The sequence below is a fragment of the Nicotiana sylvestris genome, chromosome 5 (genome assembly GCF_000393655.2).
Source record: "Nicotiana sylvestris chromosome 5, ASM39365v2, whole genome shotgun sequence".
NCBI lineage: Eukaryota > Viridiplantae > Streptophyta > Magnoliopsida > Solanales > Solanaceae > Nicotiana > Nicotiana sylvestris.
In genome coordinates this window covers 2,772,476-2,844,564 of record NC_091061.1, presented here as the reverse complement: position 1 = coordinate 2,844,564, position 72,089 = coordinate 2,772,476, and the positions used below count along the sequence as shown (strand labels likewise).

The 72,089-nt window shown below is 37.3% G+C and overlaps 4 protein-coding genes and 1 long non-coding RNA gene across 7 annotated transcripts; 2 read left to right on the top strand and 3 right to left on the bottom strand.

The window, feature by feature from the left end:
- Window positions 1–27,142: 27,142 nt before the first annotated feature.
- On the bottom strand, window positions 27,143–34,540 carry LOC104244077 (putative casein kinase II subunit beta-4). Of its 2 annotated transcripts, none has more exons than XM_009799383.2 (5): window positions 34,017–34,540; window positions 31,682–31,900; window positions 28,450–28,559; window positions 28,137–28,302; window positions 27,143–27,781 (listed from the first exon to the last, which is right to left on the bottom strand). In XM_009799383.2, exons 1-5 carry the CDS (start codon window positions 34,231–34,233, stop codon window positions 27,651–27,653), a joined length of 843 nt encoding a protein of 280 aa, XP_009797685.1. In that variant the 5' UTR covers window positions 34,234–34,540; the 3' UTR covers window positions 27,143–27,650. The 2 variants fall into 2 exon arrangements, with proteins under 2 accessions (XP_009797685.1, XP_009797686.1); XM_009799384.2 differs by having other exon boundaries at window positions 28,450–28,544; window positions 34,017–34,503.
- Window positions 34,541–35,907: 1,367 nt separating this feature from the next.
- LOC104244075 (uncharacterized) lies at window positions 35,908–38,906 on the bottom strand. Of its 2 annotated transcripts, none has more exons than XM_009799381.2 (4): window positions 38,787–38,906; window positions 38,602–38,683; window positions 37,762–37,854; window positions 35,908–36,204 (listed from the first exon to the last, which is right to left on the bottom strand). In XM_009799381.2, the coding sequence occupies exons 1-4, from the start codon at window positions 38,843–38,845 to the stop codon at window positions 36,073–36,075; spliced, it is 366 nt and encodes a 121-aa protein (XP_009797683.1). In that variant the 5' UTR covers window positions 38,846–38,906; the 3' UTR covers window positions 35,908–36,072. The 2 variants fall into 2 exon arrangements, with proteins under 2 accessions (XP_009797683.1, XP_009797684.1); XM_009799382.2 differs by having other exon boundaries at window positions 37,762–37,809.
- Window positions 38,907–48,357: 9,451 nt separating this feature from the next.
- LOC104244074 (B-box zinc finger protein 24-like) lies at window positions 48,358–51,455 on the top strand. The gene is made up of 3 exons (XM_009799380.2): window positions 48,358–48,636; window positions 50,475–50,792; window positions 51,016–51,455. Exons 1-3 carry the CDS (start codon window positions 48,454–48,456, stop codon window positions 51,202–51,204), a joined length of 690 nt encoding a protein of 229 aa, XP_009797682.1. The 5' UTR covers window positions 48,358–48,453; the 3' UTR covers window positions 51,205–51,455.
- Window positions 51,456–52,095: 640 nt separating this feature from the next.
- LOC104244073 (receptor-like protein 12) lies at window positions 52,096–53,217 on the top strand. The gene has a single exon (XM_009799379.2). The coding sequence runs from the start codon at window positions 52,096–52,098 to the stop codon at window positions 53,215–53,217; it is 1,122 nt and encodes a 373-aa protein (XP_009797681.2).
- Window positions 53,218–55,170: 1,953 nt separating this feature from the next.
- LOC138868224 (uncharacterized) lies at window positions 55,171–57,094 on the bottom strand. Its single transcript, XR_011400013.1, has 2 exons — window positions 56,992–57,094; window positions 55,171–55,599 (listed from the first exon to the last, which is right to left on the bottom strand). It is a non-coding gene; the product is annotated as an uncharacterized lncRNA (long non-coding RNA).
- Between the last annotated feature and the right edge of the window lie 14,995 nt (window positions 57,095–72,089).

The window sequence follows — 72,089 nt, the reverse complement described above, 5'->3', positions numbered from 1 at the left end:
AACAGTCAAAACGGTTTCGTTCACTGGAGTTTCGTTGGAGCAAGGGTCTTCGTCGGAGTTTCATTCTCCGGCCAGATCTGACAATATCAAACAAGTATTATATAAAACCCATTAATTGAGGTTTTTGCCTTTTGGCCGGATATGGTAATGAAGGCCTGCAAATAGAAAATAAGGAAGAAGAAGAAGAAAACGGTGAAAAAAAGTTTTTAAGTAAGGAATACACATTTTAGGCGCGTGTATTTCACCACCTTGCACGCATCTGGTTGTTGCTTTTTAAGGGGTAAATAATATTACTTAAAAAAAGTTCAGGGGGGTAATAGGACCCCCGAAAAGAAAAGGTGTGTAGTTGGTAATATGGTCATAGGTCGGGGAGGATTTTATGCATTATCCCTCTTTTCTATTAAAGTTTTGCTGTCAATTTTTTGTGTGCATAAAACTAAATGTGAATAAATTGCACTAAAATCAACATTTTATTTATCCTAAAAGAAATATACAGTAAGGTTTGGAGCAATTTAACTAGTTCTAAAATAGTACTATGAGATAATGCAGGGGTTTTAGCAAAAATAAAAAAATCGTAAGATGGGGTAATACATAGCGTTAGAATCTCTCTATAGTACAGGAGAATTATTTTTATAGTCCTTTATAAATTTATTTTTAATTTATGTTTTTTTGCAAGAAATTTTCTTTTGTACGCCTTAGAGATCTGAAAATAACACACAAAGGATTTGAAAAGGTCATCTTCTATTCAAATTGTAAGTGATTATAAGAGATCATTTCCTCGTCTAGTACTCGCATTAGAACCCGAATTCGGGCCGTGTAAAGTACATTAAAGTGGAAATCAATCTTTACCTGAGTTTTTACGTTTAGTGAGGTTTGAATTAAAACTCTAATTAATGGTGGAGGGATTCTATCCATTCACCACGATCCTTGGTAGCAGTGGCGAATGCATGTTATAGGTTATGGGTGCTTAAGCACCCATTACTTTTGGAGCCATGCACTATTATTTATATAGAAGAATTAGTAATTCATATAAATATATTACTTGAGCACCCAATCTCAACAGTAATTTTTAAATAAAAAATATTTAAGCACCCATAATTTAAAAATTCTGGATCCGCCACTGCTTGGTGGTTGAGTATCCTTGGTACCAAAAGGCGGACCTAAAATTAAATATATACTTGTTTCTCAAGGTATATAGCCCGTATACACATATTTATATAGGAATATTATTTTCAAGCTTAACGGATGCCGGTGCTCCCTTACTTTCAACGTAGGTCCGCCTCTATTGGTACCTAATACTAATAGTAGCCTTCAAAATTTTCAAATAATCGGCTAGAGAATTAATTAATGAGTAACCATTTTATGTCACCTTGCTGACTTGGGATCCTAATTCGCGACAAAGAGTATGACAACTAGTGAGACTATTAGGGTATGTTTGGTATGGTTGAAAATGTTTTCATATTTTTTTATGTTTGGTTGACTTAAATATAAAGAAATAAACTCACCAAGAAGTCAAGAGGTATCAATACCTAGTATATATATATTATTTTTAAGAAAATTACCTAACTATACAGTGTAATTTTTTTACTAAAAGGTGTCGGTTGACGCCCCTTTGAGTGCATGTGGCTCCGCCGCTGCTTAGTAAACATAACTTAATCTATGAAATGTTCATTCAAAAATAGCCAGTTTTTAGACGTGAAGATTTCATCAAGTGATTGTGATTTGATGAACTAGTCTATTCCAGACTTCTTTTTTATTTTATTTTATTTTAATAGGTGTTCATCTATTAGAAAAACTATAATAGGAAGTTGGATATTAAAGAGGTTCTGCTGCTTTTCCTTTCTAAATACATATATTATCCATCACGTTTTCAATTACAAATCATCTATTAATTATTTTTGTGTAAAAGTTACAAAATTTAGTAATAGATAAATTTGGATCCGTTACAAGAATTAAAACAAAAACAACTTTGATGACACCAGTAAAAATAATAAACCTGATGTTGGAGTTGCATGGTTGACATTTTATGCTGCTTTGACTTAATTAAGTGCAAGATTCTAATATATTAACAACTTGTTTGGATGGTTGTTATATTTCATAATTCTGCATTGAGTTGTGGTATTTTCATCCAGTTTTATGAGATTTTTACTTACTTAAATCTATTTCAAATATATTTTGAATTTAAAAATATTGATATGTGTGAGTTGTCGGCTTGCCTATTAGGCACCAATACGACATGTTAGAGTTTTGAGTCGTGACAATTTGAAAAATCCATCTTCTTCTATTCAAATTGTAAGTGGCTACAAAAGATTATTTCCTCGGCTAATTCCCACGTTGGAACCCCGATTCGGGCCATGTAAAGTCCATTAAATTGGGAACCATTCTCTACCAGAGTTTTTACATTCTCCGGGTATGAATCGAATCTCTAATTAAGGGTAGAGGGATCTTATCCATCCACCACAATTATTGGTGGTTGAATATCCCTGGTACCCAAAGGCGGATCCAAAATTTGGAGATAGTAGCTGCGCCACTATTTTTAGTATAGTCATGACTCTTACCAATTACTAGCTAAAAAGTTTGGCGTACAACTCTCTCAAAACTTGATGATTATATATGATAAGCTCTAAGTTTCAGTTTTTAGCATGAAGAGAGAAGTAATTTTGGAATTTTTAGAGGACGATTTAATCAAAAGAAAATAAGTTCCTTGTAAACTCATTTCCCTATAATTTAAGAAAAATGACTTCCCTATCAAGAGAAAAAATATTTAAAATTTCCTTTTAACCCTCCCACCCCCATCCAACCCAACCCCAACCTCAACCCACCTGGCCCACCCCAGCACCCCTTGCCCCACCGTCACCCTCGGACCTCGTCCTTCAACTCCGCCCTCCTGTCCCTCGACCCACCCTACCCATCTCCACTCCGGCACCCTAGGCCCCCCTCACGCCCTCGAACACTTGGTGTGGTCCTTGGTCCCCGACCTCTAGACCCTGGAAACTTTTTTATATATAATATAACTAATTTTAAGACAAACAATGGCTCGTCAAATATTGTCATCATTAGTGACGAAGCTAAGTTTTCACCAATAACTTTAATTTTGTCGATAATATTACTCAATAATTGGCGTCAATTCATCTTTTTGGTGGGAAACCTTAGTAAACAAAACTTTTGCTACGAAATGTTCATTCTAAGAGTTATTAGACGTGTTTCTTCAAGATTTCATCGAGTGATTGTGATTAATTAGATGAATTAATCTATTCCAAACTTTTTTTTTATTTTATTTTAATAGGTACTCATTCCATTTCTCCAACAACTTGTAACGACAATGAACTGGAGTTTGTTTTCATGTCTCTTATAGCAAGCTCTAAAACAAGAATCTGTTTATGCACCTTTTCAAATATATATTTTGTTTCTCTTTAAGTAGAAAAGTAACAGGTAGTTGGATATTAAAGATGTTCTGTTGCTTTTCCTTTCTAAAGACACATATATTCACCACGTTTTCATTTACAATAATCTATTAATCTTTGGGTAGAATAAAAGTTACAAAATTTAAGGATTGATAAATTTGGATCGGTTACAAGAATGAAACCAAACACAGCTTTAACTTAATTAAGCGCAAGATTATAGTATACGTGTGATTTTCCATTTGGGTTGAAGTGTGCTAACTGTCAAATTAAAGCACCTATTTTGTAAAATGCAGTATATAACGCTAGCACACCAAAAGTAAGTGAGGTGTTGGAAGTAAAACAGTATAGTTAATTTTCCTAATTTTGATAAAACACAATATATATATATATATATATATATATATATATATATATATATATATATATATCAAAAGGAAAGGTGTTTGCATAAAATATGGTAGCTAGTTTTTTCCAAATGCAGTATATAAACAATAGCATCTGGAGGTTTGGGCACTCAAAATGTAACGACCCGGCCGGTCATTTCGAGAGTTGGGTACCCAGGTTGAGTTGAGTACAGCATTTCACTCTCAGACGGACGGACAGTCCGAGCGCACTATTCATATATTGGAGGACATGCTACGCGCTTGTGTCATTGATTTCGGGGGTTAATGGGACCAATTTCTGCCGCTCGTAGTGTTTGCCTACAACAACAGTTATCAGTTAAGCATTCAGATGGCTCTGTATGAGGCTTTATATGGAAGGCAGTGTAGATCTCCGGTAAGTTGATTTGAGCCGGGTGAGGCTAGGCTATTGGGTACTGACTTGGTTCATGATGCTTTGGACAAGGTTAAATTAATTCAGGAACGGCTTCGCACGGCGCGCAGTTTAGACAGAAGAGTTATGCCGACAGGAAGGTCCGTGATGTTGCTTACATGGTTGGGGAGAAGGTTCTGTTGAAGGTCTCACCCATGAAGGGTGTTATGAGGTTCGGGAAGAAGGGCAAGTTGAACCCTCGGTTCATTGGGCCTATTGAGGTACTTTAGAGATTGGGGAGGTGGCTTACAAGCTTGCCTTGCAACCTAGTTTGTTGAGTGTGCACCCAGTATTTCATGTTTCTATGCTCTGCAAGTATGTCGGCAATCCGTCTCACGTTTGGATTTCAATACGGTTCAATTGGATGGTGATTTAACTTATAATGTGGAGCCGGTGGCCATTTTGGATCGACAGGTTCAAAAGTTGAGGTCAAAGGATATAGCTCCAGTGAAGGTGCAGTGGAGAGTTCAGCCCGTTGAGGAGGCTACTTGGGAAACCGAGTGGGAGATGTGGAGCAGATATCCACACCTATTTGAGACTCCAGGTATGTTTCTAGACCCATTCGAGGACAAACGTTTGTTTAAGATGGGGATGATGTAACGACCCGACGGGTCGTTTCGAGAGTTGTAGCCCCGTTCCCCCATTTACTGCCCTTTTTGTGCTCTATAGTTGTTATATTACTTATCTGGTTAGTTGACACAGGTCCAAAGAGATTTAGAGTGAATTGAGATGCTTAGTCTCATAATTGGAAGCTTAAGTTGAAAAAGTTGACTGAATATTGACTTATGTGTAAACGACCTCGGATTTGAATTTTGACGGTTCCGTTAGCTCCGTTGGGTGATTCTGGACATAGGAGCATGGCCGGATTGTGATTTGGAGGCCCGTAGTAGAATTGGTCTTGAAATGGCGAAAGTTGGAATTTTGGAAAGTTTGACCGGGAGTGGACTTTTTGATATCGGGGTCGGATTGGATTTCTGGAAGTTGGAGTAGGTTCATGGGGTCATTTGTGACTTGTCTGTAAAATTTGAGGTCAATGGAACATGATTTGATAGGATTCGACGTCGTTTGTAGAATTTGGAAATTTCAAAGTTCATTAGGCTTAGGGTGCAATTCGTGTTTTTGATATTGTTTGAGGTGATTTGAAGACCCGGCAAACTTCGTATGAGGTTTTAAGGCTTGTTGGTATGTTTGGTGTAGGTCCCAGAGGCCTCGGGTTGATTTCAGATGATTTTCGGAACGAGGTTTAAAGTTAATTAGTTGCTGAAGATTTGCAACTGCTGGTGTAATCGTACCTGTGGAGTGGGAACCACAGATGCTAGCTCGCAGAAGCGAGAAGGTGACCACAGAAGAAGTCAAGGAGGAAGCAGGCAGAGGTCGCAAGTATGAGGTTCTTTCCGCACCTGCATGTCCACAGATGCGCGTATTGGATCGCAGAAGCGCATAGGCACTTGGTGAGGCAGCTTCACAGAAGTGAACGACCCTTTACAAAAGCGGTCTGGCCGTCGTAGAAGCGTGAAAGGATGCAGATGCGGTTAAGTGTACCGCAAAAGCGGTTTTGCTGGGCAGAATTGAAAACACAAGGGTTCGCGATTTTCTTCATTTTCAAACGTTTTGAGCTCGGTCTAAGGCGATTTTGAATAGGGTTTTCGAGGGGATTCTTGAGGTAAGTCACTTGTGCTCGTTTTTGATCAATAAACTTGTATCCCCATTGATTTTCCCAACTAGTTTGTGTGTTTTTGAGGTGTAATTTGGGGGTTTGAGGCTAGGGATTTGGAGAGTTTATTTGGGGGAATTGGATGACGATTGGGTGTTGGATTTTGATAAAAATTATATGGTTGGACTCGTGGTTAGATGGACTTTCGGATTTTGTGGTTTTTGTCGGATTTCGAGATATGGGCCCGGGAGCCGGCTTGGAGCCATTTCAGATATTTGAGTTGTAGCTTCGTAATTTCTTGTAGAATTGATTCCTTTAGCCCGTATTGATTGTATTGTACTGCTTGTAGCTAGATTCTGGACGTTTGGAGGCTGATTTGAGAGGCAAAGGCGTGTTGGAGTAGAGTTTAGCTCGGATTGAGGTAAGTAACACTTCTAAACTTGGTTCTGAGGGTTCGAAACCCCGAATTATATGTTATGTGACTGGTATTGAGGTGACGCACATGCCAACTGACGGGCATGCGGGAGTGCACCGTGAGAATTGTGACCAGGTCAGTTCCATGGCACTGTATAGTGGTTCTATCTTATTGATACCCGTGTTTTCATCATGTAATAAAGTATTTGTTCTGTCAATCATGCTAGAGATCATGTTTAGGCTGTATGTCGGTACTGTTGGTACCCGTAGTGGTCGTATCTTGCTGTTGTCTTACTGATTTCATTGATATTTCGTACTCATTCATACTTATTCATTTCATATCATTTCTCAGTCTCTGTTGTTATTTATTGATACATCATATCATTGTTTTCGGGCTAGTTTCATGACATTGTGAGCCCATGAGTGAGACTGGAGAGATTGATGACTGAGTGAGGCCGAGAGCCTGATTATGAGTGACATTTATGGGATCAGGCTGCACAACGCAGTGGTTGTACTGATTTATGATAGTGTTTGGGCTGAAGGAGCCCCTTCGGAGTCTGGACACACCCCCGGTGAGTGCAGTTGATATTATTGAGGGATGCATCATCCCTGGACATGGATCTTGTCCAAAGCATTATATACCTGGAGATGGATCTTCTCCACGGGCTAGATTGACCTTACTCAGTACTGGGTGACTGATGGTGAGTGATGTATATATTCCAGGATAGATCTTCCCTGGGCCATATACAGTACCGAGTGATTGAGCATTTAAGAGTATGATCACATGAGGATCACATGAGGTTATCAGCATGGTGCATCACATATAGCATGTGTATTGGCATGTAGAAGTAGAGCTATATTCTTCATATCATTCAGATTTGATCTATTTTACTATTTTGAATTATCTATTGTACTTGAAAGCATGTCTATGTTTCTGCACTGTTATTCTATATTAAACTGTGCCGGTTGAGTTCGTCACTACCTTTAAGTCCAATGGTTGGATTTGTTACTTATTGAGTTGGTTGTACTCAGGCTACACCCTGCACCTCGTGTGCAGATCCAGGTGCTACCAATCACGCCGGCTGCTGATTGAGGAGCCATGATCCCGGGAGACTATCGAGGTAGTTTCATGGCGTTCCCAGGACTTGACTCTCCTTCATTATCTTTATTTGTATTTCAGTTCTTATTCCTTAGACTTTGTAGTAGACTACAATCCTGTATAAATGCTCATGTACTCAGTGACACCCCGATTTTGGGATAGATGGTATTGTGTTGCAGATCTATTTCTGTTTTAAAAAGTTTTACTTAAATATTAACTATTTTTGTATATATATTTTCAAAGCTTTTACTGTGTTGAGTAGTGGCTTTCCTAGTTCCACTATAGGCGCCATCACGACGGTTGGTTTTGGGTCGTGACAAGTTGGTAGCAGAGCCTAAGTTACATAGGTCTCACAAGTCTTGAGCAGGTTTAGTAGAGTCTTGAGGATTGGTACAGAGACGTCTGTACTTATCTTCGAGAGGTTGTCGAACCCTTAGGAAACATCACATTCTTGAATTCTTGTCGTATGATTCTACTAATTTTGGTAACTGAACTTTTGTTATTCTATTCTCTCACAGATGGTGATGTCATGTACTATTGGGCAGGATGGGCCTTCAGTTAGGACCACAAGAGGATGAGGTCACGGTAGAGGCTGCGGTAGGGGCAGAGTTACAGCTCGTACAACAGCTAGTACTACTGCGGTAGGGGCAGAGTTGCCCCAGTCCCGAAGTAGGTTCCAGTTGCGGATGTGCCAGTGGGGCCAACTCAGGCACCAGTTGTGCCTATTGTGATTCCAGGCCCTCGGGAGGCCTTAACTCAGATTCTAATCGTATGCATTAGTCTTGCTCATGTGATTTCTGTTCCAGCCGCAGCAGCCACTTCTCAGGCTGGGGGAGGTACTCAGACTCCCGTCGGTCGTACACCAGAGCAGGTGATACAGGGACACCAGACACCGAGGGGACCACCAGCCTGGCCGGTTACAGCTGCTCAGGCCCATGAAGATCCTTCTATGACTGATGATGAGCAGAAGAGACTAGAGAGGTTTGGGAGACTCCGGCCTTCATCTTTTAGTAGGGCAAAGTCAAAGGATACTCGAGGCTTTTTGGACAGGTGTCAGCGAATTCTTCGTACGACCGGTATTCATGAGATCAGTGGGGTCTCGTTCACTACTTTTTAGTTCACTAGGGCTGCCTTCAATTGGTGGGAGGCTTATGAGAGACGCAGGCCGGTTGATGCAGCACCACTTATATGGTAGGAGTTCTCTGTTCTCTTCTCAGAGAAGTTCATGCCACAGTCTCGCAGAGAGGAGCTGCGTAGACAGTTTGAGCAGTTAAGTCAGGATGATATGTCTGTAACGCAGTACAAGATAAGGTTTTTTGAGTTGGCTCTTCACGCAGTTTGGTTGGTTCCCACTGATAGGGAGAGGATTAGAAGGTTCATTGATAGCCTCACATATCAATTGCGGTTGCTTATGACTCGAGAGAGGGTATTTGGTGCTACTTTTGACAAGGTAGTCAATATTGCTCGGCAGATTGAGATGGTCCGTGATTAGGAGAGGGTATAGAGGGAGTCCAAGAGGCCTCATAGACCGGGTGGTTTCAGCGGTGTTCCTTCTAGGGGTCAGTTCCACTACAGCAGGGGTCGTCCTTATAGACGTGCTCAGATGGCTAGTCCAGTTCACCGTAGTGCATCATCCGGCCATGGTTCATACAGTACTCATCAAGGCCAGTCATCTCTCACCCTTCAAGCTCATAGTTCATCCCATGCACCTTCAGTTCAGGGCTCATCGGCATCGGGTTCTTCCAGTGGGTATTTTGGTGCTCAGGGCTCCCTTCAGTCCCCACCGCCATGCGTAGGGAGGGGTTATTTTTGGTGTAGATATATGGGTCACATCAAGAGGCATTGTCCCCGCCTTTTAGGAGGTCCAACTTAGCAGAAGAGTCAGCCTACGACTTCAGTGCCCGTTACATCACTTCTCGCCCAGCCAGCTCGGGGTGGAGCTCAGTCAGCCTGACCAGATTCTATGTTATTCCTGCCAGACCAGATGTTGTTTTTTCAGATGTAGTGATCACGGTATTATCTCAGTTTGCCATAGGGATGCCTCTGTATTATTTGACCCTGGTTCCACTTATTCGTATGTCTCATCATATTTTGGTTATTATCTGGATATGCCCCGTGAGTCCTTAGTTTCATCAATTCATGTCTCTAAGTCCGTGGGCGATACTATTATTGTGGACCGTGTATATCGGTCGTGTGTAGTGACTATTGCGAGTCTGGAGTCGAGAGTTGATCTCTGCTACTTAGTATGGTTGATTTTGACGTGATCTTAGGTATGGATTGGTTGTCTCCATATCATGCTATTTTGTATTGTCACGCTAAGACCGTGACATTGGTGATGCCGGGGTTGCCAAGGATTGAGTGGATAGGTTCTCCAGACTATATTCCCAATAGGGTAATTTCATATTTGAAGGCCTAACGGATGGTTGGGAAAGGTTGTTTACTTTTTTTGGCATTTGTTAGGGATGTTAATGCTGATACTCCCACTATTGATTCTGTTCCGGTGGTGTAGGAGTTTCTGTACGTGTTTCCTGCAGACTTGCCGGGCATGCTGCCCGATAGGGATATTGACTTTGGTATTGACTTGGTGTCGGGTACTCAGCCTATTTCTATTACACTATATCGTATGGCACCGGCTCTCTGAGCCGAGGGTCTCCTGGAAATAGCTTCTCTACTCCTCGGGGTAGGGGTAAGGTATGTGTACATATTACCCACCCCAGACCCCACTTGTGGGATTATACTGGGATGTTGTTGTTGTTGTTGTATATCGTATGGCACCGGCTGAGTTGAAGGAGCAGCTTCAGGAACTCTTTGATAAGGGGTTTATTAGACCTAATGTGTCGCTTTGGGCTGCACCATTTCTGTTTGTGAAGAAGAATGATGGTACCATGTGCATGTGCATTGATTATAAGCAGTTGAACAAAGTCACAATCAAGAACAAGTATCTTTTATCGCGTATTGATGATCTGTTTGACTAGCTTCAGGGAGCAAGAGTGTTCTCCAAGATTGATTTGAGGTTTGGGTATCACCAGTTGAAGATTCAGGACTCGGATATTCTAAAGACAGCTTTCAGGACCCGTTATGGTTATTATGAGTTCCTTGTGATGTCTTTTGGGCTGACCAACGCCGTAGCAGTGTTCATGCATCTGATGAATAATATGTTTCATCCTTATCTCGACTCGTTTGTTATTATGTTCATTGATGATATCCTGGTGTACTCTCGTAGCTAAGAGGAGCATGTCCGACATTTGAGGATCGTGTTGCAGCGGTTGAGGGAGGAGAAGCTTTATTCTAAGTTCTCCAAGTGTGAGTTTTGGCTCAGCTCAATGGCATTCTTGGGGGAGCGTGGTATCTAGTGAGGGTATTCAGGTGGATCCAAAGAAGATAGAAGCGGTTCAGAGTTGGACCAGACCGTCCTAAGCTATGGAAATTCTGAGGTTTCTCGGCTAGGCCGATTATTATCGTCATTTCGTGGAGGGTTTCTCGTCTATTGCATCGCCCTTGACCAAATTAACCCAAAAGGGTGCTCCTTTCAGGTGGTCGGATGAGTGTGAGGAGAGCTTTCAGAAGCTCAAGACTACCTTGACCACAGCTCTAGTTCTAGTTCTACCTTTGGCTTCAGGTTCTTATAGTGTATTGTGATGCTTCTCGGATCGGTATCGGGTGTGTTTTGATAAAGGAGGGTAGAGTGATTGCTTATGCTTTACGCTAGTTGAAACCTCATAAGAAGAACTACCCTGTTCATGATTTGGAGTTGGCTGCCATCATTCATGCATTGAAGATTTGGAGGCACTATCTCTATAGTGTGTCTTGTGAGGTATTTACGGATCATCGGAGCCTCCATCACTTGTTCAAACAGAAGGATCTAAATTTGAGGCAGCGGAGATATTGGAGCTGCTAAAGGACTATGATATCACCATTCTCTATCACCCTGGGAAGGCCAATGTGGTGACCGATGCCTTGAGTAGAAAGGCGGTGAGTATGGGTATTCTTGCATTCATTTTCGTTGGTGAGAGACCTCTTGCAGTTGATGTTCATGCCTTGGCCAACTAGTTCATGAGATTAGATATTTCGGATCCCAGTCAGGTTCTAGCTTGTGTGGTTTCTCGGTCTTCCTTATTTAATCGCATCAGAGAGCGCCAGTATGATGATCCTCATTTGCTTGTCCTCAAGGATAGTGTTGGTACCCAATTTTTCCCTCATATATTTAAAAATGCATATATACTTTCAAAATAGTGCATGAGCATCAACCAGTATTTTTCCATAATTTTCTGTATTTTTTAAAGGATTTTTTCTAGCATTTTATTATATAAGTAATTACTATTTACATCACAAATAATTTTACAATAATTTTATTTGCTTAATTTTATCATTTATATTTATACTGAACTTTGATTATTTCACAAATAGCCAAATGTACATGTTAGGGTTATAATTGCAATAACTTTGCAATAATAGCCCATCTGTGCACAATTACCTTATTTCACAAGAAAATAACCTTTTATATTTTTATAATACTAAGTAACTATTTTAAATTATTTTCATGCATAAATAATATTTTATCATTTATAAATTATTTTATGAAGTTGTTTTATTAATAAATTGGGTATTTAACAAATAACCCCTTTAATTATGTTAAATTCGGACCCCCAGCCCAATTCAAATTAAAACCCCAGCACAACTCATCTACCTTAGCCCAATTTCCTATCTAACCCGTCCCAACCCGGAACCAATCTTGACCGTTGATCTCAAATATCAATGGTCCAAAACCCACTTTCCATTTTTAATTAAGCCAAACCCCCCAAACCCTACCTCACTCTCTCATTTGCGCCGCCTCCGAATCCTCTCCTTCTCTCTTCTCTCTCAGACAAAACTCAAACCCTAGCCGCCGTCACCAAAAAATTACCCGTTCCATGGGGTTCCTCTGTGATTTTAGGCCCTTCCGGCCTCTTACCTCTTTTGGTTGTTCGATTACGTTGATTTATGAAAGAATCTCGAAGAGATTCAACTCAGATTTGTTCAAAACCTTCGTATGAATCTACCTACGGTCATCTCTGTTTGTGAGTACTTCGTGTTTATAGCTCGAATCTATGGTTCCAAACCAGATTTTCTTTCAGCTCTGTCATTCTCTTAAAACCCTAGCCTCTTGCTACTCGAATCCGTTCAGATCCTTGTATATCTGAGATAGTTTTAATTTTATTTTGTTATTTCTCTTAAAAAAAACTTTCCGTGTTTTCTTATTATTAACCAATTTTTGTCTTCTCTAAAGCTAGGGTTTCACCCCTTTAAGTTTCTGAAAAATACTAACTTTTTAAGTGTTTAACCTTAATTTTCTTTACTTGTTCGACTGATTCTCATGACTGTGTTCTAAACCCTAGGGTTTTGATTTCTAACGAGCCTTCTGTAAAATGCTTAGACGTTTAAATGCTTTCAATTATGTTTTTCTTCTTTACTATCTTGACCGATTCTTTTTGAGTTCCATCTCTATGCCTTTGACATATCCTAGGGTTTTGATTCTCCGACTATTTATCCTGTTATCTTTTGCCCGTTACCTTTAACTATGTCGATTAAGTTGTTAATCGATTTACTTACCTAAATTAAGGTTTGAATTTAGTACCCATATTTCCTTATTTAAGTTTTACTTGTTCTTACCCTATTTATGTATCTGTATTATTGGCTTGATTGTGTGTCTTGATTCCTAATTGATTCCGAAAATTGTTTCTTATCTTATTAACCTTGCTCTTAATTACATATTGATTCTGTATGAGATTTTCCTTAAATTAAGTGGTACTTATTTGATTTTGTCCTCTTAATTGATTCCTGGCTGATTGCTAATTGATTTTCATACCTTATGTATATGTGATTGATTCATTACCTTATGTGACCCACCCTATTGCATGTTATAAAACCTTCTTGTTCTCATTTTTAAAAGACAGACTCAAAGACTTACACAAACACTCAGTAAGAAACACACACACACACACACGCACACACACAACTCTTGCTCTCACTCAAACCTTTCTGTTACTTATGTTTGCTACATTGTCTAGCTGGCTGAAAGACAAGGCTAGACTATTGGACTCTACTTGTTCTCATCTTCCTGTTTGCTATTTCTCAACTAGTATGTCTCCACTTCTACTATCGTTCAATATGCTATGTATTTATATTTATGTTCTTCCTGTCTACTGCTTTTAAAATAGCATGTCCATCTCTGTCACCATTCAGTATGCTATTTGTTGTAGATATCAACATGCCTTTGTGTGCCTTTATGCTTCTGTCAACTAGCATGTTTCAACTCCTGTGAACTTGTCCTATCCAATGTTAGTGTTTAATACACTTAAGCATGCTTTTGTTTGATCCATGTCACTTATTTACCTATTTCTCAACTAGCATGCCTTAACCCTTATCCTTCTTTTATGTTCTCCTAATTTCCATGCTCTCAAATGTCGCTACTTTTTCTGTTATGACTGTCTGATCAGTAACTTGATCCCAACATGTTATACTCTGTTTAATATATGCCTATATGCTCACCTAAGTAATAGCTAATGAACTAAGTCAATCCTAGGCATTGTGAAACCTATTTTGAATTGATTGTGACTCTGACCATTGAGGTTCATGTCTGAACCTCATATACCTAACATGTTTCTGCTTTTAGTCTTTGTGATATGGTAACCCGTTTCTATTCACTTCTAAAAATTCAAACTATTTTCTTTCCTAAAACTACTTCCTACTCTTATACTATTTTCAACTCCTACTCTTAGTTAACTAGGGTCCTACCACCCCTAATGTGAGTACTGATAGGGTCCATGAGACTCCTCTGAACTCTGACACATTGGGGCTGGTTTCCAATCCTTTATGAACTGCTTCTGAACATTGGTTCTCTAATGTGAGCACTTCCCTGGGTTCTTGAAGCCCTTGGGAACTTTGACACACTAGAGATTTGGGTTCTTTGTGCATTTCCAATACTTACTGTGTATCTCTGAGCTTTGGAGCTGTTATGGTTTGAGGGCCTGGGTTAGCCGAACGCATTGGTCCTGCTACAGGCCTCCTATAATTATATACTTTGTAATTTATCCATTTGCTCATGGTCTGTAATAATTATTTTGTAATAATGATGGGGTAATAGTGAATTGGGAAAAACTAGGCTTAGTTTAATGTTTGCATGAGAATAGGGTAGAAAACCTGTTTTAGGTGTCCACTTCTTTCACATATTTTTACCACTATATGCTAGATATCCTGCCTATAGGTTATTTATATTCTTTTATTGCATGCAGTAGATAACATGCATATAGATATTTGTTTCAATGCATTTTGTTACTGTGTGCAGTAGATGACATGCCTATAGGATTTAATTTGTTCAATATGTCCTGACCTATTTTAGATGTTATGCCTATAGAACCAAAATAATTCTGAATATCCTTTCAAGATTCACACTACTGCATTTAGATACCATGCCTATAAAGCTGTCAAATTAAGTTCTACATTTAAATCATGCCCACAAAGTTTCAAAATCGGTTCTGCATTTTTAAAATCACGCCTATAAAGTTTTAAGTCACTTCTGTATTTAGATACCATGTTAATAGGAATTTTCAGAATTATTCCTGCATTTTAGATACCATGCCTATAAGGTCTTAAGTCAGTTCTTCTACACTTAGATATCATGTCTGTAGGGCCTAAAAGATAAAATCAGCCTGCTAAAATCAGTAACTATTTACAGCTCAGACACCAGGTTTATAAAATTCTATTCGGCTATCACTTAGGCAATCTTGTAGGACAGTTAAAACCTGAGATTATAATTGTGATTTTGACTGTTTATAAACTACCCAGGTTAAGGAGGTAATAAAATCAGTAGGCAAACTAATTAGGTATTGACTGCCTCGCCTTAATAAAACTGCTGCATATCTTGTGCTCATCTAGATATCCTGCTATAGGACTTTAAATCGTTTAAAACTGTTTATTTGAGACGTGCAATTGTTTGTTTATTTGTAGAGGTAAACATGAGCCTTTAACTGTATATATATGTGATGGTCCTATGTGACTTTTTATTTTTCGCTTAGTTTTCTCCTTTTAAAACAACATAGGTGAGTCTAGAACTTCCTTAAATAGAGGTCCTAAATACCTCTAGGGCCACAGGCAAGGGATGGGTAATGCACACATAAGGCATGTACTGGACGCTATTAGAATGCTTAAGTAACAATAATTAAGGGGAGGGCAATCGGGTAGTAAAGGATATGATGACATGTGCGCTAATGCTATGCGTAACACCTCTATTTGAGGAAAGTTTACCGAGTATTGCACAGAAGTGATCCTATATGCTAATAAACCTAGGATCCCCTTTATTCCAGTTTAAATAATCTCTGTTTGTTTATCTGCTTATAAGACTAATTCACCTAATTCGAGTTTGGCTAGGACACACCGTTGTGGACCTCGAGGGGTGCCTAACACCTTCCCCTCAAGATTATTTCGAGCCCTTACCCAATCTCTAATAATGCAAACCGGCTTCATGAGTTAATTGTCCTAGGTGCCCTAACGCACCTTAAATCCGTTAGGTGGCGACTCTTCAAATTCCATACCTAATTCCCAAAAGGAAAAGAGTTATCCCAAAGAATGTCGAAACCCGGACTCCGCGAGGAAAAAGGGGGCGCGACAGATAGGGTTCAGCACGGTGATGCCAGAGATATGACTATTGGAGATGTGGGGTGTTAAGGATGTATGGATAGATTTGTGTGCCCAATGTAGATGGGCTACGTGAGTAGATTCTTGAGGAGGTCCACAATTTGCGGTACTCCATTCATCCGGGTGCCATGAAGATGTACCAGGACTTGAGGTAGCACTATTGGTGGAGGATAATGAAGAAGGATATAGTTGGGTTTGTAGCTCGGTGTCTTAACTGTCAGCAGGTAAAATATGAGCATTAGAGACCCTGTGGATTACTTTAGAGGATAGAGATTCCAAAGTGGAAATGGGAGCAGATCACCATGGATTTCGTAGTTGGACTCCCACGGACTTCGAGTAAGTTTGATGCTATTTGAGTAATTGTGGATCGGCTGACCAAGTACGCACACTTCATTCCAGTTAGCACTACTTATTCTTTAGATCGGTTAGCTCTGATTTACATCCGAGAGATTGTTCGCCTTTACAGTGTGCTAGTGTCCATCATTTCAGATCGAGGCACACAGTTTACATCACAGTTTTGGAGAGCCGTGCAACGAGAGTTGGGCACTCAGCTTGAGTTGAGTCAGCTTGAGTTGCGTACAACATTTCACCATCAGACGGAAGGACCGTCTGAGTGCACTATTCAGATATTGGAGGACATGTTACGCACTTGTGTCATTAATTTTGAGGGTTCATGGGACCAGTTTCTGCTGCTCGCAAAGTTTGCCTACAACAACAGTTATCAATCAATCATTCAAATGGCTCCGTATGAGGCTTTATATGGGAGGGGTGTAGATCTCTGATGGGTTGGTTTAAGCCGGGTGAGGCTAGGCTATTGGGTATTGACTTGGTTCAGGATGCTTTTGGGCAAGGTTAAATTTATCCAGGAATGGCTTCGTACGGCGCAGTCTAGACAAAAGAGTTATGCCGATAAGAAGGTCCGTGATGTTGCTCACATGGTTAAGGATAAGGTTCTGCTGAAGGTCTCACCCATGAAGGGTGTTATGAGGTTCGGAAAGAATGGAAAGTTGAGTCCTCGGTTCATTGGGCCTTTTGAGGTACTTTAGAGGATTGGGAAGGTGGATTACAAGCTTGTCTTGCCACCTAGTTTGTCGAGTGCGCATCCAGTATTTCATGTTTCTATGCTCCGAAAATATGTCGGCGATCCGTTTCATATTTTGTATTTCAGCATGGTTCAGTTGGATGGTGATTTGACTTATGATATGGAGTCGGTGGCCATTTTAGATCGGCATGTTCGAAAGTTGAGGTCAAAGGATATAGCTTAAATGAAGGTGCAATGGAGAGATCAGCCCGTTGAGAATCTACTTGGGAGACCGAGCGGGAGATGTGGAGCAAATATTCACACCTATTTGAGACTCCAGGTATGTTTTTAGACCAGTTCGAGGACGAACGTTTGTTTAAGAGGGGGAGGATGTAATGACTCTACCGGTCATTTCGAGAGTTCTAGCCCTAATCCTCTATTTACTGCCCCTTTTGTGCTCTACATTCGTTATATGACTTATCGGGTTAGTTGGTTTAGGTCCGGAGAAATTTTAAAGTGAATTGAGACGTTGAGTCTCATAATTGGAAGCTTAAGTTAAAAAATTGATTGGATGTTGACTTATGTGTAAATGACCTCGGATTTGAATTTTGACAGTTCTGTTAGCTCTGTTGGGTGATTCTGGACTTAGGAGCATGGCTAGATTATGATTTGGAGGTCCGTAGTAGAATATGGCAAAATTTGGAATTTTGGAAAGTTTGACCGGGAGTGGGCTTTTTGATATCGGGGTTGGATTGGATTTCCGAAAGTTGGAGTAGGTTTGTGGGGTAATTTGTGACTTGTGTGCCAAATTTGAGGTCAATCGGACGTGATATGATAGGTTTCGACATCGTTAGTAAAATTTGGAAATTTCAAAGTTCATCAGGCTTGAATTGCGGTGTTATTCGTGTTTTTAATGTTGTTTGAGGTGATTTGAAGGCCCAACTAAGTTCGTATGAGGTTTTAAGGCTTGTCAGTATGTTTGGTTGAGGTCTGGGGCCTCAGGTTGATTTCGGATGATTTTCAGAACGAGGTTTGAAGTTGAAGAGTTGTTGAAGATTTGAAACTGCTGGTGCAATCGCACCTGCAGAGTGAGAACCGCAGATGTGAGCTCGAAGAAGCGAGAAGGTGACTGCAGAAGCAGTCAAGGAGTAAGTTGGCAGAGGTCGCAGGTGCGAGGTCCTTTCCGCACCTGCGTGTCCGCAGATGCACGTATTGGATCACAGAAGTGCATGGGCGCTTGGTGAGGCAGCTTCCGAAGTGAACGGCCCTTCGCAATAGCGAACTGGGCGCCGTAGAAGCGTGAAAGGCCGCAGATGCAGTTAAGTGAACCGCAGAAGCTGTTTTGCTAGGCAGAATTAAAAACATAAGGGTTCGCGATTTTCTTTATTTTCAAACGTTTTGAGCTTGGTCTAAGGCGATTTTGGAGAGGGTTTTCGAGGGGATTCTTGAGGTAAGTCCCTTGTGCTCGTTTTTAATCAATAATCTTGTATCCCTATTGATTTTCCCACGTAGTTTGTATGTTTTTGAGGTGTAATTTAGGGGTTTGGGGATAGGGATTTGGAGAGTTGATTTGGGAAATTTGGATGACGATTGGGTGTTGGATTTTGATAAAAATTGTTTAGTTGAACTCGTTGTTGGATGGGCTTTCGGATTTTATAATTTTTGTCGGATTTCGAGACGTGAGCCCGGGAGCTAGATTGGAGCCAATTTCAGATTTTTGAGTTGTAGCTTCGTAATTTCTTGTAGAATTGATTCCTTTAGCCCGTATTGATAGTATTGTACTGCTTGTGGCTAGATTCTAGACGTTTGGAGGCTGATTTGAGAGGCAAAGGCATGTTGGAATAGAGTTTTGCTCGGATTGAGGTAAGTAACACTTCTAAACTTGGTTTTGATGGTTCAAAATACCGAATTATGTGTTATGTGACTGGTATGAGGTGATGCACATGCCAAGTGACGGGCGTGCGGGCGTGCACCGTGAGAATTGTGACCTGGTCGGTTCCATGGCACTGTATAGTGGTTCTATCTCATTGATACCCGCATTTTCATCATGTGATAAAGTATTTGAGTTGTCATTCATGCTAGAGATCATGTTTAGGCTGTATGCCGGTACTGTTGGGACCCGTAGTGGTCATTTCTTGCTGTTGTCTTACTGATTTCTTTGATATTTCGTACTCAGTCATAGTAATTCATTTCATATCATTTCTTAGTCTCTGTTGTTATTTATTGATACATCATATTATTATTTTTGAGCTAGTTTCATGATATTGTGAGCCCGTGAGTGAGACTGGAGAGATTGATGACTGAGTGAGGCCGAGACCCTGATTATGAGTGACATTTATGGGATCGGGTTGCACGCCGCAACGGTTATACTGATTTATGTTAGCGTTTGGGCTGAAGGAGCCCTCCGGAGTCTGCACACACCCCGAGTGAGAGCAGTTAATATTATTGAGGGATGGATCTTCACTGCATATGGATCTTGTCCGAAGCATTATATACCTGGAGATGGATCTTCTCCACGAGCTGGATTGACCCTACTAAGTACTGGGTGATTGAGCACATGAGGCTGTCAGCATTGTGCATCACATATAATATGTGCATTGGCATGTAGAAATAGAGGAGTTATATTCTTCATATCACTCAGATTTGATCTATTTTACTATTTTGAGTTATCTATTGAACTTGAAAGCATGCCCACGTTTTTACTGTTTGAGCTCGAAGAAGCGAGAAGGTGACCGCAGAAGCGGTCAAGGAGGAAGCTGGCAGAGGTCACAGGTACGAGGTCCTTTCCGCACCTGCGTATCCGCAAATGTGCGTATTGGATCACAAAAGCGCATGGGCGCTTGGTGAGGCAGCTTCGCAGAAGTGAACGGCCCCTTCGCAAAAGCGAACTGGGCGCCGTAGAAGCGTGAAAGGCCACAGATGCGGTTAAGTGAACCGCAGAAGCTGTTTTGCTAGGCAGAATTAAAAACATAAGGGTTCACGATTTTCTTCATTTTCAAACGTTTTGAGCTTGGTCTAAGGCGATTTTGGAGAGGGTTTTCGAGGGGATTCTTGAGGTAAGTCCCTTGTGCTCGTTTTTAATCAATAATCTTGTATCCCCATTGATTTTCTCACCTAGTTTGTATGTTTTTGAGGTGTAATTTGGGGGTTTGGGGCTAGGGATTTGGAGAGTTGATTTGGGAAATTTGGATGACGATTGGGTGTTGGATTTTGATAAAAATTGTTTAGTTGGACTCGTTGTTGGATGGGCTTTCAGATTTTATAATTTTTGTCGAATTTCGAGATGTGAGCCCGGGAGCTAGATTGGAGCCAGTTTCAGATTTTTGAGTTGTAGCTTCGTAATTTCTTGTAGAATTGATTTCTTTAGCCCGTATTGATTGTATTGTACTGCTTGTGTCTAGATTCTGGACGTTTGGAGGCTGATTTGAGAGGCAAAGGCATGTTGGAATAGAGTTTTGCTCGGATTGAGGTAAGTAACACTTCTAAACTTGGTTCTGATGGTTCGAAATACCGAATTATGTGTTATGTGACTGGTATGAGGTGACGCACATGCCAGGTGACGGGCGTGGGGGTGTGCACCATGAGAATTGTGACCTGGTCGGTTCCATGGCACTGTATAGTGGTTCTATCTCATTGATACCCGCATTTTCATCATGTGATAAAGTATTTGAGCTGTTATTCATGCTAGAGATCATGTTTAGGTTGTATGCCGGTACTGTTGGGACCCGTAGTGGTTGTTTCTTGTTGTTGTCTTACTAATTTCTTTGATATTTCGTACTCAGTCATACTCATTCATTTCATATTATTTCTCAGTCTCTGTTGTTATTTATTGATATATTATATTATTATTTTTGAGCTAGTTTCATGATATTGTGAGCCCGTGAGTGAGACTGGAGAGATTGATGACTGAGTGAAGTCGAGACCCTGATTATGAGTGATATTTATGGGATCGGCATGCACGCCGCAACGGTTATACTGATTTATGTTAGCGCTTGGGCTAAAGGAACCCTCCGGAGTCTGCACACACCCCGACTGAGAGTAGTTAATATTATTGAGGGATGGATCTTCACTGCATATGGATCTTGTCCGAAGCATTATATACCTGGAGATGGATCTTCTCCACGAGCTAGATTGACCCTACTCAGTACGTGATTGATTACATGAGGCTGTCAGCATGGTGCATCACATATAATATGTGCATTGGCATGTAGAAATAGAGGAGTTATATTCTTCATATCACTCAGATTTTATCTATTTTACTATTTTGAGTTATCTATTGAACTTGAAAACATGCCCACATTTTTACTGTTTGAACTCGAAGAAGCGAGAAGGTGACCGCAGAAGCGATCAAGGAGGAAGCTGGCAGAGGTCGCAGGTGCGAGGTCCTTTCCGCACCTGCGTGTCCGCAGATGCGCGTATTGGATCGCAAAAGCGCATGGGCGCTTGGTGAGGCAGCTTCGCAGAAGTGAACGGCCCTTCGCAAAAGCGAACTGGGTGCCGTAGAAGCTTGAAAGGCCACAGATGCGGTTAAGTGAACCGCAGAAGCTGTTTTGCTAGGCAGAATTAAAAACACAAGGGTTCGCGATTTTCTTCATTTTCAAACGTTTTGAGCTCGGTCTAAGGCGATTTTGGAGAGGGTTTTCGAGGGCATTCTTGAGGTAAGTCCCTTGTGCTCGTTTTTAATCAATAATCTTGTATCCTCATTGATTTTCCCACCTAGTTTGTGTGTTTTTGAGGTGTAATTTGGGGGTTTGGGGCTAGGGATTTGGAGAGTTGATTTGGCAAATTTGGATGACGATTGGGTGTTGGATTTTGATAAAAATTATTTAGTTAGACTCGTTGTTGGATGGGCTTTCGGATTTTATAATTTTTGTCGGATTTCGAGACGTGGGCCCGAGAACTAGATTGGAGCCAATTTCAGATTTTTGAGTTGTAGCTTCGTAATTTCTTGTATAATTGATTCCTTTAGCCCGTATTGATTGTATTGTATTGTTTGTGGCTAGATTCTGGATATTTGGAGGCTGATTTGAGAGGCAAAGGCATGTTGGATTAGAGTTTTGCTCGGATTGAGGTAGGTAACACTTCTAAACTTGGTTTTGATGGTTTGAAATACCAAATTATGCGTTATGTGACTGGTATGAGGTGACGCACATGCCAAGTGACGGGCGTGCACTGTGAGAATTGTGACCTGGTCGGTTCCATGGCACTGTATAGTGGTTCTATCTCATTGATACCCGCATTTTCATCATGTGATAAAGTATTTGAGTTGTCATTCATGCTAGAGATCATGTTTAGGTTGTATGCCGGTACTGTTGGGACCCGTAGTGGTCGTTTCTTGCTGTTGTCTTACTGATTTCTATGATATTTCGTACTCAGTCATACTCATTCATTTCATATCATTTCTCAGTCTCTGTTGTTATTTATTGATACATCATATTATTATTATTATTTTTGAGCTAGTTTCATGATATTGTGAGCCCGTGAGTGAGACTGGAGAGATTGATGACTAAGTGAGGCCGAGACCTTGATTATGAGTGACATTTATGGGATCGGGTTGCACGCCGCAGCGGTTATACTAATTTATGTTAGCGCTTGGGCTGAAGGAGCCCTCCGGAGTCTGCACACACCCCGAGTGAGAGCAGTTAATATTATTGAGGGATGGATCTTCACTGCATATGGATCTTGTCCGAAGCATTATATACCTGGAGATGGATCTTCTCCACGAGCTGGATTGACCCTACTCAGTACTGGGTGATTGAGCACATGAGGCTGTCAGCATTGTGCATCACATATAATATGTGCATTGGCATGTAGAAATAGAGGAGTTATATTCTTCATATCACTCAAATTTGATCTATTTTACTATTTTGAGTTATCTATTTAACTTGAAATAGAGGAGTTATATTCTTCATATCACTGTGCCAGTTGAGTTCGTCACTACCTTTCAGTCCAAAGGTTATATTTGTTACTTATTGAGTTGGTCGTACTCACGCTACACCTTGCACCTCGTGTGCAGATCCAGGTGTTTCTGGTCACGGCGGCTGCTAGTCGAAGAGCCAGGATCCCGGGAGACTATCGAGGTAGTTTCATAGCGTTCCCAGGCCTTGACTCTCCTTCATTATCTTTATTTGTATTTCAGTTCTTATTCCTTAGACTTTATAGTAGACTGTATTCTGGTATAGATGCTCATGTACTTGGTGACACCCCGATTTCGAGATAGATTGTATTGTGTTGCGGATCTATTTCTGTTTCAAAAAGGTTTACTTAAATATTTATTGTTTCCGTAAATATATTAATTTTCAAAGCTTTTACTGTGTTGAAATAGTTGAGTAGTGACTTGCCTAGTTGCAAGATAAGCGTCATCACAACGGTTGATTTTGGGTCGTGACACAAAATCTGTAATCCTATTGTCTAGAGAGAATATATTGAGAATAAAAATCAAGTGTAGAAACTAGCATTTGGATATTCTTTAAAACTAACAAATACGGAACCTAGTAGTTTAAGCATTATCAGGTTAATGTCTTTCCTTCGAACATGTTTCAACGGAATAAATACATTATCAGGTTAATGCCTTATTATTTTGAAGAATGAAGTACTACTTTGGCTGTTTTAATTTATGTGACAACTTTACTATTTCGGGAGTCTACGAGGTTGTTCCTTGATCATATTTTTCTTAAATATTTTATTAATGTTTTGAATTATTGTAAATTTTTTAATGTAACTTTCAAATATGTAAATTTTATTTTGAAAAACTTGAAGAATTTATGTCTAATTTCACGGTCAAAATTAATAACTTTGATTCTCGCACTTGGAATCGCGTCACGTAAAGTGAAACAGAAGGAGTAATAATTACTTAATTTCTTGTATTACTATGATTTTTTCTTTTTAATTTGACACTGCTTCATCAAACTTAAACTCTTATTTCCCCATACTTTCTTTTATATAGGTGTTGGACTACTATCGTAGCCTATGCACTTTGAGAAGGAGGATGGTTAAGTTTAATAATACTTTTCTCAGTAGCAATTCTGTGTTGCTACACGGGATTCCTTTTTTTTTAAAATACATGAGCACTGCTCCAACATTAATCAAAACATATCCAGCTTAGGATTATTAGTTTATGTTTCTGCTAGAAGAGTTTTATCCTCTATACACAAATTTTAACAAATATATGTGACGTTTAAAAAGTATTTATTTATTTATTGATACGGTATGCACGTGTGACGTAGGAGATGTACGGTTATGAATAGGCACATTACTGATTATGTTATTGGGTTAGAGCTAAGATACTTAGGCCAGTTGCTGAATTGAGGAAAACTCAACGTGTGATGGAGGATCCAGGTTGAGACCTGGTGAGCTGAAAAGAATACAAGGCTTATATATAGCAGGAAGATGTAGGAAGTAAAGTATGGAAATACTGAGTCTTTTCTTTAATTTGGTTTAGCTGTTGGAGCACTCTCGAACCTCCCTCCATTCTTGTTTTCTTTTTTTTTTAGTTCCTTTTCCTTGTATCTAGCGTTGTTCACCGTTTGTTAGATACAAAGAAGAGCTTTGTGTGTACAAAAAGAGTAGTGTTACGAACACCTATATGTAATCCTTTAAATAGACCATGATAAAGGTCCATGCTATCACTAGTATTGATAGGAGTTGTCTCCAACTCCAACTTTTCCAATACCCTCCCTACTGTATTCAACGACAGTCAACGACAGTGATGTTAAGGCAGCGGTGCAGATGGCGGTGCATTATGCACTTTCAGGAGGATGGTATAGTTTGATAATACATTATGCACGAGTGATGCATGAGATGCACGAGTGATGCACGAGATGCACATGTGATGCACGCTTCTGCATGCGCATCTGCTATATTGTTATGAGGGGCCTTAATTTTTTAATTTTATTATTATTATTTTTCTAATTTGTCATGACATTTATAGGTGCATCTACGGGCATTAGTCTGTCTATATTGTTCCCACGCATCTGCTACCCCAAAATCAAGAAGCTTTAATCAAGAAGTGTTGGGATATAAGTCATGTTTATTGCCGTGATTATAGCTTTGGGTTCTTTTGTTGCCATATATGAAACTAAATTAAATTAAATTAAATTAAATTAATTAAATATGGTAGTTTTATAACATTTCTAGAAATCGACTACTAAAAATATCGAACCAAAATGTCTAAAAAAAATTATTAATTAGCTTGAAGGGGAGGGTGGCTCAACTAGTAAAGTTGCTGCCATGTGACCAGGAAGTCATAGGTTGGAGCGGCGAAAATAGCTTCTTGCAGAAATATAGGGTAAGCTACGTACAATAGACCTTTCTGGTCCGACCTTTCCCCGAATCCCGTGCATAGCGGAAGCTTAGTGCATCAAGCTGTCGTTACTCCTAAAAAGGCTGCATTTCTGCAAGAGGTTGTTTCCACGGCTCGAACCCGTGGCCTCCTGGTCACATGGCAGCAACTTTACCAGTTACGTCAAGGCTCCTCTTCATTGCCGTTACTTTTAATTAGCTTATTGTTGACCTAGTTGTGTACCCTATGCACTTTGCATACTATCAGTACCCTATGCACTTTCAGAAGGAGGATGGTTAAGTTTGATAATACTTTTCTTGGTAGCAACACTATGTTGCTATACTGGATTACTTTTACAAAAATGTATGAGTGCCTCTCAGACAATCAATACATATGCTGACATTGGTCAATTTGCTTTTGGGAAAAAAGGGAAAATATTAATATCAACTTTTATGTATCTTGAACTATACTTAGTTGCAGTTGAGTTCCTTATATTAGAAGGTGACAATTTCCAAAAATTATTCCCAAATGCAAATATTCATATTGGTGACCTCAAAATTGGAGGAAAAGAAACATTTGTCATGTTAGTTGCTCTAATAATATTGCCAACAACATGGCTAAGAAGCTTAGGGTTATTGGCTTATGTTTCTCTCGGGGGAGTTTTGGCGTCTATTGTTCTGGTTTGCGTAGTTTTTTGGATTGGTGCAGTAGATGGTGTCGGTTTTCAAGAGAAAGGTATACTTTGGATATTAAATATATTTTTTTTTACAGAAAGGTGACATTCTTCTTTAAAAAAAAACAAAAAGAAGAAGAAGAAAGATTGGCGTATAAAATGAAATATCATTTTTTTTTTTTTACAGAAAGGTGATATTCTTCTTTATTAAGTTGATTTTATGAACTATAGCCAGCCACAAATTGTGCCGAAAACCTTATTAATGGTGTCGCTTGCTTATACTTTAAAATTTCTATTACATCGATTTTTATGTGATGAGAATTATAAATTATAAATAGGACAAAAAATTCTTGGAGTTTTAAGATTATAGGAAAAGTTTTAAGGTCAAATTTGCTATTTTTAGTTCCAACATGACCTTACATAACTGTCCAACAGTTTTACCTCTGCTTCTACCAAATATTCCCTCCGTCTCAAATTATCTGTCGTGTTTCTCTTTTATACGGTCCATTGAATATTTATTCTATTTATTTGTCATCTCCATCTTCAAGAATAATTACTACCAAATATAAAATGAAAAAAATAATTTCCAATTGAAGATATATTTCCTTGTCGCAAGAGTAAACCTATGAGCTACTTCATCAGAACAGTTTTGGTCATCAGCACAGTTATTGTTGCATTAGTCGTTCCATTTTTCGAATATGTCATGACATTTATAGGTGCATTTACGGGCATTAGTTTGTCTATATTGTTTCCATGTATCTGCTACCTCAAGATCATGAAGCCTTGCTCAACAAGTGTTGGAATAGAAGTCATATTTATTGGGGTGATTATAGTTTTAGGTTCTTTTGTTGCCATATATGGAACTTATGTTTCGTTGAAAAACATCATAAGTCATGTCCAACAAAAATTATGTACAATTTTTTTTATTTTGGCCAAATACGTAGACAGCTACTTAAACTTGGCTCCAAATTTCAGTTTTGACATGTCAACTAATGTAAATACCTGTTGTATACTCCAACCTTTGGCTTCTGTTTTTGTCCCCCAAACACTTTTGGCACCTAATCCACTCGTCTGCATACAAGCCAGAATTGTTATATTTCAAATATAACATAATTCAAAACAGAGAATGCAAACATAAAGAAGGGCGCATGCCTCAAGATTTATGTATCAGCATACAACTTTAGCTTGGATAACAATTTCGATACAATCACATCATTACAACTGGAAATTGTCCTACAAAGAAGGGTGAAACCCCGACGTACACTAGTCTAGAATCCTGATGAGTACCTCTGTTGGAAAATGGTAGTGGTAAGTTCAGAAGCTAGATCAAAGGATCAACGGACAGCCACGAAAAGTGGTTGATGAGGAAACATAAATCCATTCTCAAACTGGTAAAGAATTAAGCTTACAAAGCTCTTGTAAATTTACGACGATATTTTGGGAACAAATTTCACTTGACAGATTGGCCCAAGCTGCCTTCCATCGACGAAGAACAATTTTTCATCATTATCAAGAGCTCCTCTTCTTCAACTGCCTCTACCATGACGAATTGTACATCAAAAGCCAGGTATGAATCATTACTGGCAGAAAATATGATCTCTTCACAACGGCTTCACTGTCAAGTCTTGTGGATCTTGAAACCAAACACCCTGGGAGTATAATTTTGTGTTGGTTTTTGCGGCTTGAGGTGTCCATAAGTCATCAAGAAGAGATGAGGAAATGTTGTCCCAAAGTAAGCCCCGTCAATATCTTGAGCAGTTAAAGAAATCAAATAAGGATAGAAATAGGCTACTCACGGCAAGCGAACAAATACCAATATGCAACTTATGAGCACAGACCTAATGTCAAAATTTATATGCAACTTAGGAGTGCAGAATCCTTAGGTAAGATGGATGCAGCTCAACTAAACATAAGCACGAATTGCATTAGAGATTCTGAGAAAACATAATTGCTATTAGAGGAAATATATGGATGAAATTAACTAATTGAAAATACATCTCACAAATATGTAAATGTATGTGTGGTGTATTTTATATATATTTTGTGTGTGTGTGTGTGTAGAGAGAGAGAGAGCACATCAAGAAGTGGTAGCAGAAAAGGATACTGCCTTGGTACTTTGATCGGGGGTAATAAATGTCCTCACACTTGGGACAGTATATTTTTACAGTACTTGAGCGCGGAATATCTGATTGACCAACAGGAAGGCAAGGCTGTCCACTGCAATAAACTCGCGGGCATCTTCCAAAGTCGTAGTTTTTGTACTTCTCCAACTGAAAGGTTTGGCACAGATATAAAACCATCATTTCAAGGTTTGGCACAGATACAAGGAACCATCATTTCAAGGATAGGTTAAACAGTAATGAAGATCAAGAGGAGGAAAATGTGAAGTATACAAGAGAATGGTGATAAGAAATTACCATTGCGGCCATTCCCTTGGTAGTCAAAATGTACCGAACATGAATCAAACCATATAACATCTCTGCTGCCGATTCAACTAATTCATTCTGCTCCTCTGTGAACATATCACCTATTCAATGCAGGAAAATTTGACAAACTGCAATTGTCTTAATATGAAAGATGATACTGCTGCATCTTGGATATCAGACAACATTCTTGGTTGCCATTACATAGAGACGGAAGTTTACTTAGATTATCATGTAGGATGTTTTTCTAGCGTGAAAACATAAGCTATAAATAAATGATCGAATAGCTTGATCTGCCACCATTACTCCAAGGATGTACTGGTAGCCGAGAGATTTTTAAGTTTCTTGGACACGGGTGCGAGTGTCCGACACGGGTACAGATCTAGAGGTCGGATCCTTCGATATGTAAATTCTAAGATTCGGGGATACGGATCCTAATACCGATTGGGGTCCGGCTAAAAATAATTCAAAAATATAAAAAATATTTCTAAATTATGAGAAATTTTGTGGAATACTTACATATAGCTTGTCAAGGGTGGATTTCTTTTTTATTCTCAAGTTGTAGATTAGTAAAGGATTGATTTCCTAGATAAAGTATGCTATTTTTTCAAATTTACCCTAGTTTTGGTTTTGATTTAGGGAATCAAATTGTATCTCGTCTCGAATATTTCCGTCCGTCGTGGTCAAAATACCCAAAATTATTTGACCAAATCAGGTACGGATCCCATATCCAAACCCATACTATTGTTGTGTCAACACGGGTGCGGCACCTAAACTGCCATGTCGGAGAAACTTAGGAGATTTTCGGCTCAGGCATTATTATCTTAAAACAGATCCAAGACTTGGAAGAGAGAGTTTGTTAGATCATGCAACAGAACTATTCAAAGCATCACATATATCAGATTTTCAAAGCATCAGAATTAGTTAAGAGACCATTGAAATAGATCAAAACTCCAATAACCCACCCAACCCACCCACCCCCAAAGAAAATAGAAGGATAACTTGTAATGTTTTATACAAAAGAAGGAACTGCAAAAGAAAATAGCACTTCACATTTAATAATTAAGAAAAGCACTTTGATTATTTACAAAAAGAAATATTGATAGCATAGAACTCCAAGAGTTCCTAAAAAGGAATCTACATAAAGATGCACAATGGGTTGTGATCTCCATATATGGTCTTGGCAATCCTCCCCTCATTTCTTCACATGGTATCAAAGCCATTGTTATTGTATTTCTCAACGTTGGGCCCCGTGTTATTTTTTGGTGGAGAGCAAATACCACTATTTTGTTTTGGATATCTAAATTGATTGTTACTGCTGATAGCTCCAATTGCATCATATGAATTACACAAAAAAGGCGGTATCATAATCAATTCGTGGTTTTAATTAAACCCTTTTGTTTTATGTAATGGTATTTGATTGACACATGTTTTAAAATATTAATTTGATTTACATTATATATTGGAGATGTATTTTTTCTCTAGTGCAAGTCATTAAGAAGGTAGGGGGTTTATTGTTGTTGTTGCAAGTCATTAAGAATTGGAATCGATAAGATATAAACTGTCTTAGAAAAATAAAAATTTCCTATCAGAAGAGACTAAATCGAGAAAGAAGAGGGATCCTCTTCATATTTTTGCACCAGCAAACAAGCCAAAACACGAAAAAGGGGTTTTTTTGGTGTGTGTGTGTGTTTTGGGGGGTTCATCCATTAGGACACGAAAAAAGTATATGACGTTATCTCAATGCAAAACTACCATAATACCAGGAAAAATTGATTTCTTGAATGAAAAGAAGCAGCTCGTTTTACCCAATGTCATCAATGCAAAGAGCTGCTTCTCTTCAATCAAGGAACATGACACACTTTTATGAAGCACATGATTTCACCCATTAGGCGATAACCCTCGCTTCACATCGATTAATTGCTCTAAGAGACAAAATGATGGCTTTTGATGACATTGGGTAAAACGAGCTACTTCTTTTCATTCAAGAAATCAATTTTTCCTGGTATTATGGTAGTTTTGCATTGAGATAACGTCATATACTTTTTTCGTGTCCTAATGGATGAAATCATGTGCTTCATAAAAGTGTCATGTTCCTTGATTGAAAAGAAGCAGCTCTTTTTCTCCCGTGTTATTAAAAACCATCGTTTCGTCGCCTAAAGCGATGAAACAATGTGACATGAAGGGTTATCACTTTATGGGTGAAGTCATGTTTTTATATAAGTGAACGCTTCAAAAAAAGATGTGCAAGGTGATCCTAACCAAAAGCGATGGGTTTGTTGAATCTCAATTTTGAGGAGTTGGATTAATATCGATATTTATTGTACACTGAATACGGAAAATAGTTATTTCGATTGCAGTTTGATCACTATAGTACTAAATTGAGTAAATTCCACATATGTTTGGTATTCTTTTAATGCCGTGAACTGTGCGTTTCATTCCAAAGAAGCATGCACTCAACTTCAAGTTTTTTGCTTCAAGCCCCATGAACCTTGTCACTATTTTGAGATGTTTGTTTTTAAAGAAACTGCTTCTATCAGCAGTTAGACAATGTAAACAGAACATTCCCCCTTCCATCTTTTCTTCCGGGGCAAGCATTGGTGGTTGATTTTTAAAATTTTCAATGAGATGGGCAATAGAATACAAGACACAGTGAGCCTTAGGGGCACCGTTATTTATATCTATCGATTAAATGATTCAATGGCTTCATTTAGAATTTCTGCAATTCGGCATGAATGTCACATCAAACCCGGACAATGGCAGGATACATTCCTCCAAAAACTTACTATTGGACAAACGGATATAAGATGATTCTAACAATAAAATTTACCCAAATATCTACAAATGGGCATTTATACATGTCATTATAAGATGGATAAGCCTAGACCAGTTGGAAAAACCTGGTAGAATGCGACTCAAAATTAACTTTAAGTAGTTTCTTTTTACTTTTTTTTATAAAGAAACTTTCACTAGTTTCTCCCAGCCTTTATAAGAAGTTATTCCAAACAACCTAAAATATATCAAGTAAAGCTGACCAGTTCTCCACATGTTTACTTCACTAAAGATACTAATTTGTCAAAATAGTCCATAGGAAATAAAACAGCGAACCATATAGTTTCAGAAGACAAGAAAATTGCATCCTTCAACTGAAAAGTAAGTCCAAAATCAATCTTCGGAAATTCATCATAAAATATGAAGTAATCTAAACAAGAGAAAGAATACATACCATGGGAGGATTCAACATCAAGGATGAGGTCAAGCGCATAGTCATAGTAGGGAACTTGACTGCTCAATCCACAGAGGTTAAAATCATCTTGAATGTAATCATCATCAACTTCACAGAAGAACTCATTACCACGCAGGTTACAAAACCAAGAAATCCATGAAGTATCATCCCCATCAGAACCACTAACATCAGACTCTTCACTGTCCGTTTCAGATTCCTCTACAAAATACATAAACATGAGAATGTACTCACGTCATTTGAAATGCAAGGAAAATAGTGAGTTAGGTAGGCCAGTATAGTATGCCAAGCTATACCCAAAAAGGTAGCGCACCTCGAGAAGACTTAAACAGCTATGTTATTCAGAAAGATGTTGCTAAAAGCTTTCCACAACTCAACATCAAGAACCAACCATAAGTAAAAGACAAACAACTCTACTTAAACAGCTGAAGTTTTTCTTTCAAATTAAAACATAAAAGGCTGAGTTAAAGATAAATAATTCAGAAATGTAAAACTTGGAGAAGAAGAAATTCAGTTGAGGAGCAAATGATTTTCATTCTGCTTGCAAATGAACTGTCTGTACAGTGTTTTAATATATACACCTACTAACCGACATAACTACCAAGCATGTGCCCTCTTCTATTATCACGTGTGTACATAAATAAGCTAAGTTGGGTCTTCTGCATAAGAAGCTTCTAGAAATGAATCCTATGGCTGAGATCAAACACATCATTTAGGGAACAAAGGCTGTGATTAAAACATGTGTCCCTGCTATTGTGTTGAAGAGGCAGTTTTGTTATCATCTGAGACATTACAATGCCCTAGCCGCCACAGCTTTCTTCCAAACCAATACCAACACTGTCAACACCCCCCCCCCAAGTTGGAGGGGAAGAATGAACCCCCAACTTGCTCAGAAGCTCACGATGAGAAGGCCCAGAAAGAGGTTTGGTGAAGATGTCTGGCAGTTGAGAGCGAGTGGGAAGAAAAGAAAGGGAAATGAGGCTGGATTGAAACTGTTGACGGACAAAATGACAATCAAGTTCGTTTCATCCTCTCGTGAAAGACAGGGTTTTTGGCGATATAAATCGCAGCCTGGCTGTCAGAATGAAGAGGAATAGGCAGAGTGGGAGGCACAGAGAAATCCGTAAGAAGGCGAGACAGCCAGGTTAACAAAAATGGCAAATACTGTTAATAAGTTATGGCAATATATCATAGGAATTTTCAATTTTAACCTCAAAGCTCATTCCATACTAGATTATAATGGCATGACATAGAAGCTGTATTCACCAGTACTAGAATAAAAAGACCACAAAAGTCTAGCCTGCACTTATGGTTGCACATCACAAAACAGACATTTTTTTTATTTAAAAAGAAAAATCAACTTTGTAAACCTCTAGCAAGAATTGACTGTGACAACCGAAAAACTACATATGAAACCACAGGGATAATCTTTCTATCGCCGTGCTGAGAATCTAGGAATATCTGAAATACAGTTTGGAAACATCCAGAGAGAACCACAAGCAAAATAAGTATATATTCGGAACACACTAATTTTTTCAATGTTCATGCTATGTGACTAGATAAAACTATATCTGAATTCATTCCATGCTGCTTTTTGGATTAAAGGAATATTTCCATTTCTTCCAAAAGGGTGCATCATTACAGAGAAACGAAAATGAGAGCAACTTTAGTACAAGAACAACAAAAACGCGCCAAAGACACCCCTCAACATATATAGTGTACCTTGATCAGTTGTTAAACTAATTTCCCCCATAAATACAAAAGAAAATGGATTAAAAAAAAACAATTTACAGCAAACACCAAAAATGGAAACAGTATATCTTTCAAGCTTCTGAACATGACAAAAAAAAGTTGGAAACCATTATTTCCAACTAAAAAAGAAAAACTTTTGTCCCATTTTATGTGACTCCTTTTTCGCTCGTCCTGGAAAGAATAACACCTATCTCTTATCGGAGACAATTTTAGCTTTAAACTTCCAATTCTACCTTCCATGACATGATTTATACCCGCTCAAATGTCTATGGCCTTAAGGACTAATTTCAAAAGTATTCTATATGCCTTAAACCCATGCCCACTCAAATATTGTCACATAAAATGGGACGGAGAATGTGGCTAAAAACCATAGTATTATAATATCACACCTAAAGCCTTAAAAGCTCGTATCCAGCAATTACTTCCAAAATCACATATCTATTAATTAAAACATTTTAAATCCAAACAGCTTGTGGATCTTCTAATCAACCACTAAAGACAACATTTTTACCCTAATAAAGGCAAAATCCAATACTTTGGAAAATGATTAATAAAAGATACTAACCATCAGAGCACTTATTTTTGCTGGTGTTGCGATGATCAAAATGCGATTTTCCACCACCACCACCGGCGGAGGCGGAGGTAGACGGAACAGCTTTATCCTTCAAAGACCTAGATGTTGACGGTGATAACTTCTCTAAGTGCTTATCCAACGCATCGTTGATTCGTTTCCGATCCAACGGTCCTCCTCCGCCACCTCCTCCTCCTCGATCTCTATACATTTCTTCTACAATATATCAATTTGTTGCTACTATATTTATATCTGCATATAGTAGCTTGAAAATGAAATTGGAGAGACTCTGAAGCTGAGAAATCCTAGATTTTGAGAGAAGAGCAAGGAACTGTGTGTGTGTGTGTAGAGAGAGAGAGAGAATCGGGTAGACGAAGATAATTAGGGTTTCGGCTACAATAGAGAAAGGGGAAAGTGGGAGAGAAGGGACAAAGAGAAGTTGGTTTTGTTATTTTCAGATCTTTTCTGTGTCATCCTTCTTCTTGTTTTTCATAGGGGTCATTTGCTATTACAATTTCGAAATAACTAATTTCGAAATTAAATATATTGCGATCTTATCTCAATTAATTTAAAATAAATTCGACTCAAATTTAATTTTGAGATTAATTATTTGTATCCTTCGTATCAAATGAGCCCTTATATATTGAACTATTAATTGTTTTCCTTTGGTAGTTAATTATACTTCATTATTTACCTCTTTAATTATTTACTAGAGTAAAAACTATAAATTGAAATGAAAAGAAGAGGAGATGATTAATTTTCTCAATATTACTATTACCACTAAACATTTTATATTTTCATCTTATTATTATCTCTTAGAATAACATCACGAGTTGCACATATTCATATATTTTGAAACACTAAGAAGGAATGCTACATCACAAATTGTCGGTGTGAATTTGCTCACATTATTGACTCGGACTCCGATAAAAGAAGAGGAATGCTATAGGCTAGTAACCAGTGTATAATACGATGAATCCTCACAGAATACTATGAGCTTAAATATTGGAACACTATTGTTAATAAAGATTCATATAGTCGGCCCAACTTTCTTTCAGGGGTGAGAGGTTGTCAACGGCGGGGACCCTTGATAGAAGGATGTGGAGATGGTAGAATTATCGTAGATCTCTACTACTACCTGATGTTGCTTCTGTTTCGGTCCACTATTATCTTGTTATTGTTATTGACCCCTTTTCTTCCTCGTTACTGTATCTCTTTTTCTAAACTGTTGTGATTATGCTTGCATGAGGCGAGGGTCTATCAGAAACAACCTCTCTACCTGCACAAGGTATGGAAATATAAGGTTTGCATACACACTCAGACCAACTTTTGGGACTATACTGAGCATATTGCTTGGAATTGACGTGTAGTCGTAACAGTAGTTGTAGCTAGATTGACCAATTGAAATATATGGAATAAGATTCATGATTAAAATTGATAAACTATTACCAAAACTTAATAAATCAAAAAATAATGCTTGGAAATCATAAAGCATTTAAAAAGAGAAGCTAATGTTACTATATTAGCACTGAACAATTTATAGTATTTTCATCGTATTATCTCTTAGAATAACATCACGAGTCACACACCTTCATACATTTTGAACCAAATAAGAAGGAATGTTACAACACAAACTGTCGGTATGAATTTGCTCACATTATCGGACTCAGGCCCTGATAAAAGAAGAGGATTGTGATAGGCTGATAGCAAGTGGTAAATACGATGAATCCTCACTATACAGAATATTATGAGCTTAAATATTGGAGCGACATTGTTAATTACGTAGGATTTATGTGGTCGACCTAACTTGCTTGAGATTGACGACATGACATGTAGTAGTAGCAGTTGTGGTAGCTAGATTGACCAATTGAAATATAATGGAATAAGATTCATAACAAAAGCTGATAAACTATTATCAAAACTTAATGAATCAATAAATAATGCCTGGAAATCATATGGCCTCACATTGTGTAATCCAACACTATAAGTCTATAACTAAAAATCCCAGTAATATGCCTGGAAATGTTCTACCTCCTTGTAATATGTATCTTTAATTTGCCATATTATCAACTGGTTCTTCATAAATTTCTTCTGTCTCAGGATCAATTTTCCCACTCTGAACAAAGAAATTATCGCGTGCATCAACCACATTTTTACTTTCCTCTGGTTTCGCGAGTATCATCTGCAGTTTTAACGAATTCAAGAAGTACGAGTTACGACTACTTATATATGACGATGATAAGTGACAAAAATACAAGTGGATTTATTAATCAAAGGTACCTAGAGATGTCTCACAACAACAACAACAACGACACAGTATAATCCCACAAGTGGGGTCTGGGGAGAGTAATATGTACGCAGACCTTACCCCTACCCCGAAGGGTGGAGAGGCTGTATGCAATACCTAGAGATGTCTCCTCTAGTTTATATTCCTACCAAAGAATTGGAGTATTCCAATGTTTCATAATATTTTCAACTTTATAGCCCATGGATGCATATGGCAACCTTTTGGCCTGAAGGATGAAATATCATGCAATATAACATGCAAAACTAGAAAGAACAAAGGATAATATGAATAAGAAGAAGCTAGAGTATTTCCATGAATTTATTATCTCTGTCCATGTATTCATCAATTACTAAGTAATCATACTTAGCTGAGCATAGACTAGTTTGTTCAGGTAGTCACAAGCTTGCTAAAGCTAAAAACGGAATTTAGTTTCTTAATGACTATGATAAGAGCAAAAATTACACCTATGCAAAAGTGGGGTTTGGGAAGGGTAGTGTGTACGCAAATCAGCGGCGGACCCAGAATTTTTACACGACGGAAGCATATTATTCTGCTCAACCAGCGCCCCCTAAAGGTTTTTAGTGTTCAGGGTGCCAACTGCTTTAAATTAACTATTTTCAAAGTATATACCTATATATACATCGGTCGAAGTTTACGGGGTCTGGTGACCCCTCACCCATACATATGGGTCCGCCTCTGACGCAGACCAAGGCAGAGACGCTATTTCCGATAGACCCTCGGCTAAAAATTACACCGATAACAACAAGAAAAACTAATACATACTTCATTTTAGCATCGTGGAATCAGCCATTAATGTTTGCATCAGAGTAGTTGGTTGCCTACATCATACCCTTTTGGGATGCGGCCCTTCCCCGGATTCTACATAAATGGGGATGCTTCGTGTACCGAGCCGCCCTTGTGCCAAAGTCTGTCATCTTACTTACTATAGACTCCAAGCTCATGATATTGAACCAATACATTACAAAGACTTTATTATGATAGAGAAATTATATAACCTCCTCAAAGTAGAATCCTGCTTGTCAGAGAATTAGATGTTATAACTCTTCTGTTCTATTAGTTGTCTTTATCTTTCCTTTGCCAGTACCACATAATTATTTTCTCCTCTTTCCAGTGCACACACGACAACGACAATAACAATAATAAACTCAACATAATTTCATAAGTGGGATCTGGGAAGGATAGTGAGTACGCTGACTTTACCCTTATAGTAAATATAGAAAAGTTGTCTTCAATATACCCTCCGCACGAGGAAAGATGAAAATAGAATATAATTCTAAGAATCTCAATTAAGTTTTTGTTCCTCACCATTACAAAGAAGACAAATCATAGCCATATATGAATAATAAGAACTATGATTAAGGTAATAATTAGTTCAGCATTATGTATGCTAAAGAAAGCAAATGATCTTTTCTTTACCATTTTTTTCCATACCTTAGGAGCTGAAATTTTCAATTCTGCAGGCCACTTCAGTTGTTTCTTCTGCACAGGATGGAGCAATTTTAGTGCCCTTTCCAGTTGTTTCTTCTGCACATAATATAGCACAAATACCAAGAGTTAGTTATGTGCCCAAGCTATTTTTTTCCCATATATATGACATGTCTGTGAATAAGGGCAAATTTTTTTATAGTTAGGCTCGGGACGGAGCTAGTGCTTTGGTTACGAGTTCAGCCGAAGTAAGTAGTTTTGGTTCAAACCTCATATTTGTCTAAAGAAATCTATTGAATATGTACATGTTGTGAAATATTATTGGGTTGAATTTCGAAATTGTTTCTTATGTGAAACAAACGACGGCTAGGGTTAAATTCTTTGCATCTTAGAGAGGGGTAGTAGGCTGTGGACAAAGTAATTCATACGCTTCGTGAGATTTCTCGATGACTGGTGACACAAGTCGTGGTTGCTGCAGATCCGCTTCCTCTAAGAAAAACCCATATGTCTCCTAACTAGTAATTTTCGGGTAAATACAACATTACAAATTGTTAATTTAGAACCTAGCAACTAGATTAAAATCTCGAAATCACAAGTTTCAAATTCTGGTTTCGCCTTTGATTAGGATACGTTGAATATGTGGTTCGTAATTCCTGTGTTTCGAATCATAACTCCAAAATCATCAGAGGTTTTCTCAGACCTTAAACTTCTGTGAATTTAGCTAAACCAATAATCTATTGTGAACAAACTACTGTAACAAATAATAACAATGAGATTCAAGGTTAATTAAAAACATCTTCTAACAAATAAAATATATTGAACCAATTTGCATCAAATTAGACAAACCTGTCGTGCCATAATTTTGACAAAAGTTGGTTCAGTTGTAAAATTTTCTTCATATAGGATTTTCCCACAGTTCCTACAACATCTATGGAAAAAAAAAGAATTTAGAATGAATCGTAAGAAGTAGAATGCAGAAATAAATAAATAAATAAATAAATAAAAACTTTGCATGAGAAATTAAAGCTTACACTTTGTCATCCCAATAATCTGGTCGACTGAATTTTATGCAATAATCGCAATAAACCATTCTTGAAAAACCTGAATCAATTCAAAGAAAACACAATCTTGAAATTGTTGAAAGTTGACTCTTGAACCCAGCGTTCACGTTAGGAATTTTGCTAAAGTCTGCTATATATTATAGGAATTTTTACACCCTATAGAAAATCTTAGTACCCTATTTATTTTAAATAAATATTATTTTAAAATATTACATCCTATAAATACATTTTATCCTTTATAGCAAAAAATCTAAATATAGTTACATCATACAATTAAGGCACCATATATGCTAAATATTATTTTTCTCTCTCCCTTTTTGTATTTTCTCTCACATAATTACCGCTGCAAACCCCAATACAATCTCTCTCTGTTTGCATACAACCAAGACTCTCTTCTCCCACAAACCCTAGTTTCTTAACTCTTCTCCCACCCAAATTCTCAATTTTCTGCTCCGCGTCACCAACGTTATCATCAGCCATTGTCTGAGCCGGAATATGAGCAACCACACTCGCGTACTTCACAAAAGATCCGGATTCGGGCTGAGCTGTCAGCAACAGCATGCGAGCACCGTTCGATTTGACCGGATCTCGTGTTGCGGCGGTCGTTTTTTCGCCCACCGGAAAGTCGTACACTTGTGGCAATGTTAGTTCTGCAATTGAGAGGCACTTTTCAAGTTTTTCAGAGCCATCATCGTCGGGCCCAATTGGAGGAGTGTTCATGTCGAAGACGCAGTGGGCTGACAAACCCAGCCTATTTGTATTCAGTTGTATTCGAATGTATTCTTCAGCTGTATTCACTTGTATTCAGGTTTAATCAGTTGTATGTAACCATTTTATTCAGCATAAGTTAGTTGTATTCAAGTATTTTATACAACTGTATTCAGTTGTATTCAATTGTAGTTAGTTATATTCAACTATTTTATTCAGCAGAAGTTAGTTGCATTTTTTTGCATTCAAGAGTTTATTCAGCTGTATTTAGTTGTATTTTTGTTGTATTCAAGTATTTTATTAAGATGAATTAAGGTGTATTTTGTTGTATTCAACTGTATTATTCATATGTATTTCTCTTTATTCGGCTATAATCTTTATTATGTATCTTTCAAATACAGATTAATGAGGGATCGTTTTAGTTCGTTGAGTTAAATTAGGAGAATATTAAGTGATTATATTTCCTTCCGCTTTTAGCGCAAATACGTTACTGTATTTAATGTTAATGTCGCTTGAATACAGCTAAATACATGTCAAACTTAACTGGAATTCCAGATTTTACGCCTATGTTTTTGGTTGTATTAATGAATACAACAGCTTAAATACATGAAATACATTGTATAAATACATAAAAGATATCTATAACACGTAATATAACAAAGGATATCTATAAATGGCTAATTAGACCAAAAAGATGGTGCTTTATGAAAAATTCCCTATATTATATACTAGTTACCATTAGCCCGGGCTATGCCCGGGCCCAATTGCATAGTCAAGCTTGTAAAGTCTGACTACCTTATTTTTTGTCGTCGAAGTATAATTGTAAATATCTTGGGGCATTTACATCTATACCCGTTTTTTGTGTCACGTTTTAACTTGTACCCGCTTTGCAAAAAAAATTGCAAGCGTACTCGCTTTTTCGCATAATTTCAGCATACGGGACTGAAGTAGCAAAGGCAATCACGCAAAACTTCAGCACTCTAGTAGCCAGGCCTAAAGTTCATCTCTAGAGCTGAAGTTTTTTGTTTTTTAACTAGCGAACTTCATCTCTAGAGTTGAAGTTTTTTAATTTTTAACTGACAAACTTCAGCTCTAGAGCTGAAGTTTTTGTTTTTGTAACTGACGAACTTCAGCTCTAGAGCTAAAGTTTTTGTTTTGTAACTGGCGAAGTTTTTATTTGTAACTAGCGAACTTCAACTCTAGAGCTGAAATTTTTGTTTGTAACTGGCGAACTTTCAGCTCTAGAGCCTGAAGTTTTTGTTTTGTAACTGAAGAACTTCAACTCTAGAGCTGAAGCACCACAATTAGCAGTGATTTTTTAAGAAAAATAGTGTACATCTTCTCAGCTCAGACACGAATAAACATACAAAAACTTCAAAATTTTACAGCCTATCTTATTGGTAACTTAAACTTTTTCTTAAGACTAATTTGCTGTAAATTTGGAGCAGAAGTACAACTGCCAAACCGTTCAATTAAAAAAATTTGACCTTATAACTAAAACAGCGTTGCTTCTGGAGATAAATACCAGTTTATTTTGTAACTTGAAAAAGAAAACGAAGGAGGAGAAGGAGGAGGAGAAAGGGGGCTGAAGTTATTTAAAAAGTTGGTATAAATTAAAAAAATAAGTATAGGTTAAATAAGGGGCGACTAAATAGGGCGCCCTAGCCAATTTTTACAAATTTCTTTAGAACTTTCAATAGCCCGGGCCCAATTGCATAGTTAAGGTTGTAAAGTCTGACTATCTTATTTTTTGTCGTAGAAGTATAATTGTAAATTTCTTTAGAACTTTCAATAACATTGTTAGAGTAGATTTTTTGCAAATCATATGCCTCTTAAACTCTCAAAAATACTATACGTTTTAATAATAGGTAATAATAGAGCAGTCTATAACCAAGAATCTCAAACCTAAGTGCAAAAGCTTTGATGAAGTTAATGAAGAACGTGTAAAATATTGCTAACCGTTGATAAGTGTATTATGCATTTTTTATGGTACTAATATATCGGTTCCTGTTGCTTTTATTTAGCCGAGGGTCTCCTGGAAACAGTCTTTCTATCCTTCGGGGTAGGGGTAAGGTCTGCGTACATATTACCCTCTATAGACCCCACTTGTGAGATTATACTGGGTCGTTGTTGTTGTTCCTAAGATCCGATCATGAGAGAGTTTTATTTGTGATGTACACATGAGTCATTAACCTGGAAAATAAATTAGCGTATAAGAAGTTGTTAGTGTATACAGTTCTTCTTTGTACGATCTAAACTGAATCTCTTACTCTTCTTCTTCACATAGCCGGCCAGAGGAGGTAAAAATAGCACGGTATAGCCAGTTTTCGGACTTGTCATTCAAAAATAGCCAGCGTTTACGAAGTCAATAAAAAATAGCCACTATTTTGCTGCAACAGAAACCGGTCAAGCATAATATACTGGAGTTCGGTGCACCTGTGTATGAACTTCAGCATATTATGTTGGACCGGTATACTGGAGCATCGATGCTCCAAACTCCAGTATATTATACTGGACAATTATACTTGCTGGAACTCCAGTATATTATGCTGGAGTTCTAGTGTACTTATGCTGGAACTCCAGTATAATATAATGGCGTATTTTCCGGGGTTTGAACAGTATTTTCGCTCAAATTTATCTTTACATGAAAAGTGGCTAAATTTCGATTACTTTTGAAATTGGGCTATTTTTGAACGACCAGTTATAAATCTGATATTTTTGAATTTCTCCCCCAGAAGAGGCCATTTCATAATAATAGTACATGTATATGCTACTTTTTTTCTCAAAAAAATTAAACACTATGGTATAAGAACTATAAAAAAAAACTATAAAAAGGTAAGTAAACTTTTGGAATAGTACTTAATATGTAGAAAAAAATTAGGTAACAACAATAACTCGTTTAGATCCTAACTTTCCTTTATATAAATTATTCTAGGTCTATTGGAATAAATAAGCTAAATTATACTTTTATCTTCTTCTTATTTTCCCCTTGTCCAAATATATTATTATTCCATCAAATACAAGTCCTGTAGTGCAAGGCATATTTTTAATTACATGCTCTCTTTTTCACTGTTTCAAGCATTGCAATAAGCAAATTTACGTAGTGATACTCTAATTTGATATAATTAAAGTTATCAAAGTCAAAATCAAGTTCAATTATTCTAATTTTATTATATTATCTTTTTTCAATCTAAATTTTTATATTTTTATTTCATAAGTATATTATGCCTTTTATATTTTTCTTAATTCTACTTGTATATTATTGTACCTCTTAATATGTACTATGTGTGTATGTGTTTCTTTGTATATACGATATAATATACGTATTTTTTTTTCTTCGTATTATATCAACCATCATTGATTCTGTTAATTTTGATTGTGAAATTTTTCAGTCAATGTGCTCGACTTCTCAAAAACATAAGTGCTATCAAAAACATAGTGATTGTAGTGATTGTTGGACGTGTTGTTGGTAGGGGCGGATTTAGGGGGCGCAAGGGTGTTCACGCGAACACTCTTCGCTGAAAAATTACATTGTATATATAAGGTAAAATCTGTTTTTTATCTCTATATATTAAGTTTTGAATACTCTTAACACTATCCAAAAGTGTAGTTTAGTGGTCAATGGGTTCAAAATCTACATAAGGTCATGAGTTCAATTCCTACTAGCTACAAAAAAAAAAAAATTTAACCCCCTTCGTGAAGATCCTGCCTCCGTCACTGGTTGTTGGTGTTCGTATGATGTAGCTACTCATCAAAATTTGTGTTTGGTCAATCCATATGGCAATCCTTCCTAATCTTCATGATATGTTATTTTCACTGGTTGGACCTGCTTTTTATGTAACTAGTCTTATAATATGCGTGTTGCTCGTGTATACTTTCTCAATGGGTAATTTATTTTTAAAAAGCATATACATACATATTGACAATAAGAAGATTGGTGGCGAACTTCGATGCTCAGATTATTAAGCTTTCTTTATTATACCAGTGACTATTTTATTATTTTTTTAATTTTAATTTTGTTGTCCAATTTTAATTTTTTTAATATTATGAGAAAATAAAAGAATATGAATTTCTCTGTGAAATAATCATTTTTAATGAAACTAAGGACGTCTAAAGAAGTCATGAATGTCTGGTTATATGCTTCCTTCTTCTATAGTATGTTAAGAATATTTAGCTATGGAAAGATTTAAATTTCTAAATATTGGTAGTTCTTACAGAATTGATTAAAATTTTAGTTAATTTAAAATTCTAAAATATTAGAAAAATAATAAGATGACAATGACTATTTTGTCCAAAATTGAACTTCATTTTAAAGGAGTAAAAAAGACGTATTTCTTCTTTACTTACCGTATTAGGCTTCTCTCATTCGTTTCTTCTTTGTTTTGGATAGGTTTCTAGAATTTTACAGAGGATTCAATTTCTCCTTTGCTTATCGTATTAGGTTCTTTCTTATTTGTTTTGAAATCAGAATTTTACAAGTATAAAAGAAGCTATTTTGTACATTTTTTTTTATCATAAATATACGTCCCCATAGCAAATTTACTTGTCATTTGCGGTGAATTTCTATCTTGTACTACGGTTTTGATGTTAGAATTGTTGTTTGATAATTGATAATTGATAAACAACTCTAAATCGAAAGTTTTCAATTGTGATTTTTATTTATAATGTCTCATATATTATCATTGGTTTATGTCTCATGTATGATCATTGGTTTAAACTCACTTACGAATGTTGTACAGGTTGTTTGGATCGTTGCATTCATCACATAAAATTGGTTAAGTATTCTAACTCATATCAAGTTAATATTTTATAAATTTAAGACTTTATCACTATATGGTTGATATATATTTTTAATTAAACGGACAAGTAACTGTAATAAATATCTGAAAAAGTATTAAATGACAGTTCCCTACAGCACGTAGGAATTGTTCAACCCCAACACATAATATGACTATGAATGAAAAAGAATCTTAAAACTGAACAATAGATCAATTAAATACTTCCCTATTTTTATATAAATTTGGGCTAGTCAAGCAAAAGGGTAATGATTGTTTGTTATGGTCATTTAACGACTAACATAATATAAATATTTTAAAAAAAATTAACATGAACATAGTTCTTATAAGAAAGTGGTTTATACATAAGGTAAAATTATGATGGACTTTAGATTCCTAAATATTAAGATTTTTTACATAAGTCAAATAAGAAAAGATTTATTAACCATAATTTTAGTTAATTTCAAATTCCTAAATAATTAATGGAATGACTATTTTGTTTAGTGTGAACTCTATTTTAAAAGGGTAAAAAAGACGAACGACATTTCGCTAAGGGTATTCGTGCTTTTAATATAGTACTAGCTTTGAGGTACATGCATTGCACGTATATCTCTCGTTAACTATTAAAAGGTAAGGTAAAAAATACTTCTTCCTCCAACTTTATATTAAAATGAAATCCATCCAACTTTAAACAAATAAACATTTATTACGGCACGTCTCAAAATATGTCAATTAAGCAACCATTTTAGAAAGACAATGTAACTTTATCCTTTAAATTCGATTATTAAGTTATTCTTTTTGTTTCATCATATTTTTATTGTCTTTCATAAAAAATATGTATGTTGGCAAATTTTATATATTGAGTAGTTGCATGTTATCTTTTCTCATCTGTGTACATACATATTTAGAGCCAATGTACATAAGAATGTTAGTAAAATTTATCTCTTTTATATATTGAGTAGTTGTATTTATGTTGTGCGGACTCTCCAAAATGTAGCCGCACCCGTGTTGGATCCTTCAAAAATGCACTACTTTTGGAGGATCCGACACGTATCCGACCACATTTTCGGAGAGTCCAAGCAACATAGGTTGCATGTTTTTCTTCTCGTCTTGTATATCCATGTTTAAAGAATGAATATTTGAGTTTTGAACTCTTTCTAGAAAGACTCTAGTCTTAGAATAAAAATGGTAAGTGTCATTGGCCAAATCATGTAGATTTCAAATATTAATGGTCGTATATCATGTTGCAGTAACGATAAATAGTTTAAAATAATTATTAAGTTGAGAAATCAAAACAAGGGAGCAAACTTTGTATTATGAATTGCACGGAAGATTAGTTAGAGCTGTCAAAACGGGTCAACTCAGCCTAGCCCAAATCTCGTGGGCTGGCCCGCCACATGAATGAGCCTTAAAATAGCCAGCCCAATCCAGCCCTAAGAGGGTCGCGGGCTAGGGCGGGTCGGCCCTTCAATTTTTTTTATAAAAAAAAAATTCTTTAAATCCTTAAATATTTTTTCGTGACATAGTCAATTAATCATGTGAAACAACTTCTATTCGCTTAGAGCGTACAAAAAGCTTGATATTTGACAAGGAATTTCGTAATTGAAATGTGAATTCTCTATATCTCTAGCTCTTCTTTTTTAAAGCTACATGAATATTTTCTTAATGTTTTTCTTTCATTTTTCTCAGGTTCAGGGATTTCTTCAATAAGTTTATATGCCGAGATTTTTTAATTAAGGATTAACATCATTGGCTGAGTTCATCATTATAGTCCATAAATTTTTAAAATTTTTGAAATTTGCTAGTGGACATTTTTTTTTCCTGTGTGTTTATAATTGATCTTTTTCTATACTGAAGAGCAGTTTATATATTAAAAATATATTAAAGCAATTCAAACCGATCATTGGCCACTTAAAGTAATATTTTCTTTTGAAAAAAGATTATTATTGGTCACTTAAAACTTTTCGAGTTCGTTATTAATTAAGCAAAAGAAAAACTAAATTTTGTCATATTACATGCATGTCAAAAATCTAAATTCTAATTGATATGGTAAGGTAAATGAGCAATCTAGAGTTGGGGAATAGGGATGGCAGTTAATAGTTTTTTAGTTTTTACTTTTTCTAAATATTTAATAGTTAATTTATTTGAATTTAATTAATTTTTGGCCCACGGGCCGGCCCAGACCCAGCCTAGGTCAAGCCTCAAGGGCCAGTCAACTGACTTGGGCCGGACTTATAAGCCTCAATTTTAAATGGGCTCAAAAAATCTTAGCCCAACCCTACCCAAGTCGCGGGCTGGATTGGGCTGGCTTTACGGGCCAAGCCTATTTTGACGGCTCTAAGATTAGTGTTACAAGCCAAATTTGGAGGGAGGTATGTGAAATTATACTTATATAAAAAGTAAGTAATTTTTTAATAGATTATTAATTCTAAAATGTCCGAATATTAGAGAACTAATTGTGACCTATCATGTAATTATTGCTTGTGCACGTACGACATTGTCGAAATTCATACTTGTAAAAAATTACATATGCAAAGCGAAAAAAATTCATTAATGGTGAAAAAAAAGTAAAAATTTCTCTACCAATCTCAACAATAATTTAAAAGAAGAATACAATTATTACAAACCCTAATTCACATCATAAATTCTCTAATATATTAAGATATTTAAACATAAAGCACATACAAGAAATTTACCAAATGAGCAAGAACTCAATTATTGTATCGCAAAGCAACATAACCACCTTCGGCCTGCAATCACAACTAAAATATGTTGAATAATTGATGGGATTCAAAAAATAAACCTGCAAAGAAGTTAAAGAAATTTAATATCTAATATATATACATAAAGAAATATTTAAGCATATATATACAATATAATTTTTCAGTAAAGAAATTCGGCTAAACTCCCTTTCGTCCACCTAGCTCCGCCCGCCCGATCATCACAACAACATTTATGAATTAAGCGATAAACAATGCCCAAATGTTTGGAGAAGTGGGCTCCGCTAGAGCTGTACTCGATAAATATAGACGGAAAAAATAATATCTATTCCTTCCGTCTCAAATTATTTGTCGTGTTTATCTTTTACACCTTCCTTATAAAATATTAAATAGAAAAGGTTTTTGACTATTTTACCTTTATTTATATCGTAAAATATAATCTCTCTTCAGTTCACTTAATACTTATAATTGAGGTGTTTGTAGTCTTCAAGAATAATTAAATTAAGGGTAAAAAAGAAAAAAATAATTAATTTTGTCTTGAACTTTTAAAATGATAAATAATTCAAGACAATTATTTTTAGTAATCTCAACTGATAATATGAGGTGGAGGGAGTAATTTTATATGTATAATATAATTTTCCGACGTCAATCGGTTTTGTGGCCAATTACAAACTTGTACTCTTTAGTTTTATGACCCCATCTTTTTTTTTTACTCTTTAGTTTTAGTGGGGTCTGGGGAGGGTAGTGTGTACGCAGACCTTACCTCTACCCTGGGGTAGAGAGGTTGTTTCCAAATAGACCATCGACATCCTTCCCTCCAAGAACTTCCCATCTTGCTCTTGCGGAGACTCGAACTCACAACCTCTCTACTTCCAACCAAGAGGTTGTGAGTTCGAGTCTCCCCAAGAGCAAGATGGGAAGTTCTTGGAGGAAAAAATGTCGGGGGTCTATTTGAAAACAGTCTCTCTACCCCAGGGTAGGGGTAATGTCTGCATACACACTACCCTCCCCAAACCCCACTAAGTGAGATTATACTGGGTTGTTGTTATTGTTATTTTCTTACACATGAAAAATTTATTTTTACACATAAAAGATCTATTTTTTACACGTACGAAATTTGAAAAAGACATTTTCTTAAATTCAACATTGTAAAAAGCTAGGAAGGCCTAAAACCACACGTTTAAACTGACCACCAAGTTTATGTTATAGATTTTTTCTGTTTTATAATATAATAGACCAAATTCGGGTATACTTTAATTCTTGAAAATTACTAAAACCTCCCTTCACCCCTCATCAATCTATCCCCCCTCCCCCCCCCCCCCCACACACACCAAAAAAAAATTCTCTTCATATTCCTTTGTTTTCAAGTCCAAAGGATATGGCCTAAATGAGCTTTAAAGAGAAATTAGTTGAGATCATTAGGAGAAAATTAAGATGAAAATCCAGTGTGATGTGTGTGAGAAAGCTCAAGCTACTGTTTTTTGCTATGCTGATGAGGCAGCTTTGTGCACAAAATGTGATATTAAAGTTCATGCAGTCAATAAATTGGCTAGTAAACATCAAAGGCTTCTTCTTCAGAATCTCTGTAACAAACTTCCTCTTTGTGATATTTGCCAAGTAAGCTAAATCTTATATTTTTTCCTATAACCTTTTAAATGGAATTAAGTAGTTTATTGTTTTTATAGTATCATATTCTTAGATTTATGTTGTTGCATGTATCTCCATTTGCGTCCATGTCTAATTACTTGGTTGTTGCTACTGTCTGTTTACTGCTTCATTTTCACTTCCTTTGAGCCAAGGGTCCTTCGGAAACAGCCTACCTACTGGGGGTAAGGTTTGCGTATACTTTACCCTCCCGACCCCACTTCTGTGATTTCATTGGGCTTGTTGTTGTAAGTAGTTTATTGTTAATTGTTCTGTTGGTAGTTGGTGTTTTGACTGTTGGAATTTTAACTTGACTTGTTTCTTGATTAAACTTCTGTTTAGAATTATTAGAGGTAAAGGAACTAAGGAGATTTTTTTCTCTACCTTTTATATATGGCAGCAATAGAAAAGATAAAGTAGCCCTTAGCCATCAAAATCTGCTGCTAGTCCTTAATTTGTTTTCTTCTCGTCCGCAGAGGCGGACACAGGATTTGAAGGTCAAAGGTATACTTTTGCTTTCAACCAAAGTCTTTTTTATATAATGGCACCACTACTAATATATCAGTATTTTCTAAAAACATATACGTGTATTCTCACGAAAAACATATCAGTATTTTCTAAAAACATATATCACTATTAGTTTGTTTTCAACCAAACTAATATATCAGTATTTTCATGAAAAATTTGCCGAACTTTCTGAGTGCCGGTGGCCAGAGGCGGAGCTAGAATTTCAAGCTTATGGGTTAGAGATTCTAACCGTTTTAAGTTACTGGGTTCTAAATTAATAATTTACACATATTCAATAAATTTTTTAAGACAAATACAAAGTTCGCACCAAAGCTACTCGGTTCGACCAAACCTGCTACTGCCATCTAGCTCCACCCTACCGGTGGCCCCTCACCTGATAACATAGGTCCGCATCTGCCCCGCGTAAGCCTGGGTAGGTGGAGTTAGTCGGTACCTATGTTGGTAGAAGATAGCAAGCAGGGGCCGGAGCTAGGGGGTTCATCACCGGAAAATTACACTATATATAGAAGACCCTTATTAATTTTCTTATGTATAAATAATAGATGTTGATCCCTTGGCTTCTTTGCGTTGAATCTCCTTAGTGAAAATACCAGCTCCACCACTACTAGCAGGTATCCGGTGGTATCGTCGAGGTGTGTGCATGTTGTCCCTGATAAAAGAAGTGGAACATTTGCTTACTTGCATAGTTGTATTGTAAGTTTGGAAGTAAAGTGATAAGTTCTCATCTGTAAGGCAATGTAGAAGAGAGAAAAGCTACCTTTAAACTGCTAAAGAGAATGTATAAAGGAATATTTCTGTAAATAAGGTAAGTGAAAAGAATTATGAGACATAAGGGCTCGTTTGGCACGAGGGGGAAGGAATAACTAATCCCCGGATTAAATTTGAGATGAGTTTATACACGTTTGGTTGGGATAAAATCGTGGTATAACTAATCCAAGATTTTTTATCCTAGGATTGTAGTGTTATTTTTGTCCCTACGGAAGGGTTGGATAATAATTCCGGGATAACTGATCCTGGGATAGCTTGTTCTCCAACTAAACGACCCCTAAGAGTATAAAGATAACGCGCACGAAATGCCAAAGTTGAGATTTTCAAGAAACTATAGTTACTGCAGACTTTCTCAGATTACTGAATTTTTGATTCAAGAAAGAGTATAGGAGTCTGATAAAACAGTTTCCGATGATAATAATCAACCATTAGGGAAATACATTTTAAATAACGCGCGATGCATATAGCGCTGATCCTAACTTGGAATTTTGATGCTAAACTATTCTTGAATGCAGGACAAAACAGCCTTCATTTTCTGTGTTGAGGATAGAGCTCTATTTTGTAATGAGTGCGACGAGTCAATTCATTCAGCTGCTAGCAGCTTATCTGCTAAGCACCAACGCTTTCTAGCCACTGGAATTCGGTTAGGTTTGAGCTCAAGCTACTATAATGATGTCGTAAAAAGCCAAATGGAGCGACAACGACAACGTCCCAAGCAGAGTTCTCAGCAGCTTTCCATTGAAACAACTGCTCAGCATTTGCCAAATATTGCATTACCATCTTTGGCTGTTGATGGCTTACTAGGTTATTCAGAACGCGAGTCCATTCACAAGGTGAGAGATACTTACTCGATTTATATTTTGGCCAAATACATAGACAACCCCCTAAAATTGTCTCGTTTTTCTATTTAGACACCTTAACTGAAACCTAACTATTCTCCGTGGCGTACCAGCTCACCAAATTTAAGACATGCTTACATGAAGTTGTAGCAACCATTCATGTAAGAAACCTATCACATTGTTCATATTTTGACATAAATTGTTTCATTCTATACAGAAAGAGCAACTTGAACTAGGCGAACTTAAGTGGTTGAAAGACATTGGTCTGTTTGGTGAACCACCGGCAGCTGCAGTACCTGAGCTGTCAATATCTCAATCAAGCAACTTCGACCTACCTCATAAAAAGCCCAGAGTAGAAATCCCAGATAACAATGAGTACTATTTTACAGTCCCGAATCTTGGTTGAACACTTGAACTCCAATGTCAACAAGTTAGTATATGTTACAACACGTTAAAATTAGTTACACTATAGAATATTTATGAAAATATGTAAGTGTGCTTGCATGTATTAAGGAATTAGTGACCTCGTGATTAGTAGCGAAGTCAATACTTTCACCAAAAGTGTTCAAGACTTCATATTATGTATAAAACTAGTATTTGACCTATATAAACAGTGCAATCTTCCGTCAAAAGGGTAATTAACTGACCACCTTTCAATGATTGTAGCTTCGCCCCTGCTCATGATTGGTTACACTATGGAATATTTGCGGAAAACTGTAGGTGTGCTTGCATGTATTAAATAATTAGTGACCTCATGATCAGTGGCTAAGCCAGTACTTTTACTAAAGGTGTTCAAGACTTTATATCATGTATAAAACTAATATTTGACCTATGTACGCAGTATAATTTTCCGTCAAACGGGTGTTCAACTGACCATCCTTCAACGATTGTAGCTTCGCTCCTACTCATGATTGTCAAAATATAGTTTTATTAGTAAGAAAGAAAATTTTAATTTTTCACAACTTAAAAATGATCAACTTAATTATACATAGTGAAGGTTGGAACAAGACTAATGAAGCACAATCTCCACACTTATAACCTACTTTCAAGAATCAATTTTCCATGACCTTCCTACAATTTTCCATTTCTGACTTCAAAACTTCATATAAGAAGCTCTTAACCATATTATTCAATCACTCAAATCTCTCTAAACAAAATGGCCACATTACTTAACCCCATCTTCTTCGCTTGCATGTACACAAGTTTCATATTTAGCCTTTCAAACCTAAACTCCCGTTCGATCTTTGTCAATGGAAAAACTCTAACATCCGATATTCAAGCTCTACAAGCGATCAAGATGTCAATAGATCCAATTTCAATCTCCTCAGAATCATTCATCAGTAGTTGGGATTTTGCCTTAGACCCTTGTGAGACGACAGGGACAAGTTTCTTAGGCATTCTTTGCACAGTCCCTCTTGACAATAACTCAACAAGCCGGATAATGGAAATCGATTTAGAAGGAGATGAACTAGAGGGGTTCTTAACACCAGCAATAGGAAACTTAACAGAACTTGTTGCTCTAAATCTTGGTAGAAACAAATTCAGAGGACCGGTGCCAGAGACTATTACTAATCTAAGAAAACTCACAAGTCTTCAACTTTACGAGAACTTTTTCTCAGGTAGTCTTGTTAATGGCATTGGTTTTCTAAGGAAACTTGAAGTTCTTGATTTGTCAAATAATAGACTATCTGGTTCAATACCTTCATCTATTACTTCACTTAGAAGTTTAACTCAGTTAGATTTATCTAACAATGAACTGACCGGTAAAATCCCTCAACTTAATGGCTTATGGCAGTTGAATTCATTTGATCTTTCAAATAACCAAATATATGGGAATTTTCCAGAGTTTCCATTGAAGATCAAAACATTATCACTTGGTCATAACTTACTCTCTGGCCACATTTCACCTGTGAATAAACTTCATCGTCTCAGGATTTTAGACCTAAGTGATAACAGGTTTTCAGGAGCAATAAACAAGGGGGTGTTTATGTTGCCTGATATTAGTCACGTGAACGTTTCAGTGAACCGGTTTACTGTGTTAGAAGTGGTGGAATTCACTGATAAAGCAACACAGCTTCATACATTGGATGTCCATGCTAATCGTCTACGTGGTCATTTGCCTGTAAACTTGATAACTTACCCAAACTTAACTGAGATAAACCTCGGACATAACCTGTTTTCGGGTCAGATTCCATTGGAATATTGGCCGAGGTTGGGTTTTGCATGGAGAAGTCTTGATTTGGAATATAACTATCTAGAGGGAACTGTACCCCGAGAGCTCAACAGAACGTTAGAAGGCGTTCGCGGAAGTTTTGCACGTAACTGTCTTACTTGTCCTAAGGGTTTACAGCTTTGTCAGGGAGGACAGAGGCCAGCTTCTGAATGTGTTGGAAAGAAAGGTGGAGGAGACCATAGTTGAAATATATAATATACCTTTTGAATGTCTTGAAATTTACTACTACTGCATTATATTATATGGAATATCTAATGTTTGTTTTCAAGGTTAAAATGTTTTCCTGTTTTCTTATATAGTTTTGAGTTGCAGCCTGTTATTTCAATAGAATATATAATAGCATGGGAATGAAGCAGATATCTTCCTTTTTTGTTTAATCAAGAAACCATTTTCGTTTCATCTTTTCTTGAGTTGAGGGTCTATAGGAAATTGCCTCTCTACCTTATTAAGGTAGGGGTAATATCTGCGTACACTCTACTCTCCCCCGACCCTACTTGTGGGATAACACTGGGATTGTCGTTGTTGTTGTCTCTTGTGACAACCCGCAACAACTAATTGTAGACAATCTAGTGTACACTGATAAATACCATGTCCCCAGGTATTTATCAATTGACAAAGGTTAAGGGACTTCTGTTTTAGGTCACAAGTTCGAGCCTTGCACCAAGCGAACTAACTCTGCTACTTAAGTGGAGAAGGGTAGAGGGGCGAGCCATCATCCCCCAGTTTCGAAGGCTGACGGATTTCTCGGTCATCAAAACACATTCTTTGCATTTCCTTTAGGATCACTGTGCCAAGAAATCTCCATTTTTTGTTAACTAGGAGAGGCACAGGTCATGTGTATGTAGTTTCTATTACAAGTTACAACTGATTACTTTGCTTTCTCTAAATGAAAAAGGAGATTTGTTGCTATGGCCAAAACTTGGCTTTACTTGAACTCAAGATCTTAATTTCTCTTATTTTGGCCAACTTTTCTATTTCCATTTCTCCTAATTATGTACACTCACCTACTTTTAGTTTGGTTCTTGAACCTAAATATGGGGTTAATCTTCTTGTTAAGAAGCTTTGATCAAGATATTGTTGAAATATTAAACTTCATTCATGCACTTTATTTGTTTAGTTCATGAACTAATATATTAAATGTATTCATTTACTCCCATCATTTCAATTTGTGTCTTTCTTTTCTCTTTATTCAAAAAGAATGCACTTTTCTTTATTTAGCTCTCATTTAGCCATAGATTTTGGCTTTAGTTTTTCTTAAGAAGAAAAAATTAAAAACATTGTTTGTTTATAAAATAAAATCATGTTTTGGGGGAAAAAGATTCAAGTTCCCAAAAACTGCCTAGTTTAGGGCAGTTATTGGGTGAAATTTTTTCATCCACTCACGAAACTTCAACTTTTCTTCAAATAAAATGCATGTCCAAACACAACTTTAACTTTCAAAAATTATTTTTCAACACAACTTCAAAAACTCTTTTTTCAAGTTTCAATCAAATCTATATCCAAACGCTAGCTTAGTAACACTACATTCGAAGGGTACTTTTGGTGCGTTTATTACTATATGACACATAGGATTGTTATTTACTTTCCCCAAAAGCTGATCAAGGATTTAAAGTGTATGAAAACTAGCGACTCCTTGCTTGCCGGAACACGCAACCCATTTGTGCCACTATTTCACCCTTTATAATATGTACATATTTCATGAATTTCTCAACACATACATGATCTAGGCCAAAATAAAGCTACATGATTATGTCGACCCTATATATATTGTAATCGTGGTAGCTTTGGCGTAACTGATAAAGCTGTCATGTCACGTGTTCGAGCAGTAGAAACAGTCTCTTGAAGAAATGCATGATAAGACTACGTACAATAGATCTTTGTGGTCCAGCCCTTCCCCAGACCCTGCGCATAGCGGGAGCTTTGTACACCGGCTACCCTTTTTTACCTCTGCACTCCCCTATGACCCATACCATGAACAAATTGCACATTGTTTTTAGTTTCCATAGGCAAGATGATTCATATGGCTACATATACAACCCAAGAAGTTTGTTAATGCGAGACGACCACCTCCTATGTTTCTCGCTTCAAGAAGAGAAGCCAATTCTAGTAAACATGATGCAAAGAATAAGTCAAGAACCATTAACCAGTTCAAGTCTATCATCAAATTAAGAAAGGGTATAAATGAGTAATCAACATCCACTCTATCGATGCAAATAGACAAATTTACAGACTCTTATCAGACTAACACAGCAATAGTTCCACAAGTAGTATAATGCTACACTCTCTCGCAATGGTCTTCTCTGTGGTGACGTATTCAGCATATGCTTAAAACGCTACAGGTTTGAAGGTCTCATGCTGCTCGAGTTTGGCCAATCTTGTATTGATGAGCATAGCCTTATGCCAGAAGCAAACAAATACAAGGAGCACCATTCGAAGGAGTTGGTTTTGACTGAATCATGCTGTTCTCCGCAAAAATAGAGCCAACATGTAAGACAAGGCAGAATCAATCGACGATAAAGCAATGATAAACAACCCAACTAGAACAAGTGCCAGTGTTGCAGTCTTCAGCTGCAACAAGTGGAGAAAAGATTAGTTCTACTGCATGTATTGATATCAAAGATAAAGAAACATTCTTTGGAACTATGCTTAATATCTATGTCAATCAAATCAGTGAAACTCAACATTGTATTTAGCATAGATACAGACTCCCAGGAACAAAATATTTTGGGTAAATAAATGTTTTCACTTCATTAGACAAAAATGGAAGAATTGTTACAGCTTCGACGTAGACGATTTGCAACAATTAGCATCAGAAATTCAAAATATAGCAACAGTTAGAGCAAATGTGCAGATACTTCAAAGGCGCCATAGTTATCCAAATATTCTTCTATTTGAAAAGCTGGCTCCAGCTATTTTCAGGTAAACTTGGATATTAAGACACTGTACAAGCCATATGCATAGGGTAGGGGGTCTACTTCCAACCGAGAGGTTGTGAGTTCGAGTCTCCCCAAGAGCAAGGTGGGAAGTTCTTGGAGGGAAGGATGCCGAGGGTCTATTTGGAAATAGTCTCTCTACCCTAGGGTAGGGGTAAGGTCTGCGTACACACTACCCTCCCCAGACCCCACTAAGTGGGATTATACTGGGTTGTTGTTGTTGTTGTTGTTGTGTACAAGCCATGCATAGTGCAACAAATGAAATGAGAAACTTAACTCGAGAGAAAGGAAAATTTTCTAAAACTACCGGCATAATGGTTCAATTCAAGGGGTTAAATGCACAAGCAGATGGCATTATCTCCCTTCACAAGAGCGGAAAAACACCAATGCTGCAACAGGCTTGTCTCAGAATGGAAAACCAGCAGAAAGATATTGACAAAAGTAGCAATCAAATTACTTCTTCTGTAGTTTTGTCTCAGAGTCACCAACTAGAACTAGTTTTCATAGCACATGTCAATATGTGGCTCAAAACCAAGGCATTGTTAACTTTTTATACTTAATTGACAATGGAAATCAATCTTCACTGTTTTATAATTGTCTTTACTTTTTATTTTTCCAACCTGAAACAAGAGCATTTAGGCCATAGACAATGGAGTAACCAAAACAGTACTGAAAACTAACCAAGCCATATCGATACCGAGGAGGAACCGAGATGATTGGGACGGTTTCGAAAAGCCTAAATTTGGTTATACACAACGGAGTAACCAAAAAAGTGGCATGATATAAATTTTTAAAAATAACCAGCTGAACCGAACAATTGACACCCCTAGGTAGCGCTATAAAGACCATTAACTATTTATTAGCATTTGTTATTTTGTCTTGACAACAAGAGTTGAGCACACTAGAGTAACAAGCCAAATACAATGTAGAGCTTTGCTCACATTATCAGCACCTAGTATTGGCCACATATTGCAACGGAAGGGAAATGACAATTACCAAATAGAAAGAAAAGATTATACACACTAACCATGCTTTGAAATTCAGGCCATTCTATGTACTTCAGCTGACTTGGCTGCTCAACCAGAAATAGTAGTATCAATTTTACAGCCCTGAGCCATTAAAAAATGGAACTTCAGACCATTATCGATACAACATCTAAAACATTTTATCTAGCAAAACTTTTAAAATTCAAATTATTAAAGGATCTCAAAATATCCACGAAAGTTAATTATTGAAAAAATGGATATCAAAGCGAAGGAGAAATTATTGGAGAAGCTAGTAAAATTTCAAACAAGTCATCAGATCCAGATGTGCAATGTTGATTCACGAGTCAACCAACACGATGAAGTCATCAAAACCAATATAGACCTTCTTGAAAAGGAAATCTCATATAAACAAGATATCAACGCCTATTTCTGGACGAACAACAACAACCCAGTATAATCCCACAAGTGGGGTCTGGGGAGGGTAGTATGTACGCAGACCTTACCCCTACCCCGAGGGGCAGAGAGGCTGTTTTCAGGAGACCCTCAGCTCAAGAACGCACCAAGTGACGATATATTAGTACCATCGATAGACTCATAATAAAATAACATAAAATACATAACATAACATAAAGGAGCCTAAAATAGCAAAATAACAGCAATATTGTTGAAGTTTGGCAAAATGCCAAAGTCCCACATTGGTTGGGAGTTAAGTTTGGAGGGGATTTTTCCCCTATAAAAGAAGGCCTAATGTTTAGGATTGAGACACACCTCTCATTTGCCTTCTCATCTGTTTAAGGCATTTGTATCTTCTCTCTTTAGTATTATTTCACTTGTATTTTTGGAGTGGAATAAAATATTTGGTTGTGTCCGAGGAGTAGGCAAAATTAGCCGAACCTCGTAAATTCTGGTGTTCCCTTTATTATTGCTTTATTGTCTTATTTATTATTTGGTGGTTGTCATAATTTTTGGTATAGTAGTTGTGACTTATTCACACTCTATACATTTGGCTTCCGCAACAATTGGTATCAGAGCCAAGGTACTGTCTAAGTATGCTCTGTGGTTGCAGCATAGTCTGATCTTCCACATCAGAAAAGATTTATCTTGGTAACTGAGTCAAGGTTCTGTCTGAGTATGCTCTGTAGTTGCAGCTTAGTCTGATCTTCTACATCAGAAAGGAAATAATCTTGATTTGTGTCGTCAGCTATTAAATAATATTTGTGTCAAATATGGGAGACAATAAACAAGAAGAATCTACATCAAGTGTCAACAATACGTCATCATTGGCATCTTCGCTTATGACAAGAATTGTGTCAAATGCGAAATTTGCGGTCGAAATATTTGACGGGTCCGGACATTTTGGGATGTGGCAAGGCGAGGTTCTAGATGTCCTTTTTCAACAAGGGCTAGATCTGGCCATTGAAGAAAAGAAACCAGATGTTATTGGAGAAGAAGATTGGAGAATTATCAACCGTGTTGCTTGCGGTACCATTCGATCCTACCTTGCTAGAGAGCAGAAATATCCATACACAAAGGAAACTTCTGCAAGTAAATTATGGAAAGCACTGGAGGATAAATTTTTGAAGAAAAACAGTCAAAATAAATTGTACATGAAGAAGAGACTGTTTCACTTCACCTATGTTCCTGGTACCACGATGAATGAACATATCACCAGTTTCAATAAGTTGGTCACAGATTTGCAAAATATGGATACAACTTATGATGATGGTGACTTGGCCTTGATGTTGTTGGCGTCACTTCCTGATGAGTACGAGCACCTTGAAACTACTCTACTCCATGGAAATGACGAAGTTTCTCTCAGAGAAGTTTGTTCGGCTTTGTACAGCTATGAACAAAGAAAGCGAGAAAAACAGAAGGGCGGAGAAGGAGAAGCACTATTTGTGAGGGGTCGTCCTCAAAATCAAACGAGGACAAAGAAGGGAAGATCCAAGTCAAGATCCAGACCCAGCAAAGATGAATGTGCCTTTTGTCGAGAAAAAGGGCACTGGAAGAAAGACTGTCCGAAGTTGAAGAATAAGGCCAAACATAACAATGGAAAGGCCATTATGGATTCAAATGTAGCTGATTGTGATGATTCAGACTTCTCATTAGTTACAACAGAGTCATCAACATCATCAGACATATGGTTGATGGACTCGGCTTGTAGCTATCATATGTGTCCCAATAGGGACTGGTTCATGGAATTTCAAGAAGGAGAATATGGAGTCATCCACACAGCGGATAACAGCCCTCTTACCTCATATGGCATTGGTTCAATACGATTAAGGAACCATGATGGAATGATCAGAACATTGATAGATGTTCGATATGTACCGGATTTGAAGAAGAATCTCATCTCTGTGGGAGCCCTAGAATCAAAAGGGTTCAAAATCATTGCAGAAAATGGAGTGATGAGAGTATGCTCCGGTGCACTAGTGGTAATGAAGGCTAATCGGAAGAATAATAATATGTACCGCTATCGTGGCAGTACAGTTATTGGGATAGCGACAGTAACATCCAGTGACGACAAAGAGGCAGAAGCAACCAAGCTATGGCACATGCGCTTGGGACATGCTGGAGGAAAATCCTTGAAAACTCTATCAGATCAAGGATTGTTAAAAGGAGTAAAGGCTTGCAACTTGGAGTTTTGTGAGCATTGTGTCAAAGGGAAACAGACAAGGGTTAAATTTGGTACAGCGATCCATAATACTAAAGGCATTTTGGATTATGTACACTCTGATGTTTGGGGTCCTTCCAAAACACCTTCATTGGGTGGGAAGCACTATTTTGTAACCTTTGTTGATGATTTTTCTCGAAGAGTGTGGGTGTATACAATGAAAAACAAAGATGAAGTGCTGGGAATTTTTCTCAAATGGAAGACGATGGTGGAGAATCAAACAGGCAGGAGGATCAAGTGTATTCGCACAGACAATGGAGGTGAATACAAAAATGATCATTTCAATAAGGTCTGTGAAAATGATGGCATCGTCCGACACTTCACTGTTAGACATACACCACAACAGAATGGAGTGGCAGAACGTATGAACCGGACCTTGCTGGAGAAGGTACGGTGTATGTTGTCCAATGCTGGCTTGGGCAAAGAATTTTGGGCTGAGGCAATTACATATGCATGTCACCTCATTAATCGTCTACCATCTGCTGCTATTGATGGCAAAACACCATTTGAAAAATGGTACGGAAAACCTGCTGTAGATTATAACTCTTTGCACGTGTTTGGCTCAACTGCATATTATCATGTGACGGAGTCAAAATTGGATCCAAGGGCAAAGAAGGCTATTTTTATGGGAATTACTTCTGGAGTCAAAGGATATCGCTTATGGTGCCCTATGACAAAGAAAGTAATATTCAGCAGAGATGTTACCTTTGATGAATTTGCTATGGTAAATAAGGTAACAGAAGATACCAAACAAAATGAAGGTGCTTCTAAGCAGGTGGAGTTTGAGGGAAAATTTATTTTTCCTACACAAGAAGCAGAGGAGGAAACAAATGAAGATTACCCTCTGGAAGGAGAGCCAGTAGAGGAGATTCCAACTCAGGAATCTCAACAACAACTTGAATCAATAGCAACCAGCAGGCCAAAAAGAACAATAACGAAACTTGTTCGTCTCATAGAGACGGTTGCTTGTGCAACCTCAATTGTAGCTGATGATGTTCCTACTACTTACAAAGACGCTGTCCAAAGTTCAGAAGAAGATAAGTGGAGGATTGCCATGAATGATGAAATACAGTCCCTTCATCAGAATCATACATGGAGATTGGCCAATCTCCCGAAGGGAAAGAAAGCAATTGGGTGCAAATGGGTATTTGCAAAGAAAGAAGGATTTCCTAACCAATTAGATGTTCGCTACAAAGCAAGATTGGTGGCCAAAGGATATGCTCAAAAGGAGGGAATTGATTACAATGAAGTGTTTTCTCCAGTTGTAAAACATTCCTCCATTAGAATTATGTTGGCTTTGGTAGCACAATTGGATTTGGAACTAGTTCAGATGGATGTAAAAACTGCGTTTTTACATGGAAACTTGGAGGAGGAAATCTACATGACTCAGCCAGAAGGATTCAAAGTTGCTGGAAAAGAAAATATGGTGTGCAAACTTGAAAAATCGTTGTACGGATTGAAACAATCTTCTAGACAATGGTACAAGCGATTTGACGAGTTTATGTTGCGGCAAGGGTACAAGAGAAGCAAATACGATCATTGTGTGTATTTGCACAAGCTTAAAGATGGTTCCTTTGTATATCTTCTCCTATATGTTGATGATATGTTGATAGCTTCCAAGAATTTGGAAGAAATTGATAAGTTGAAGATTCAACTGAAGAAGGAGTTCGAGATGAAGGATTTGGGTGAGGCAAAGAAAATTCTTGGCATGGAGATAATTAGAGATAGACGTTCAAAGAAACTCTGTTTATCTCAAAAGGAATATTTGAAGAGAGTACTTCAACGTTTTGGCATAGATGACAAGACTAAGCCAGTTAGTACTCCACTTGCTTCCCATTTTAAGCTAAGTACTACTATGTCGCCAATGGATGAAGCTGAACGAGAGTATATGTCAAAGGTACCATACGCAAATGTTGTTGGTAGCTTGATGTATGCAATGGTTTGCACAAGGCCTGACATTTCACAAGCTGTTGGAGTTATTAGCAGATATATGCACAATCCAGGGAAGGAGCATTGGCAAGCTGTGAAGTGGATTCTACGGTATATTCATAATACTGTAGATGTCGGGTTAGTTTTTGAGCAGGAAGACAATCAGTCTGTAGTTGGATATTGTGACTCAGATTTTGCGGGTGATATGGACAAACGAAGATCAACTACTGGTTATGTGTTTACTTTTGCAAAGGCACCAGTTAGTTGGAAGTCTACTTTGCAGTCAACAGTTGCTTTGTCTACAACAGAGGCAGAGTACATGGCTATTACAGATGCTGTGAAAGAGGCAATTTGGCTTCAAGGATTGCTAAAGGAGCTTGGTGTTGAACAAAAAGGTATCACAATTTTTTGTGATAGTCAAAGTGCTATTCAATTAGCGAAGAACCAAGTTTATCATGCAAGGACGAAGCACATTGATGTTCGGTATCATTTCGTACGAGAAATCATAGAAGAAGGTGGAGTCACGGTGAAGAAAATTCATACTACAGAGAATCCTGCTGATATGCTGACAAAGGTGGTGACTGCGGTCAAGTTTCAACATTGTTTGGATTTGATCAACATTGTTGAACACTGAAGATTGAAGATGAAGACACAACCAAAATTTGTTATTGAGAGAGAATTGAAAATGTGGAATTTTGCCAAGGTGGAGATTTGTTGAAGTTTGGCAAAATGCCAAAGTCCCACATTGGTTGGGAGTTAAGTTTGGAGGGGATTTTTCCCCTATAAAAGAAGGCCTAATGTTTAGGATTGAGACACACCTCTCATTTGCCTTCTCATCTGTTTAAGGCATTTGTATCTTCTCTCTTTAGTATTATTTCACTTGTATTTTTGGAGTGGAATAAAATATTTGGTTGTGTCCGAGGAGTAGGCAAAATTAGCCGAACCTCGTAAATTCTGGTGTTCCCTTTATTATTGCTTTATTGTCTTATTTATTATTTGGTGGTTGTCATAATTTTTGGTATAGTAGTTGTGACTTATTCACACTCTATACATTTGGCTTCCGCAACAAATATAAGAGAATATAATAAATACGAGCGAGATGGAAGGTAAACTAATACCCGGCTCATAAAGCCCTGCATCAGTAGCTGACCAGTAGCTGACCAGTAGCATCCTAAGCCTAACTCCTAACTGGCTAGGCTCACTCTAGTACGTTGTAGAAATATTCACAACTTCCCCCTAACCTTCAACCTTAATATTCGACCTCCACAATTCCCTGTCTAGGGCCATGTCCTCAGTAATCCTAAGTCGCGTCATGTCCCGCTTGATCACCTCTCCCCAATACTTCTTAGGTCTCCCTCTACCTCTCCTCGTACTCATCACCGCCAATCGCTCACACCTCCTCACAGGTGCATCAATGCTCCTCCTCTAAATGTGCCCGAACCATCTAAGCTTTCTTTGTTCATAGCTGTACAAAGCTGAACAAACTTCTCTGAGAGAAATTTCGTCATTTCCATGGAGTAGAGTAGTTTCAAGGTGCTCGTACTCATCAGGAAGTGACGCCAACAACATTAAGGCCAAGTCACCATCATCATAAGTTGTATCCATATTTTGCAAATCTGTGACCAACTTATTGAAACTGGTGATATGTTCATTCATCGTGGTACCAGGAACATAGGTGAAGTGAAACAGTCTCTTCTTCATGTACAATTTATTTTGACTGTTTTTCTTCAAAAATTTATCCTCCAGTGCTTTCCATAATTTACTTGCAGAAGTTTCCTTTGTGTATGGATATTTCTGCTCTCTAGCAAGGTAGGATCGAATGGTACCGCAAGCAACACGGTTGATAATTCTCCAATCTTCTTCTCCAATAACATCTGGTTTCTTTTCTTCAATGGCCAGATCTAGCCCTTGTTGAAAAAGGACATCTAGAACCTCGCCTTGCCACATCCCAAAATGTCCGGACCCGTCAAATATTTCGACCGCAAATTTCGCATTTGACACAATTCTTGTCATAAGCGAAGATGCCAATGATGACGTATTGTTGACACTTGATGTAGATTCTTCTTGTTTATTGTCTCCCATCTTTGACACAAATATTATTTAATAGCTGACGACACAAATCAAGATTATTTCCTTTCTGGTGTGGAAGATCAGACTAAGCTGCAACCACAGAGCATACTCAGACAGAACCTTGACTCAGTTACCAAGATAAATCTTTTCTGATGTGGAAGATCAGACTATGCTGCAACCACAGAGCATACTTAGACAGTACCTTGGCTCTGATACCAATTGTTGCGGAAGCCAAATGTATATAGTGTGAATAAGTCACAACTACTATACCAAAAATTATGACAGCCACCAAATAATAAATAAGACAATAAAGCAACAATAAAGGGAACACCAGAATTTACGAGGTTCGGCTAATTTTGCCTACTCCTCGGACACAACCAATATTTTATTCCACTCCAAAAATACAAGTGAAATAATACTAAAGAGAGAAGATACAAATGCCTTAAACAGATGAGAAGGCAAATGAGAGGTGTGTTTAAATCCTAAACATTAAGCCTTCTTTTATAGGGAAAAATCCTATCCACTTTTGCTAACCCACCGATGTGGGAAGCTGAAATATTTGACATTTCAACAAATCTCCACCTTGGCAAAAATTCCACGTCTTCAATTTTCTCTCTATAACAAATTTTGGTTGTGTCTTCATCTTCAATCTTCAGTGTTCAACAATGTTGATCAAATCCAAACAATGTTGAAACTTGACCGCAGTCACCACCTTTGTCAGCATATCAGCAGGATTCTCTGTAGTATGAATTTTCTTCACCGTGACTCCACCTTCTTCTATGATTTCTCGTACGAAATGATACCGAACATCAATGTGCTTCGTCCTTGCATGATAAACTTGGTTCTTCGCTAATTGAATAGCACTTTGACTATCACAAAAAATTGTGATACCTTTTTGTTCAACACCAAGCTCCTTTAGCAATCCTTGAAGCCAAATTGCCTCTTTCACAGCCTCTGTAATAGCCATGTACTCTGCCTCTGTTGTAGACAAAGCAACTGTTGACTGCAAAGTAGACTTCCAACTAACTGGTGCCTTTGCAAAAGTAAACACATAACCAGTAGTTGATCTTCGTTTGTCCAGATCACCCGCAAAATCTGAGTCACAATATCCAACTACAGACTGATTGTCTTCCTGCTCAAAAACTAACCCGACATCTACAGTATTATGAATATACCGTAGAATCCACTTCACAGCTTGTCAATGCTCCTTCCCTGGATTGTGCATATATCTGCTAATAACTCCAACAACTTGTGAAATGTCAGGCCTTGTGCAAACCATTGCATACATCAAGCTACCAACAACATTTGCGTATGGTACCTTTGACATATACTCTCGTTCAGCTTCATCCATTGGCGACATAGTAGTACTTAGCTTAAAATGGGAAGCAAGTGGAGTACTAACTGGCTTAGTCTTGTCATCTATGCCAAAACGTTGAAGTACTCTCTTCAAATATTCCTTTTGAGATAAACAGAGTTTCTTTGAACGTCTATCTCTAATTATCTCCATGCCAAGAATTTTCTTTGCCTCACCCAAATCCTTCATCTCGAACTCCTTCTTCAGTTGAATCTTCAACTTATCAATTTCTTCCGAATTCTTGGAAGCTATCAACATATCATCAACATATAGGAGAAGATATACAAAAGAACCATCTTTAAGCTTGTGCAAATACACACAATGATCGTATTTGCTTCTCTTGTACCCTTGCCGCAACATAAACTCATCAAATCGCTTGTACCATTGTCTAGAAGATTGTTTCAATCCGTACAACGATTTTTCAAGTTTGCACACCATATTTTCTTTTCCAGCAACTTTGAATCCTTCTGGCTGAGTCATGTAGATTTCCTCCTCCAAGTTTCCATGTAAAAATGCAGTTTTTACATCCATCTGAACTAGTTCCAAATCCAATTGTGCTACCAAAGCCAACATAATTCTAATGGAGGAATGTTTTACAACTGGAGAAAACACTTCATTGTAATCAATTCCCTCCTTTTGAGCATATCCTTTGGCCACCAATCTTGCTTTGTAGCGAACATCTACTTGGTTAGGAAATCCTTCTTTCTTTGCAAATACCCATTTGCACCCAATTGCTTTCTTTCCCTTCGGGAGATTGGCCAATCTCCATGTATGATTCTGATGAAGGGACTGTATTTCATCATTCATGGCAATCCTCCACTTATCTTCTTCTGAACTTTGGACAGCGTCTTTATAAGTGGTAGGAACATCATCAGCTACAATTGAGGTTGCACAAGCAACCGTCTCTATGAGACGAACAGGTTTCGTTATTGTTCTTTTTGGCCTGCTGGTTGCTATTGATTCAAGTTGTTGTTGAGGTTCCTGAGTTGGAATCTCCTCTACTGGCTCTCCTTCCAGAGGGTAATCTTCATTTGTTTCCTCCTCTGCTTCTTGTGTAGGAAAAATAAATTTTCCCTCAAACTCCACCTGCTTAGAAGCACCTTTATTTTGTTTGGTATCTTCTGTTACCTTATTTACCATAGCAGATTCATCAAAGGTAACATCCCTGCTGAATATTACTTTCTTTGTCATAGGACACCATAAGCGATATCCTTTGACTCCAGAAGTAATTCCCATAAAAATAGCCTTCTTTGCCCTTGGATCCAATTTTGACTCTGTCACATGATAATATGCAGTTGAGCCAAACACGTGCAAAGAGTCATAATCTACAGCAGGCTTTCCATACCATTTTTCAAATGGTGTCTTGCCATCAATAGCAGCAGATGGTAGACGATTAATGAGGTGGCATGCATATGTAACTGCCTCAGCCCAAAATTCTTTGCCCAAGCCAGCATTGGACAACATACACCGTACCTTCTCCAGCAAGGTCCGGTTCATACGTTCTGCCACTCCATTCTGTTGTGGTGTATGTCTGACAGTGAAGTGTCGGACGATGCCATCATTTTGACAGACCTTATTAAAATGATCATTTTTGTATTCACCTCCATTGTCTATGCGAATACACTTGATCCTCTTGCCTGTTTGATTCTCCACCATCGTCTTCCATTTGAGAAAAATTCCCAACACTTCATCTTTGCTCTTCATTGTATACACCCATACTCTTCGGGAAAAATCATCAACAAAGGTTACAAAATAGTGCTTCCCACCCAATGAAGGTGTTTTGGAAGGACCCCAAACATCAGAGTGTACATAATCCAAAATGCCTTTAGTATTATGGATCGCTGTACCAAATTTAACCCTTGTCTGTTTCCCTTTAACACAATGCTCACAAAACTCCAAGTTGCAAGCCTTTACTCCTTTTAACAATCCTTGATCTGATAGAGTTTTCAAGGATTTTCCTCCAGCATGTCCCAAGCGCATGTGCCATAGCTTGGTTGCTTCTGCCTCTTTGTCGTCACTGGATGTCACTGTCGCTGTCCCAATAACTGTACTGCCACGATAGCGGTACATATTATTATTCTTCCGATTAGCCTTCATTACCACTAGTGCACCGGAGCATACTCTCATCACTCCATTTTCTGCAATGATTTTGAACCCTTTTGATTCTAGGGCTCCCACAGAGATGAGATTCTTCTTCAAATCCGGTACATATCGAACATCTATCAATGTTCTGATCATTCCATCATGGTTCCTTAATCGTATTGAACCAATGCCATATGAGGTAAGAGGGCTGTTATCCGCTGTGTGGATGACTCCATATTCTCCTTCTTGAAATTCCACGAACCAGTCCCTGTTGGGACACATATGATAGCTACAAGCCGAGTCCATCAACCATATGTCTGATGATGTTGATGACTCTGTTGTAACTAATGAGAAGTCTGAATCATCACAATCAGCTACATTTGAATCCATAATGGCCTTTCCATTGTTATGTTTGGCCTTATTCTTCAACTTCGGACAGTCTTTCTTCCAGTGCCCTTTTTCTCGACAAAAGGCACATTCATCTTTGCTGGGTCTGGATCTTGACTTGGATCTTCCCTTCTTTGTCCTCGTTTGATTTTGAGGACGACCCCTCACAAATAGTGCTTCTCCTTCTCCGCCCTTCTGTTTTTCTCGCTTTCTTTGTTCATAGCTGTACAAAGCCGAACAAACTTCTCTGAGAGAAACTTCGTCATTTCCATGGAGTAGAGTAGTTTCAAGGTGCTCGTACTCATCAGGAAGTGACGCCAACAACATCAAGGCCAAGTCACCATCATCATAAGTTGTATCCATATTTTGCAAATTTGTGACCAACTTATTGAAACTGGTGATATGTTCATTCATCGTGGTACCAGGAACATAGGTGAAGTGAAACAGTCTCTTCTTCATGTACAATTTATTTTGACTGTTTTTCTTCAAAAATTTATCCTCCAGTGCTTTCCATAATTTACTTGCAGAAGTTTTCTTTGTGTATGGATATTTCTGCTCTCTAGCAAGGTAGGATCAAATGGTACCGCAAGCAACACGGTTGATAATTCTCCAATCTTCTTCTCCAATAACATCTGGTTTCTTTTCTTCAATGGCCAGATTTAGCCCTTGTTGAAAAAGGACATCTAGAACCTCGCCTTGCTACATCCCAAAATGTCTGGACCCGTCAAATATTTCTACCGCAAATTTCGCATTTGACACAATTCTTGTCATAAGCGAAGATGCCAATGATGACGTGTTGTTGACACTTGATGTAGATTCTTCTTGTTTATTGTCTCCCATATTTGACACAAATATTATTTAATAGCTGACGACACAAATCAAGATTATTTCCTTTCTGATGTAGAAGATCAGACTAAGCTGCAACCACAGAGCATACTCAGACAGAACCTTGACTCAGTAATCAAGATTATTTCCTTTCTGGTGTGGAAGATCAGACTATGCTGCAACCACAGAGCATACTTAGACAGTACCTTGGCTCTGATACCAATTGTTGCGGAAGCCAAATGTATATAGTGTGAATAAGTCACAACTACTATACCAAAAATTATGACAACCACCAAATAATAAATAAGACAATAAAGCAACAATAAAGGGAACACCAGAATTTACGAGGTTCGGCTAATTTTGCCTACTCCTCGAACACAACCAATATTTTATTCCACTCCAAAAATACAAGTGAAATAATACTAAAGAGAGAAGATACAAATGCCTTAAACAGATGAGAAGGCAAATGAGAGGTGTGTTTAAATCATAAACATTAGGCCTCCTTTTATAGGGAAAAATCCTATCCATTTTTGCTAACCCACCGATGTGGGACATTGAAATTTTTGACATTTCAACAGTTATACAACTTCACATCATACACCAATAGAACTTGTTAACAGTTATATGCTATTATTAACGGTCATTAACAACTTAATTAGTAGTAAAAGCGTCGTTTAACAGCTAAATAAGGCGGGACTAATTGAGCTGAGGGGACTACTTGGATGGGGCGGATTAATAATAATTGCAAATACAATATACAATTTGAAGTATAAAACAATTCTATTGAAAAAGGGATTACAGCGTGGGGAACTTACAGCGCCGGAGCAAGTTCGCAGCCGAGGGAGCATGGGCGGCTCTAGGGTAAGGCAAAGGCTTCTTGCCTAAGGCCCCAAATAATTAAGGCCCCAAAAATAAAAACTGGCATTATATTATTATATAATATATACTTCATAATTTATATTTATATAATTATTAATAATGATTTCAAATTTTTATGATTTTTAGCATTTGGTAGACGTAATATATATCTACCTTCTCATCAAATTTATTTTTCTTTCTTTATGTATAGTCTCCTTTTATGCTTCTTACGATTTTACTTTCTAATTTCAATTCCAATTTTTTAAATTAACTATTTCTTTTTGTCACATTTGATTGATCCACACACCAGAAAGCAAGTTCTTTTGTGTCTCATCTTTTTTTAACTAAGAAATCCCCGAGACAAATGTCGCAAGGTCCAAAACATGATGAATAATGGGCTAACCCTTTACCATTTTCACTTAAGGGAAGAATTCAATATCATATGACGCGCGCCTAACTCATACATCATAATTTCTGCTCTCACCACTATATTAAAGTCATGAAGGTTTTTTTGTATCTTAATATTATATGAATTTTATAAAAGACGTTTCAGGGCATTTTTAATATATTTTGGTTTAGGCCATCAGTTCTGTTGAGCTGCCCCTCATTGACAATCAACAATTATTTACATACTACTGTCCCACTATAAACGTAATGTTCAACCAGCTTCATTCACATTTGGTAACTGAATGACAAACTCGCTGTTTTTAATGCTCTTGTCATAGTTGCCTTATTTTAAGTGAGACTCTATAAATTTTATTGAGAATGTACGGGGTAGATAAGTGGCTCTAGTAGGAGACTAGTAAAGCCTTGATTTAGGTCCCCCAAAATTTTTAGTAATGGATTTCATAATTTTATTTCAAATTAGACAATATTAATGTTTGTAGAAAAAATAAAAAAGTACAAAAAAAATTGTAAAAAAGAAAGAAAGGTGTCTACTCTTAAACAGTAAAAATATTTTTTAAACTTTGAATTAAACTACTTAAATCTTCATATTAGTAAATATATTTTTTACAACAACATCAAAGGTAACATATCGCAAATACATGTCTAATATCTCATTTATTTAAATTTTCCTTTTTAAATATAAATAATAATATTACTATGGGAAGTTAAAGACTTTATGTCATTTAAGAAGATATTCTATAAATAACAAGTATGAAAAAAATGGCAAGATTAATTTTTTTGCATATATGTGTGGACACGTACTAATAGAAAAAGTATAAGGCCTCTTATTAAAATTTGGCTTTAGGCCACCAATTTTACAGAGCCGCCCTTGCGAGGGAGAGTGAAGCCGAGCGAGAGAAAATTGAGTTGTAATCTGAATTGGGTCGGATATTGGAATTTGGGTGCTTTGTCTATTGCCCACCCAAGAAGGGATTGTGGGCCTATTAGTTTGAATTTGTAGAATTTGCACAAGTAACCGCTTTTACATGTATTATTTAAAATTTAGCCAATATTTTAAAAGTATTTAAACTTTAGCCTGACCAGGGAACTTCAGACAAAATTAGTGTTGTTGTTGCTTTTCTTCTTCCTCTTCTTGTAGACATATAGCAGCAATAGAAATTTGATGCAAACCGTGGATCAGCTAGTTCAATATATTTACGTGTATTTTTGAATATCGGTAAAGCCTAAAAGAAGTACAACTGATTGTTTAAATTCGGAGTAGAACAACACATAGATCACGTTTAAAATTAGGGACTGTCCAACCTAACTTTGGAGCAAATATCTTAAGTTTGAACTGCTATTCAACTACAGACTCAAACGATTGAAGCTTGAAACTTCAGACCTTTAATTCTCAACTTTGATCATGCAAGTCTAAATTTGATTATGAAACGGCTAAGTCATAAAAAATGCGTAAATTTTGGCTAATTTTTAAACAAAGGTCCTAAAAACGACTATTTGTGCCCTTCCTCCCTGAATTTGTATTGTCTAATCCGACCCAAATCCCCTTTTCATTTTACTTTTATCTGCAATATAATTACTCGTTACTCCTACCATAAAAAATGCTAACATATTTTTTGAGGGGCAAAAAAAAGGAAAAAGACAAACACAAAAATTTGTTGTGTTATTTGGAGTTTTGCCTTGATTACAAATTTTATTTGATTTCCTTTAAATACTTTTTATTTCAAAAGTATCAGAGTTCTATATCAACACATTTTACAAAAAATTACTAGTTAAAATGTACATGCATAGTACGTATAAGCTCGTATTAATTTTCCAACGTACCAATTTTTCATGATATATATACACTTATAAATGAGTTTTACTTATATTGATAAGAGTTATTAAGAAGAAACAAAAAACAGAAAGTCACAAAGAATATATTACCTACCAATTAAGACATATTCTAAGATTTCATAAATTGGCCGTGCACAAAAATTTGTATACAAAAACAACAACAACAACAACAACAACAACAACAACAACAAGAACGACAACCCAGTATAATCCCACAAGTGGGGTCTGGGGAGGATAATATGTACGCAGACCTTACCCCTACCCCGAAGGGTAGAGAGGCTGTTTCCAGGAGACCCTCGGCTCAAAAAAAAAGCAACAGGAGCCGATATATTAGTACCATAAAAATGCATAATAAAATATCTGCAATATAAGAGATATGAAATACAGAATACGAAATAGATGGTTGGTATAGTAAAATAGATCCTTAATTGGAATTATTACAATAAACTTTGGATAAGAATCAATTAGGAAACAATTATATATATAATGTTCTTGACGGTCGACCACCAAATCAAATGTGGTTGTTATTCATAATAACAATAATATACTTAAATTATAAGTATATAAATTTGCCAAACTTTAGGCGTGATCACACATGCCATAAAAGCAATATCCACCAGTCATACGCTTACTGTTGCAATATCCACAATGCCTCTTATCAAAAGACAAATTCAAACATTCATCTCTGCAATAAGTCTCTGTAAACCGACATTTTTTTT

Coding starts and splice junctions, on each gene's coding strand:
- LOC104244077 (XM_009799383.2), bottom strand. CDS start 34,233: ATGTATAGAGATCGAGGAGGAGGAGGTGGCGGAGGAGGACCGTTGGAT. Junction 31,901..34,016: donor CAAAAATAAGTGCTCTGATG/GTTAGTATCTTT, acceptor TGTATTTTGTAG/AGGAATCTGAAACGGACAGT. Junction 28,303..28,449: donor CCAAGGGAATGGCCGCAATG/GTAATTTCTTAT, acceptor CAAACCTTTCAG/TTGGAGAAGTACAAAAACTA.
- LOC104244075 (XM_009799381.2), bottom strand. CDS start 38,845: ATGGTTTATTGCGATTATTGCATAAAATTCAGTCGACCAGATTATTGG. Junction 38,684..38,786: donor GATTATTGGGATGACAAAGT/GTAAGCTTTAAT, acceptor TTTTTTCCATAG/ATGTTGTAGGAACTGTGGGA. Junction 36,205..37,761: donor TGAAAATTTCAGCTCCTAAG/GTATGGAAAAAA, acceptor TTAAAACTGCAG/ATGATACTCGCGAAACCAGA.
- LOC104244074 (XM_009799380.2), top strand. CDS start 48,454: ATGAAAATCCAGTGTGATGTGTGTGAGAAAGCTCAAGCTACTGTTTTT. Junction 48,637..50,474: donor CTCTTTGTGATATTTGCCAA/GTAAGCTAAATC, acceptor TCTTGAATGCAG/GACAAAACAGCCTTCATTTT. Junction 50,793..51,015: donor AACGCGAGTCCATTCACAAG/GTGAGAGATACT, acceptor CATTCTATACAG/AAAGAGCAACTTGAACTAGG.
- LOC104244073 (XM_009799379.2), top strand. CDS start 52,096: ATGTCAATAGATCCAATTTCAATCTCCTCAGAATCATTCATCAGTAGT.